The 72,089-nt window shown below is 38.6% G+C and overlaps 1 long non-coding RNA gene across 2 annotated transcripts; it reads right to left on the bottom strand.

The window, feature by feature from the left end:
• Nucleotides 1–24,839: 24,839 nt before the first annotated feature.
• On the bottom strand, nt 24,840–65,049 carry LOC144333579 (uncharacterized). 2 transcript variants are annotated; one of them, XR_013402337.1, is made up of 5 exons: nt 64,940–65,049; nt 54,821–54,912; nt 48,540–48,621; nt 37,205–37,285; nt 24,840–25,859 (listed from the first exon to the last, which is right to left on the bottom strand). It is a non-coding gene; the product is annotated as an uncharacterized LOC144333579 (long non-coding RNA). The 2 variants fall into 2 exon arrangements; XR_013402336.1 differs by lacking the exons at nt 24,840–25,859; nt 37,205–37,285 and adding exons at nt 46,719–47,707; nt 47,885–47,971.
• Nucleotides 65,050–72,089: the final 7,040 nt, after the last annotated feature.

Raw genomic sequence — 72,089 nt, 5'->3', positions numbered from 1 at the left:
GCACAGTGGGTTGGCTGGGCTTATACCCTGGGTGAACGTGGTGCAGATGGTCCTACTGAGGATGAAAAGCCCGGTGGAGAGATGTTCAATAGGTTAATTGTGCACGTTCTTGGATGAGTCAGCCTGTAATCGCTGATACCAATATGTTCGCTGTTGCTGCCTCAGGGGCTTGGTGTGTGAGTCAGATGATGGAAATGAGGATAAAGTTGGCCTTGTTTTCTGAAATCTTAGAAACCGAATCATAAGTTTTTGAACTTGGTATGTGATCAAAATCACTTTGGGAGAAAGATGAAAAGACAGAATGAAAACTTGTGACTAATATTTCTGTATGCATTGTGAAGGTAATGGAATTGAGCAGCTCATTATAATGTAACTGGCTATTAGTCTTTATGAAGGTGAATGCAATCAGCCTAACCTAATTTTAAATCTTAATTCTCCTTCCCCAAGCCATAGTTTCCGTTCACAGCCTCAGAATGCACCTTAGAAAGCCAAGGAAGTCCTTAAGACTGTACATAATTGCACAGGTCAATGGCTACAGAAAAAGTGGGTAAATTCAACCTGCTGATATTTTGTGTTTGTCTGACATGAATTTTTTTGTTCTTTTAATTCTAATTTTTGAATATGTGATTCAAAAGGCATATAAAAGTGTACTCGTAGAATTCTCATTTCTATCTCTATTCCCCTGACCCTGTTGCTACTCAGCCCTGTAAGTAACAATTTTCATTTGTTTTATTAGTTTTAAAAATATATATATACAAAAGTATCACATTATGCCATGTGCACTGTTTTGCATCTTGTGCTTATAACTTTGCAATATATATGGAATTTTGAAATTCATTCCATACCCATTCATGAAGCTCTTTCTCATTCTTTTTTATAGCTGCAAAATACCCCATTGTGAGGATGAACCAAGTTTATTCAATAGGTCTCTAGTTGTTGAATACTTGGATGGTTTTCAATCTTTTACAGCTGTCAATGATGCCTATATGAATAACCTTGTGCCTATGTTGTTTCCTTTTGTGGGGAATAGTTTCAGGTAGGTTCCTAGAAATGGGATTGCTAGGTCATAGGATAAAAATGCATACAATTTTGTAAGATATTTCCAATTGTCCAGCTTAGGTTTGTACTATTTTGTACATTCACCAGGAATGACCATAGTGTCTGCTATCTCACGACCTTGCCAGCAGCATGTTTTCTCAAGCACTTGGTTTTCGTCATCCGTAGGTGAGACATGGTATTTCGGTGTTGTACTTTGCATTATTTTATTGTAAGAAAAATTGAGCCTCTTTTCTTGCTTATATGTCAGTTTATGTGTGTCTTTTTTTCTGAACTATGTATTCAAGTCTTTTTTCATTTTTAGGTGCAATGTAATTAATTTTTACTTGTTTATTTTTAATTTTTAAAACAGCTTTATTGAGGTATAGTTGGTGCATAAAAATGCACATACTTAATGTGTACATAAAAATTGATGGGTTTAGGCTGGGCATGGTAGCCCATGTCTGTAATGCCAGCAGTTTGGGAGGCTGAAACAGGTGGATCACTTGAAGTCAGGAGTTTGAGACCAGCCCGGACAACTTGGTGAAACTCCATCTCTACTGAAAAAGAGATGGGGCTAAAAATTAGCTGGGTGTGGTGGCACATGCCTGTAGTCCCAGCTACTCAGTAGACTGAGGCATGAGAATCACTTGAACCCTGGAAGCGGAGGTTGCAATGAGCCAAGATCGCCCCACTGCACTCCAGCCTGGGCGACAGAGCAAGACTGTGTCTCAAAAACAAAAACAAAAACAAAAAGATGAGTTTAGATATATGTAAACATCGTGATACCATCAACTACAATCAAAGTAATAGACACATCCAACATCCATCTCCGAAAATTTCCTTATGTCTTTCTGTTTTGTTTTGTTTTGTGGTAAGAACACATTCCATGAGATCCATTTTCCAACAAATTTTGATGTGTGCAATACTGTATTGTTAACTACGGCACTGTACCATATAGAGGAGATCCCTAGAACTTATTCATTTTGCATAACAGAGACTAGATCCATTGAACAGCATCTCCTCATCTCCCCTTCTACCCAGCCCCTGGCAAGCACCCTTGTGCTCTCTGCTTCTATGAGTTTGACTATTTTAGATGCTTCATACAATAGGAAATATGCAGTATTTGTCCTTTGACTGGCCTTGTTGTAGTTAGCATAATATCATCTAGATTCATTCATGTTGTCTCAAATGGAAGAATTTCCTTATTGTTTAAGTCTGATTAATTTCATTGTATATCTATACCACCTTTTCTTCATTCATTCATTCATTCATTCATTCATTCATTCATAGACATTTTGGTTGTTTCTATGTACTGGCTATTGTGAATAATGCTGCCATGAACTTGGGAATGCAGTTATCTCTCTGAGATAAAAATTTTATTTCCTTCAGACATATACCTAGCAGTGGAATTACTGGATGGTAATTCTTTTTTTAATTTTTTGAGAAATTGGAACGCTTGTGCACTGTTGATGGAAATGTAAATGCTGCAGCAGCTATGGACAACAATACAGAGCTTCCTCTTTTGTCCATTTTTGTATCAGGTTTTTAGTGCTTCTTTTTTCTTATTTTTAGGGACTTATTTATAGATTAACAAGGTTAGTACTTTGTCTACACAGCAAATATTTTCTGCCAGTTTATAATTTGCCTTTCTACTTTTCTGATAGCATTTTCTTTCCATGCAAAAAGTTTTGTTTTATACTGTTGTAGTTGAATTTATCAATATTTTTCTTTCTATTTGTGTGCCTTCTATTTCATTTAATTGGGCCCCAGGACCACTCTGTTTTAATTATGCAGGCTGCATACTGAGTTTTAATCTGGCAGAATTCGTCTCCCCTCATTTCTCCTTTTTAGGGTTTTCCTAGATTTTCTCGAATGGTTAAAATGCATGTGATCTTTACAGTCAACTTATTTAGTTCCAGAAAAGTAAACTCCTTCGTTTTTAAAATTGAGGTCTCATTAAATTTCTATAATGGGGAGACCTGACAGGCTTATGATGTTGAATTGTTTTGTTCAAGAATAAGGATGTCTTTGCATTTGTCCCAATCTAATTTTGTCTTTTGGGGGGAATATTTGAAAGCCTTCTTCATTTGACTTTTTCAAATTTTTCATCTTTTCTTTTTTTGCATATGTGGTTATAAATAGGGTCTGCTCTTCCATTATATGTTCTAGCTGGTTAAAGTTTGTGTATATAAGATCACTAATTTTTGTATGCTGGTGTTCTATCTTTCCAGCTTACTAATTTTTTTTCTGTTTTTATTAATTTTAGCATTGATCCTCTCGGGCTTTTTTCCAGGGCACTATTTCATCATCTGCAAACATAGATAGTGTAATGTCTTCTTTTCTAATTTCTGTGCCTCCAATTGCCACAGAGTGTTTATTTATTGATATTTGAATTGCTTTCTGTGGCAGGGCATATGCTCTCCATCTGCCTTATCTCTTCCACTGCCTCCTGTTCCTCTCAGCCTGCTTCATTCATTTACGTGGCTTGCATGGCTCCTGAAGGCATTGAAATTCATGACCCCTGTAAAAGGTTCACACTATTGACCTAACCTGAACAGATGCTGCTGCCCTTATGGTGCAACTCTTTCATTCCATTGGAGGTTAGTTTGGTCAGCGTGATAAGGATGGGTCAGCACCATAGACTTGAATTGATTCGGAGAAACTAACTATTCACGGTACTCTTTTGGGCTGCATACTCCAGAAAAGTAGAGAAGGAATCCAGAATTGAAATCAGAGAGGTTAGGTGCAAAGGTTATGCTAAAAGGAGCAAGAAGAAGATACTAAATGGAAGCAGTTGTGAGTAAGGACCCAGAAAAGGGTGGATCAATACAAGGTCATGCCAGAAATGTGTAGAATGACTTCATTACTCATGGGTAGATGTTTGCACCTTACTTTTATGAGAGAGTGGATGCCTGGGTGCTTGGGCTTATAGAGCTAAGAGTCTCAAGATCAAAACAGATAATAGTGATCACAACAAATGTTTAATACTGAGTTGTAAATGGGCTCTAGGATTTTTTTCCAGATTGTTTGTTGAGAAGAGCAAGGGCATAGTATCTGCCCTTTTGATCAGCATCATCTACAACTTTCTGCAATGAAAGAAATGTTTTATAGTCTGCATTGTCCAGTGAGGTAGTCACTAGCCCCATGAGGCTACAGAGCACCTGAAATGCAGCTAGTGCAACTGAGGACCTGAATCTCTAACACTATTTAATTTTAATTAATTTAAATTTAAATGATGTGGCTAGTGGCTACTGTATTACACAGTGCAACTCTAGAATCTTTAAAAGGACAAAGGGTACAAATGTGTAGCAAAGGGTGCCTCTGACTTCAGTTTTGTGTCAACCACGTTCAACACGCATCATAACACAACTATGACCTCTCATTTGTAATAGATTTATAACAAAATGTAATAATAATGCAATAGAATAGTAATTTACAATACAGTGTAATAATTTACATGTTATAAGACTCTCCCATGGTTAGCTTATGTTACACTGATATGGCTCTGAATGATGATAATCATTTCATTTTCATAGACAAGAAAACGAGTTAAAAAATCATGACAGAATTTATCCAAAGCTGTGAAAATTATTAGTTTCAAATGCATGGCTTGATTCCAGGTTTAATCTTCATTCCATTAACACAAAAATGTACTTTCTAGCTTCAAAAATAGTCATTGGCCAGACATGGTGGCTCACGCCTGTAATCCCAGCAGTTTCTGGGGGCTGAGGCAGGCAGATCACAACGTCAGGAGATCAAGACCATCCTCGCCAACATGGTGAAACCCCATCTCTACTAAAAATGCAAAAAATTAGCCAGGCATGGTGGCGCGTGCCTATAGACCCAGCTACTTGGGAGGCTGAGGCAGGAGAACTGCTTGAACCCAGGAGGCGGAGGTTTCAGCAAGCCGAGATCTTGCCACTGCACTCCAGCCTGGGGATAGCGATAGAGCAAGACTCTGTCTCAAAAAAAAAAAAAAAAAAAGAAATCATTAAAAATAGATTCGTTTTATAACATTAAACACACATTTGCCATATGGCCTGGAAGTCCCTTGCCTGTATATCTACCCAAGAGAAATAAAGCCATATATTCACACAGAAATCTGTACATGAATATTGACAGAAGCTTTATTCACAATAGCTAAAACCTGGAATGAACTCAAGTGTCCTCTGATTACTAAATGTGAAAATAAATGGTGCTACATATACATAATGAAGTACTGTTTGGCAACAAAAAAGATCTATTGATACATGCAACCACACAGAGAAGTTTCAAATGCGTTATGCTAAGTGATAGAAGTCAGACTCAAAAAGTTACATGCCTTTTGATTCCATTGATCAGATTTGAAACTATAAGGCTATAGTTTTAGTTTTTCCAGAATATCAGATTCCAAGCTGAAACTATAGGGAAATAGAACAGATCAGTGGTTTACAGAGACTGGGAATAGGGCTGACTACAAAAGGAGCATGAGAATATTTTAGTGGTTAATGAAAATGCCCTATATCTTTATTATGGTGATGATTATGTGACATTATGCATTTTGTTAAACTCAGAAGTAGTCACTAAATTGAGTGAATTTTATTGCAAAATATACCTCAATAAACCCTTACATATACAAATATATATATATATATATATATATATATATATATGAACCTCAGTAAACAAAATAGATACATAGTATCTGTATAATATATTAGAACTGTATCCTTGGCTGGTGGGAATTGGGGAAGAAGATTTGACCAGACGTGGTCAGGACTCTAGTAATGGATCAGGGGCAGTTGGCCAGCAATCGAAAAAGTAATAACTAAAGAGATGTAACCAGATTTCTGAGAAATCGATCAGGTGGGTTGTGGGCTCAGCACGGGACCTCCAGGGTAGTGAGAACACGTTGGTGGAAACTTCTGAAGGCGGGGAGTAGGAATAGCTACAGTTGTTGGCTAAAATAGTATACAAGCAGCATTAGGGACCATTGGAACAGTGTCTGACCCTAGGGATGCTACCAGTCTCATTCACTACTGAATCCCCAGCCCCTAGCTGAATGCCGGGCATTAGTTGGTACTCACTATAGGAACCACCTCACTATGAATTAAGGATATCAACACATCATGTTGTACACCTTACAGATATGCAGTGAAAATAATTGTTGAAAGAAGAAATAAATTATCTTAGAAACTCGATGGGACTGAGTTAGTTGGTTGCAGCTTATTATTGTCAGAAGCTGGCAGGGCTGAGTAGGAAGGGTCTGAGGAACTCCTATAATTATAATCCCAGTGAGTACAAAATTACCTCAATTGGTGAGCTCTTTAGACCGGATCTTTTATTCTGGCTCTCCATGCCGAAAACCAAGCATGATGGCAAAAGGCTGGAATAGCATTTGGTTCCATCGTGTTCCTGTTTATGTAACCAGTACTTGTTTCTCAAGTTTTCACATACAGAAGCTGTTCCTCTCAAGACTGGGGTGTTTTGTAGAGGGGTTTCTGTCCTTCCAAATATACGCTCATCCTCCTGCTGGTGTTCGCCGTGGTTGCTAAGACAGTTTCTATGGCAAAGCCCCACTAGCCAAGTGAGAATTACATACAGTAAATATTTCAAACAGATAAACTTGACATAGAAGCAGCTGCTTCTCACCAAACACAAGGCAGGAGTGTTCAGGGATCAGATCAGCGATTTGAGCAGCATTTTGCACCTTTCTTCCTGGAACGCAATGGCTGGCTTTTGCCATTGGCCTTTGTGGCCAAAAAGATCTGAAATCCATCCACAGTGTGTATACATTTAGGAATATTCTGATGTACTGAAAGTAATGTAGAAGCTATTTTATAAAATGGAAGGTTAGCAGACATGTTGCAATAAAAAGATGATTTTGGAATCAGCTGGATTCCTACTACTGTTTGCTTGAAAAGTGATATTCCTGTTAGATTTTATATATATTTTTAAGCTGTTACAGGAAAGAAATGTGGGCAGGCTTAGCTTGGCTTGATGGCTTATCATGAAGACCAAAGGTTAGCTTCTTTCTACATCACACAGGGATCTTAAAATGTTTTGAACCAGTTTTTTTTGTTTGTTTTGTTTTGACAGGACCGGTCTTCATTCACTCTTTAGAGACACATATGTGCCTACCTATTTTTCTTTACGAAATAGAAATTGCAGTCTTCACCTGCCAATTTCATACATTTCTTTCACTGATTCTAGAAGCCACATATACATTGGCCAGGTAACCTTTTTATTTGGCACAGAAATTGAAGCTAATCTCAATTAACATTTAAAGCATGGAACTTAAATGTTTAAGTACTCAGACCTTATGATATCCTCATCTGTGGCTTGTTCATGCTAAGCCAAATCTCACCTTCTCTCCAATATTTTTCTTTACAGTATTGAGAGAGAAGTTGTTTTCCTTGTTTTACAGTTTCTTTAGGAGTTTCCATCTAGTAATATCTGGGACCTCCTGCTTTCCCCTTTGTCTTCCTTCCAGAGAACTATGCTTTACTCCCAGCTGTATGAGGATAAAAAGAACAATTGCTGAAGTGCAGAGCTTTCCAGCTCATGGTAAAGATCACACGTATCCTCTCTTCCTTCATTCCTTTAAAATCAACAAATGCTTTTGAAAATCAACTATGTGCAAAAACAACAGTGATAGGGGTTACAGCAGGCAAAGGCATCTACAATGATTTACAGTGAATCCATGCTCCATCAAATTGGAAAAATACTGCAAATATTTAGCTTACTTTTTTAATTCTTCCAGGATTCTATAACTATCCAGGCTCACTTCAGCCTTCTCTAATACTATATTATGAGATCAAATGCAGGGCTGTGTGGGCATGGATACATGCCAAGTTACATTTTGAGTAAAGTATCCAGGGAAGTTGGGACTTGTAGTTTTATTTCAGACATGTCTCTGATTTTGGCATTAAATAATTAAAGGATATCTATACTAGAAAACACAGTGCAATTATTTAGAATGAAGATGTGAATGTATATTTAGTAACATGAAAAGATGTACATGTGTGTTAGGCCATTTTTGCCTCGCTATAAGGAGATACCCGAGGCTAGGTAATTTATAAAGAAAAGAGGTTTAATTGGCTTACAGTTCTGTAGGCCGTACAAGAAGCATGGCACTGGCATCTGCTTGGCTTCTGGTGAGGCCTCAGGAAACTTAAATCGTGGTGGAGGGTAAAGCGGGAGTAGGCATCTCACACGGCAGAGTGGGAGCAAGAACAGGGGAGACGGGAAGTGACACACACTTTTAAACAACCAGCTCTCATGAGAATTCACTCACTATCTGGAGGACAGCACCAGGTGGTTGGTGCTAAACCATTCATGAGATGTCTACCCACATGATTCAATCACCTCCCATCAGACCCCGCCTCCAATACTGGGGATTACATTTCAACATGAGATTTAGAGGGAACCAGCATTCAAACTATACCAGCATGCTTCATTGTTGAGTGAAGAAAAGTAAATTACAAAATATTTAATACATTTCAAGATGATTCCTTTTGTGAAAAGAATATATAGGTAGGCGTATACACATTTAAAGGTTTATAGGTACAAGTATATATTGACTAAAAAAAGACCAGAAGATTATAGCTAAAGCATGAATGATGTGATTACTGACAGGTAGCATCACAGAAGATTAAGACTCCCATTGAGGTGTTTTTCCCCAAGTAATTTCTGTAACAAACATGTGGTCTCACGTATAGAGGCATAATCAGTAAAGACAGTTAAAGTAAAAGAACATGCAATGGTGTGAGAAGGATTCCATGCCACTGTCAATCTTCGCACACACATGTGAGTCCTCCTCGGGACATTTTCCCTCGAGAAAATAAAGAGATTGGCATTTGGAAACTTGATTTTCTTTCTCCCTTCCCTTCCCTTCCCTTCCCTTCCCTTCCCTTCCCTTCCCTTCCCTTCCTTTCCCTCCCCTCCCCTCCCCTCCCCTCCCCTCCCCTCCCCTCCCCTCCCCTTCCCTTTCCTTCCCTTTCCTTTCTTCTTTCTTTCTCTTCTCTTTTTCTTTCTTTCTTTCTTTCTTTCTTTCTTTCTTTCTTTCTTTCTTTCTCTTTCTTTCTTCTTTCTTTTTTCCTTCCTTCCTTCCTTTCTCTCTCTCTCTCCCTTCCTTTCTTCCCTCCTTCCTTTCTTTCTTTCCTTCTTTCTTTCTTTCTTTCTTTCTTTCTTTCTTTCTTTCTTTCTTTCTTTCTTTCTTTGTTTTTCTTTCTTTCTTTCTTCTTTCTTTTTTCCTTCCTTCCTTCCTTCCTTCCTTCCTTCCTTCCTTCCTTCCTTCCTTCCTTCCTTCCTTCCTTCCTTCCTTTCTCTCCCTCCCTCTTTCTTTCTTTCTTTCTTTCTTTCTTTCTTTCTTTCTTTCTTTCTTTCTTTCTTTCTTTCTCGGGTCTCAGCCTCCTTAATAGCTTGGATTACAGGCATGCACCACCACACTCAGCTAATTTTCATGTTTTTAGTAGAGACAAGGGTTCATCATGTTGGCCAGGCTGGTCTCGAACTCCCGACCTCAGGTGGTCTGCCCACTTCTGCCTCCCATAGTGTTGGGATTACAGGAGTGAGCCGCTGTGCCTGACCTAATTACCTCTATTCTTAAATGGACTTACTTAAATTCAGAGAATATCCACAGTTCTTTCATACTGAAACCTATGTGGAAAAAAAAAATAACAGAATGTGAAATGGGTAAGACAAAGGAATATCTCTCAAGCTCTTCATACAGAGTTTGATTAAGAGAGAGTGTCTGCAACGCTCTGCTTTGCTCCCAGCTGGGCCTGCTGTTCTAGTGAGCACCAGCAGTTATTCTCATTTTCTGCAGTATTCCCAGGCTGCCAAAAGGCTCTGCTCTGTAAGCTGAGAAAGACTCAACAGCTACAACACTGGTGTTCACAGCAGCAAGGTTTATTTCCCCACAAGATGATATTCCTGGGTTTGCATACATTTGCTCTTTTCAGTGAACCATGTCCTCTAAATGTCACCTTGCTTCCATTCAGCATGGTCTGTGTTCCGACTGTCCAGAGGCCTCCAGGAACAACCCACAGATTGATGGCTTGCTGAAAGCTCCCTCGTTATCTCTCACTGTAAATTCCTTTCGTGAGTAATCTCTTGTGCCCTGGATGCAGCGCTTCTTTGTATGCGTGCTGTGAAATAAAATCTCAGATAATGTGTGAGCTAATTTTCTTTCTTCCCTCCCTACCCCCATTATCCCCCACAATGTGACCTCAGAGCTAATTGTTTGATTAGTAAAGCTCAGTTTAAATGGCCCTAATTGGTGAAGAATGGAAAGTAAAAGATATTAACATGTTTAAACAAAGAAAAGTGTGTATGTGTGTGTGTGTGCGCGCACACAGGCACCAATGTGCCACGAAAACACACTTTTGCAAAATTAGTAATGAAATAAACTATATTCTTATCCTGTAAGATATTGCCTTCATTACCCTTTATTTTTAAAATGAAAGAAAATTGCTTCCTTTCTCCTATAATTTTTATCCAAATGAGGATCCCAAAACTCTTACAGAATTTTAAAATATATACATACAGGTTATAATCATTTTCTCTAGAGCAACTACTATTTAAATAGAATTAGATATACTCTTCTCCAGTTACATATTCAAAAGTCTCAAGCTCATACCAAACTCTTCCTATAAACTATGTCATTCTTTGCAGTAGCATTTGAAGGAGTCCACATTCAAAATATTCACCTTAAAGAGGGCTCTGGGTTGGGTGCGGTGGCTCAAGCCTATAATCCCAGTGCTTTGGGAGGCTGAGGTGGGGGGATCACTTGAGTTCAAAAGCTTGAGGTTGCGGTAAGTTATGATGGCACCACTGCACTACAGCCTGGGTGATACAGCAAGCCCCCATCTCTTAAAAGCCAAACCAAACCAAAACAAAACAATGATCAATACAGGTTGGAGTGCAGTGGTGCCATCACAGCTCACTGTAACTTCAAACTCCTAGGCTCAATAAATCCTCCCATTTCTGTCTCTCAAAGCACTGGAATTATAGGCTTGAGCCATTCCTTGCAGCCCAGAGCCCTCCTTAAGGTCAATATTTTGAATACAGAGTCCTTCAAATGCTACTGCAAAGAATGATACCATTTGTAGAAGAAAAATTTGGTACGAGCTTCAATTTTTGAGTATGTAACTGGAGAAGAATATATCTAATTCAATTTAAATAGTTGTTGCTCTAGAGAAAACCACCCCATTCCTCTGCTGGGACATCATGGGCAATGGCCATGGAAATTGGGAATGGAGTGTTCACTGCCACTAGCAAAGAGTTAAAATTCAGTCCAGCAAGGCTATATTGCTTTAGTACTCTCTCCTTTTTCTCTTACAACTACAGTGGATGCTCTCGCTTTCTCTCTCCTACAACTATGGAGTGCTAAGAAAATCTGGAGCTGGAAGAACAAAGTGGGTGTATCCGTGTGATGGAATTCTATTTAGCAATTAAAAGCAATGAAATACTAAAATATGCTACAACACGGATAAAACAACATTTGGCTAAGTGAAAGAAGCCAGGCACAAAGACCACATAGTGCATGATTCCATTGACAAGAAATGCCCAGAAAAGACCAATCTATAGAGACAGAAAGTAGATTAATGCTCTCCTAGGATTGGTAGTGGGAATGGAAAATGGTTGTAAAAGATCTTTTAGGGTGGTAGAAGTGCTTGGAGATGCTCATAGCAGGAGCTAGAAGAACTCAAAGAAGTGTCTTTTGCTCTTGTAATCAATGCTGAGGGAAGGAGGCATTGCATATTTCCAACAAGATCATGTAGAACACAAGAAAGCCAAGAACAAGATGAAGATAATGTAGGTCTTCAGGTCAGCTGAGAATAGAAACATTTAGTCCTCACACAATCAGAGGAGGCATTGTCTTATCTGTTTCTGGATTTGTCCTGAGTGGAATTCTGGGAGGTGCTTTGGATTCTGCGTGGGGATAGACAGTTCTCAATCTACGCTTTCCAATAGGACATTCCCCTTTCTTAGTTAAGATAGTGGTGAGAGCTTTGTGGCTAAGGAAGTGCCATCTAGAAAATGGATTATCTTATCCTGTCAGTGCCAATGCCAAAGACTGCACTGGGTTTACCACTGCTTTTCAGACTCTGGCCTATGGCCACCTTCATAAGAATCACCAGTGTCTTAGTTAAACTAGAGAGTTCTGATCTTTATACCAAAACTAGTGGGGGTGTATCTTGAAAATATGCATTGTAAAAATACTAACATCCATGCAAAAATCCTCAATAAAATACTGACAAACCGGATCCAGCAGCACATCAAAAAGCTTATCCACCATGATCAAGTGGGCTTCATCCCTGGGATGCAAGGCTGGTTCAACATATGCAAATCAATAAATGTAATACAGCATATAAACAGAACCAAAGACAAAAACCACATGATTATCTCAATAGATGCAGAAAAAGCCTTTGACAAAATTCAACAGCCCTTCATGCTAAAAATGCTCAATAAATTTGGTATTGATGGAACATATCTCAAAATAATAAGACCTATTTATGACAAACCCACAACCAATATTGTACTGAATGGGTGAAAACTGGAAAAATTCCCTTTGAAAACTAGCACAAGACAGGGATGCCTTCTCTCACCACTCCTATTCAACATAGTGTTGGAAGTTCTGGCTAGGGCAATCAGGCAAGAGAAAGAAATCAAGGGTATTCAGTTAGGAAAAGAAGAAGTCAAATTGTCCCTGTTTGCAGATGACATGATGGTATATTTAGAAAACCCCATTGTCTCAGCCCAACGTCTCCTTAAGCTGATAAACAACTTCAGCAAAGTCTCATGATACAAAATCAATGTGCAAAAATCACAAGCATTCTTATACACCAGTAACAGACAAACAGAGAGCCAAATCATGAATGAAATCCCATTCACAATAGCTTCAAAGAGAATAAAATACCTAGGAATCCAACTTACAAGGCGTGTAAAGGACCTCTTCAAGGAGAACTACAAACCACTGCTCAGTGAAATAAAAGAGGACACAAACAAATGGAAGAACATACCATGCTCATGGATAGGAAGAATCAATATTGTGAAAATGGCCATACTGCCCAAGGTAATTTACAGATTCAATGCCAGCCCCATCAAGCTACCAATGGCTTTCTTCACAGAATTGGAAAAAACTGCTTTAAAGTTCATATGGAACCAGAAAAGACCCCACATTGCCAAGACAATCCTAAGCCAAAAGAACAAAGCTGGAGGCATCACGCTACCTGACTTCAAACTATACTACAAGGCTACAGTAACCAAAACAGCATGGTACTGGTACCAAAACAGAGATATAGTCCAATGGAACAGAACAGAGTCCTCAGAAATAATACCACGCATCTACAGCCATCTGATCTTTGACAAACCTGACAAAAATAAGAAATGGGGAAAGGATTCCCTATTTAATAAATGGTGCTGGGAAAATCGGCTAGCCATAAGTAGAAAGCTGAAACTGGATCCTTTCCTTACTCCTTATATGAAAATTAATTCAAGATGGATTAGAGACTTAAATGTTAGACCTAAAATCATAAAAACCCTAGAAGAAAACATAGGTAATACCATTCAGGACATAGGCATGGGCAAGGACTTCATGTCTAAAACACCAAAAGCAATGGCAACAAAAGCCAAAATTGACAAATGGGATCTAATTAAACTAAAGAGCTTCTGTGTGGCAAAAGAAACTACCATCAGAGTGAACAGGCAACCTACAGAATGGGAGAAAATTTTTGCAATCTACTCATCAGACAAAGGGCTAATATCCAGAACCTACAAAGAACTCAAACAAATTTACAAGAAAAAAGCAAACAACCCATCAAAAAGTGGGCAAAGGATACGGACAGACACTTCTCAAAAGAAGACCTTCATACAGCCAACAGACACATGAAAAAAATGCTCATCATCACTGGCCATCAGAGAAATGCAAATCAAAACCACAATGAGATACCATCTCACACCAGTTAGAATGGCAATCATTAAAAAATCAGGAAACAATAGGTGCTGGAGAGGATGTGGAGAAATAGGAACACTTTTACACTGTTGGTGGGACTGTAAACTAGTTCAACCATTGTGGAACACAGTGTGGCGATTCCTCAAGGATCTAGAACTAGAAATACCATTTGACCCAGCCATCCCATTACTGGGCATATACCCAGAGGATTGTAAGTCACGCTGCTATAAAGACACATGCACACGTATGTTTATTGCAGCACTATTCACAATAGCAAAGACTTGGAATCAACCCAAATGTCCATCAATGACAGACTGGATTAAGAAAATGTGGCACATATACAACATGGAATACTATGCAGCCATAAAAACGGATGAGTTTGTGTCCTTTGTAGGGACATGGATGCAGCTGGAAACCATCATTCTCAGCAAAGTATCGCAAGGAGAGAAAACCAAACACCGCATGTTCTCACTCACAGGTGGGAATTGAACAATGAGATCACTTGGACACAGGAAGGGGAACATCACACACCAGGGCCTATTGTGGGGAGGGGACAGCGGGGAGGGATAGCATTAGGAGATATACCTAATGTAAATGATGAGTTAATGGGTACAGCATACCAACATGGCACATGTATACATATGTAGCAAACCTGCATGTTGTTCACATGTACTCTAGAACTTAAAGTATAATGACAAAAAAAAAATTTTTTTTAAATACTCTTCAGGTGTTTTTTTGTGCACATTAATTGTGAAGAAGTAGTTTGGACCCTGGCATGGGTCTTATGATTTATGATAGAACTCAAGAAATGTTGCTCTGTGAAGAAAAAAAATGTCCTCTGTTAATTCACAAAGGGGGCCCTCTTGACCCATATACCCCTTTTAGACTAAAGAGCACAGGACGAATAGGAAATAGAGAATTCTCACCACATACTTGCAGAGGGATAGGCAATGTTATATTTTTCCATTAGGAAGAAGAGACTTGGTTATCTAGCAAGCTCACAGGCATTGTTGGGAGCCAGCTAGAGCTGCTTTTAAAATATACTTGGGATGTTGGGAGCTGGAGAACCCTAAAGGTAGCAAGGATGTAACTATTTTAATACTTTGGCTTCAAACCTTGGATTTGTGTGGAAGTTTGTGAAATACAATTAGCTACTCTAAACACAAACATTTCACTTTGTATTTTGCCTTTTTCATATCAGGGTATGCAGGTAAAAGCAAAATTCAGGAACCAGGAAAACAAGAAGTGCTGTAATATAATATAACCCTCTATTCTGTTATGACTCAGCAGAATCACAAGATTTGAGCTCTGGAGGTGTTTTCTGTCCATCAAACAAACAAAGCCCATTCCACCAAGGTAGTATGTGTGCAACAATTATCTTCAGCTTCTCAAACAGACACACACAAGGCAAAGAAACAAACAATTCCCCTCCCCATGAAACAGGGGCCAAGGTCTGACAATGCACATGACAATTGAATGGCTGCCAACACTGCTTCTTTCTCTGAGTTTTCCTGAAAGTCTTTTTCTTTTTTTGTGTGTGAATAACTAAAGGAGAAGCAGCTGCCATAGCAAATAGGATTCAAAACCCCATTAATATTGGTGACTCATCAGCCAGATTCTTTTCTCCATGTCTGAAAATGTCAGGAAATTAAAAAGGCACTGTGGCATCTCCAGGAGACGAATCCCAAATCGGAACTGTAACCACTTCTAAATATTCTTGGCCTCATTTGGAAATTGGCTATCACCTGAGACATGGCCTGGTTTGTAGTCCCATCTGTGGGGGGCAGGACAGACTATCAATCTCACTGAGTGAGCCACTCAGCCCACCTTCCAGCAGTGCTGGGATTATGGGGTTGGAGGTATTGCTTGCTATTTGTGGAGTAGATAAGGGAGCTAGGTGCGGCCTGGGTACTCAATGAGGCTTCCTTTAGAGAAAGAAAGATAGCAGTAGTCAAAAGCTGAAGCCACATGCACTCTTCACTTTACTAAATGACCAGCTGAATAAGACATAGGTAGAGACAGATATTCAGAAACATCTGGATAATGGCTCTTTAATTTGTAGTCTTTCCCTGTAGATTTAATCCTAACATTTGACTTCCCAGTCAGTTAAAACAGACCTTATGATCCCATTTTAATTCAACAAGCTTCCTCAACCTACAATATGGGGGCCAGCCACTTTTTGTGTATACAACGAGAAAAAAAAATGTATCTTCAGAAAAATAAAATTTCAAATCCTTCTTACAACACTGGAATGAGAAAAATATCTAGAAACCATAATGTTACTTATAAGGTTGTCAGATTCTTGGCTAAAGTGAATCTTAGCTAGAAATCATTTATTTAATGAGCTCATTTTTAATTGGAGTTCCAGCTCTGAGCATGGATGAGAGGAGTAGCTAGGAAGAGTCTCTGTTCAAAAAGGAAAAACATGTCATGAACATCTGTTCCAGAGCATGGGCTGTGGGAATCAGGGAAGGTTCGAAGGAGTTTATAACAGGTGAGCCATGCTTTGATGGACTGGTAGCAAAGGGCATGTTAGGATGGTGAGGAACCATCTGGGCAGAGTGCAGGAGAAGAGGCTTAGAGTTCAGAAAACAGCCAGACTGAGGTTTGGTGTCTAGTGGGGAAATGAAATTGGAATTGTAAATTATGAAAAGCCTTGAAAGCTAAAGGGAACAGTTTGGATGTCATTTTATGGTCAATGAAAAGTCACTGAAAGTTTCTCATCAGGAATAAGAGGATTCTTTTATTTGTTTATTTACTTTACCAATATTTATTGAGTACTTACTATGTGCATTGATCACAGGCATGCTTGATTTAGCAGTTTAAAAAGAAGCCCTTGTTGGCTTGTACTCAAAGAGAGAGGAGAGGAGACAGATAAGAAGCAAAGAGAAAATAGACACAAGACAGCAGAGTGAAGAAGTGTGCTATTTTAGATAGGATTGTGGTAAGGGAAGGCCTTTCAGAGTCAATGTCATTTGGTGAACGAGCTGAAACAAGTGACAGAGTGTGTGAATCATATATGTCCGAGGGAAAGTCAGTCCAGCCAATGTCATTCCAGCAAATGCCAAGGCCCTGAGGCAGGAACTCATGCAAGGAAGACCAAGGAAGCCAGTACAGTAGAACAGAATGAGCAGGAATAAATGAGAAGAGATTGAGGTCAGAGATGATTGGGAGCTGGACCCTTTCCAGCCATTTGATGGACTCTGGGTTTTACTCTTCATGAGATAAGAACTGCTGGAGGATTTGAGTATGAAAGTCACTGTGTCTCAGTTATGTTTCTAAGACATCTCTCTAGAGAATAGATTTTAGAAAGACAAGGACAGAATCACGAAGAGCAGTCAGGGGGTTTTTGCAATAATACAAGGGGGAAGTGAAGGTGGGTTAAACCTGGGTGGCAGTGATGAAGGCGGTGAGTAGGGGTCAGATTCTGGACACACTTTGAAGGTAGAGCCAGTGGGATTGCTGATAGGCTGGATAGGGCAAGTGAGGGAAACAAAAAGACCAACAATTACTGCAAAGCTTTTGCCTTGAATAATAACTGAATGTAGGTGACAACTCAGTTGGGAAAAACTGTATAAGGAATGGGTGTGGAGGGATCAGGAGTTTGACCAGAGTTCATTGGGTATAAGCAGATTAGTAGCTATCTACTAATATTGAGTAGATATTAAGCAGAGAGTAGAGGATTTGAATCAGGAGTTTAAGGGGGAAGCCAAGACTGTACATATCATATACATCTGAGAATTGTCAGTATATAGACGACATTTCAAACATGAATGTTGTGAGCTCACTTACGGATTGAAGAAAGATGTAGAAGTTTTCAGAATGGAGCTAACAGTACTCCAAAGTCTAAAGGCTAAAGAAATGAGGAATATCCATTTATTAATTCTAAGAAGGAGAAGTAGCGATGTAGGAGAGGAATCCAGAAAAGAGTGGAGTCCTCACAAATTCCTTGAGGAAGGCATCATTGTTACCATCATCACCTCCTTAAAAAGTAGATCCATGTTTCCATAGCTGGTATGTAGCAGTGCCCATGCTACTAACCATTATACATACTGTATCTCATGAAGAGGTAAGGGTTATCTGCAGGAAGTGGAAACATACAAAAGCATTTTGTTTTGTAACCAGGTTTTTGAGCTCCATAGTCTAAAGCTATGTCTGACTCATGAATCTACTCCAGTATTTCTGGAAAGGAGGAAACTGGTGCTACGTCAAGGAAGAAAGAATTCATTTTGAGACTACAGAGTAAGATTTTTAACAGCAGAAGGCATTGCAGTATTTTTTATAGACATTAGCTAAATAGTTTACTATTAATGGTCGAACAAAAGAATAATTTACTGTTAATTGTTGAACAAATGAAAATGCTATGGTAGGAAACTCTAGTAGTAAACCGAGATTAATTTTATTCTGATTGAGACAATGAAGATATTGGGCTGCTAATTATATTGGGGAGTGAATTGATATATCTCATTTTGCTTTTATCATATAGAATAACTGACTCTATACCTTGTTTTTCTAACAACCTAAGCTACATTGTTTCCAGTTCTGGCCCTGTATTATTGGACTCACTAAGTGACCTTTGGCAAGTCACTAAACATCTCTGGACTCCAGTTTACCCGTCCAAACCTAAGGGGTCTCGTGAGTGAGATCCCTTTCAAGACCCCTTTCTATTAGGTTAGTGCAAAAGTAATTGCGGTGTTTGCTATTAAAAGTAACGTCAAAAACCTCAATTACTTTTGCACCAACCTATATTTCTAGCATCTAGCATCCACACTTCACTATTTATGGCAAATGTATTCCTATATTGAATTCCTGCAATGCGATGCACAACTCCCAAATGCCACGTCTTTCGAGCCCTCTAAATTACTTTAAAATAGAAATGCTGAAGGTGGCAGCCCTGTAGATAAAAATGTTAAATACTCCAAGTCAAGTTGAACAATTCCTGAAAACTCATGTTCTTTGTAATTTTTCCTTTTGGCTTTAATTTTCTAGGTAAAGGAAAAATGCCAACCTCTCCCTCCTCTAAACTCTCACAGCACTTTGTCTTTGTCTGTCTTAGAACATTGATTGCTTAAAAAACTTACTTGCACCTACACACCTTAAGTGTTTCCATTATGAAGCTGTGGTTGAATAAACCATCTCCTCAGTGTATTCTTTCAAACTCAGAACAAAGTACCAATGGGTGGCTTAAACAACAGACATTTATTTTCTTGCAGTTCTGGGTTGCTAGAAATCTGAGATTAAAGTGTTAGCAGGGTTGATTTCTTTTGAGGTCTTTGTCCTTGGCTTATAGATGGCCAACTTCTGCTGTGTCCTCATTTGATTTTCCTTTTGTATGTCTATGTCCTATTCTCCTCTTTTCATGACACCAGTAGCATTGGATAGGCCTATCCTAATGACCTCATTTTAACTAAATCCCTTCGTTAAAGGACCCATCTCCAAATAAAATCACATTTTGAGATACTGCAGTTAGGACTACAACATATGACTTTTCAGGGGACACAGTTCAATCTGTAAGATCCAGGAAGCACATGTTTCCAATTCCCAACTTGATCTTGTTTCTATGCACCACAGTGCTGACTGCTCACCCTCCATTCCTGAGAAGTTGCATCTGTGCTCAACTGATTTATAGGTAAGGTGGGATTCAAAAGTGATATTAGTAATAAAAGAAGTAGAAGCTGGCCGGGGGCGGTGGCTCACACCTGTGATCCCAGCACTTTGGGAGGCCGAGGCAGGCAGATCATGAGGTCAGGAGATCGAGACCATCTAACACGGTGAAACCCTGTCTCCACTAAAAAACACAAAAAATTAGCCGGGCGTGGTGATGGGCGCCTGTAGTCCCAGCTACTCGGGAGGCTGAGGCAGGAGAATGGAGTAAACCTGGAAACTTGTAGTGAGCCGTGATTGTGCCACTGCACTCCAGCCTGGGCGACAGAGCTAGACTCCATCTCAAAAAGAAAGAAAAAAAGAAGTAGAAGCTAATCTTTGCAGTTTAGTCAGTACTTATGCCTATCTACAAAGACGTGCTTCACTCCAACTTTGTAGACTTTCTAAACTTTATGGACTTCACTCTAACTTTATATAGACTTCCACTCAGTCTTTACAGAACTTTGAGGCTCTAACCTAAGAAACAGATAGTGTGTTTTTGATGAGCAAAATCATTCTTGGTCTTAGGGCAACATTTTGCTCTGAAAGGGATTCTGTTGCTTTGAAAAGAAGCATTTCACTTGCTCTTTTGGAAGTATATTTCATATCGTTTACCTGATGCTCAGAGGTAAATGTATAAAAACGCTCGACCCTTCTCATACTTGGAGAAAGCCATGATCCATTCAACATGGCATTTAATTTCTGATAACTATGACAAAAGGCAGAAAATATTGCCTTAACAGGTGTGTTTCCCTGAACAACCCATTATAGCTCTCCCATCTAAGCTTCTTTAAATCATTTTGGAGTCTTTTATAGAATTTTAAGCCCAAGGAAACTGTTAAGAAAAAGGCTTCCATATTTTGAATTAAAGGTATTATTGCAGTGGCATTTGGGAAACAGCAATGAGTTTAGTGTGTCCATGTTTCAACTTAGGTCCTACTCTTGGAGCTAGAAGATCAGAGCTTAAGTCACAGGTAGGCTCAGACCTTAGGAAATTAACTCCACCACTTCTGAGTCTTAATTCTTGAAGTCAGCAATTAGTGTAATGATTTTCTGCCATTCTTAACTCTTGGATAGTGTGAAATACAAAATGACAGAATTTGTTATTTTTAACAAGTTGAAGAGCGGGCTGGTCAGCTGCTCTCATCTAGGCGTGCTCATAGGTCTATGGTCAGCTGTGAAAGGTCTAGGATGATCTCAGGTGGACAACTCAGCTCTGTTCCTTGTGTGATCTTGTGTTCCAACAGGCTCGTTTCCTCAAAGACAGAGGAACAAGAAGGAGAGAAGAGAATCAAGGCCTTTGGAGGCCTTGACTCAGAACTAGTGCCCTGTCACTTCTTCCTCATTGTAAAGGGCAAAATATATGACAAGCCAGCCCAGATTCTCCAGCCAGTGTTATGTTGATAATCTCAACTCCAACCCTTAGCCTACCTCTTCCTGGTCACGGTCACTTCTGCTAGTTGTAGCCTTTATCACTACTGCCTGCCAAAATTCAAATTCAAATATGGGCCCTCCCTTTCTGCTATGCCACTTTCCCTCTCTTCTTCTTCCGTTATCTCTACAGCCACTTGCTTCCCTACCACTTTCCCTGTGTTGGAGGAATAGGAAGAGAAGACTCCATTCTTGACTAGAGAAGTTTCAAAATCATTTGGAAATGAGTGTTGACACAGGGCAGAATCAGACTGGGGTCATTTTGCAAACCATTTACTATCACAGGAATAACTGAACAATTAGGCCTCTGTTCCCATACAATTTGTGACTACTGTCTTTCTTAGGCTTTCCATGTACACAGTAAAACATTTTCTCATGATTTGATTCTAGTTTCTTGCCCTTTTTAGATGTGGAAACCATGGAGATAAGCTTCTTACTCTGTAAGATTACTATTTGGTGTTTTCTATCACTTCTAATTGAAAAGATACTGCATTTTTTAAAATTATAAAGTTTGGGATGACTCAGGGGAAATTTTAAGAGTTCCATTAGGAGCCACATGGGGCATACTTCACAGTTGCAACATAAACACAGTGAAAAGTGTACACTTTATTCTTTCCCTTCCTAAGAAGGCCATTATTATTTCCATTTCATTGTTTTCAAAGTAATTGAAAATGGTCAATTTTATGTTCCTCTATGGTAAACATATTGAGTGGAAAATTTCAAATTTAGCTATTTCTCCTACTTGAGAACATGATTTGTATTGTAAGTCATTTGCAGTAAATGAACTGCTTGGACTATTAAACTGGAGGATCTCAGAATATATATATTTGTCAGCTATGATTTAAATCCCACCTTTTTTCAAAAAGAGATCCTAGTCATTTATAATAAAAAGAATGTATAGTAAGTTGTTTAAAATAGTTATGGAAGCATAAAGAAGAGGGAAAAGTGAAAACAGAAAAAAGCCCAAGCCAACAAAATTACTGTAATTTAGCATTAAATTAGACTTTATGCCTCCTAATTAGAAAGAAACAATTGAACTTCCAAGTCAGGAAAGTTCAATTTATTCTCTAGAGCAGTGCTCTTATCCTAGGGTTAATAACACAATAGTGCCACAAATAATTTGCTGTTAATAACTGTTAAAGTTGTTGAAGTATTTCCTTTTAAAAATATAGATAGAATGGTGTTTGGAAAAAAACTCTCAAATTTTTTTCTTTGCTCTCATACCACACAATAAACACAGACTTCTGTGACCAAATGTGTGTGCGTGGGAGGGTTTCTCTCCACCACCAAGTGAGCAATTAATCTTGCATCAGATACCAACTGGATGTCCTCCAATTCAGTGCCAACACTATCTACCTGGAGATAGCATCAGGTCTCACAAATTGAGGGCTCAGTCCTGCGAGACTGCCCTCTTCACTTCAGACACCAGTCTCAATTCTGGGCCTTTGGAACTTCTGACCCACTGGCTTCAAGTTGGGGTTCCCATGACTCCTCTTTGGATTTGGTTAATTTGCTGGAACAAATCTCAGGCCAATGCTTATGTTTTACTGTTTTATTATAAAGGATATTACAAAGGATATAGATGAAGTGTTGCACATGGAGAGGTAGTAATGCATGGTTTTTCTCAATCCCTTCGTCGGACTTGTGATGGGGGTACCCCATCTACATGGCCTATCACGCTCAACCCCTTGCAGGAGGGAGCTCGTGAGTGAGAGACTGTGGGATCTAGCTGGCTGCTTTGGGCACTAGCAGAAGCAAGCTCTGTGCGGGCCCCGTGGTGGCACCCAGGTGGAGGTGTCTGCAACCCCTGAAACCCCAGAGCACATGTACAGTGCTCTCTTAGCTCCACCATCTGTGGACAGCAGTGTGTTATCAGCTCAGTGGGCCCCTTGTCTCATCACATGGGGCAGCTGGCCTCTGCCAGTGAGGACAAAGGGCCAGTGCGACAGCCTTTTTTTGGTACCTGAACTCGGTGGGTCCTGAGCTCTTGTCCAGCGTCCAAGAAGAATGAGGTTGCTGGAACACTTGAAGGATGATGAAGGTGGAGAATTTTATTAAACAATGGAAATGGCTTTCAGAGGAGAGGGGAGCTGGAGTGAGGATGGGATGGGCAGGTAATCTTCCCCCAAAGTCTAGCTGGCTCTGGCTGGCTCTTCCCTGACATCAAGCCATCTCTCCAAAGTTAAACCATCTCTCCTCCAAAGTCCAGTTGTCCCTCTGAAGTCAAGTTGCCTCTCTCCAGTCAAGCCGCTTCTGTGTCTCTACTGACTGAATTTGGGGTCTTTATGGGCACAGGATGGGGGATGGGGCAGGTCATAGGTAGTTTTGGAAAAGGTAACATTTGATTGGTAGAAAGACATTATTCAGAAAGAACCAGTCAGGAGACAGCAGCCAAACAGGGAGAGAAGTTCTCACTTTAGGCAGCAGGTTTCAGGCTTTTTGGTTTGAAGGGGGGGTTTCGCCAGGGATCTGCCCCTGTCTGCCTAGAACTTCTCTGCCTCCTATGTCTCTCAGTAGAAATGGAAGAGTACATTGGGGAGCTTCTGTGTCCTTCCTGGGAGCACCACCCTCAAATAACCTCCACTTGTTCAGCTATTTGGAAGCTCTCTGAACCCTGTCCTCTTGAGTTTTTAAAGAGGATTCATTAGTTAGGCGTGATTGATTAAATCATTGGCCATAGGTGACCAACTTGACTTTCAGTCCCCTCTCCCCAGAGGAGAAATTAAGGAGGTGTCAGTCCCATCTCCCATTCATATTTTTGTTTTTTTCTGTGACCAGCCCTCATGTAAAGCTATCAGTCAACATTAGCATATAAAAAGATAGCACTTGGGGGATTCCAAGGATTTTAGAACTTGTATGCCAGGAAATAAGAAAGAAGACCAAATATATATATTTCACAATATCACAGATGGATTCATTTTCACCCACTTACTTTTCTAAGTGGGAAAGAAATGTATGTGTGTACAACTAGGTTGCTGTTTTATATCTATAGGAATCTAGCTACGTGTAAAATGTAAGTCATCCGATACATACATCAGAGTGGTGAGCAGATTGAAAGCTGCTGCCCAAAAAGATTCTTTGCCTGTGACCAGTTAATGCATATTGGTTGTTTGCCTGAATTTGCAACCTTGGGAGAATATCATGAACTTTCAAAATCCACAGCTGTCCAGGGATCGCCTATAAGGGGATGGTCATGAGTGGCAAATAGACAAATACTAATGATATCATCATCACCTGGAATAAAACACTTTCAGAGCTGTTTCCTGCTTATTATTTCATCTTAGCCTCCCAAATTCATAAGAAGTTTAGGAAGGTATTGTTTTCATTTCACTGATGAGCAACTGGGACCCAGAGAGATGAAATACCTTGCAGAAGTTCACATCTTTTAGGAGCTAGAGCTAGCCTGATTATTTTTGCTCCTGAAATTGCTGAACTGCTCTGAATGCCCTGAATTTATCTTGGTAGAGACCAGAGATCTCCATTGAATGTTCTTCTTGATTGGATAAAACCAACCTTGGCCAGAGAGAGTCTCACACTCACTTTAAACTGTGAGTTATAACCTTACAGCTGGCCAGGGCGAAGACCCCCTGGCTCAGGCTATCTCTGTGCTCAGTGCATTGAACCATTTATGTGAATATCCCAAGGAGTTGCCAGGACTGAACTGAAAGAGTTAAGGTCTTCCCCAAAATGCTTGGTCTTGCCAGAGCAACTGACTCTAAAGGCTGGTCTGTTACCAACCCTGCGTTCTTGGACCTTCAATGCAATATAAGTTGACATGAGGCCTAAAGAGTTTTCCCAGACAAGGCTGTATTGGAACTTACACCAGATCATAAAGGAGGCAGCACAAGAGAGAGAGAGAATTTTCTGGCTGGCTCCCCAGAGGGAGACGAAAAGGCAGTTTTAAAAGGGCTGAAGAGGGAAAGGAGTGGTGTTTGGGCATGTAAAGGCAGGCAACTGTTAGCACTTGGGCAGTTTGAGAGCATGCTTCTTCGTAGGTCGCATGTCTTATTTGCATGTTAAGTCTCTACCCCTGGGTGTGATTTTTTAGTATTTTAATGAAGCTGAGGTTAAGGGTTGGTCATTCTCCTGGCCTTGTGCATATGTGGGAGTTAGGGTGGACTCTCTTGAGTAAGATTTATGGTGGAAATTGCTTATTTTAGCTTCCTCAAGGTCCTATAGTCAGTGGTTATGGCTCCGTGCACAAGATTATGATGCAGGGTCTGAATGATCTGATTGGGGTCTCTGCTGGCCAGGAGCCCTTCCCCTCACCAGCTTGCGGTCCTTGGTGGGACGTGGTTGGGGGAAAGTCCCATTCTTACTCTGTCTCAGGATGATAATTAAAAGGGATACCTGTTATGTCACCATGTATCTAGACCTCATTACTAAGATACCGTTAGCCTGGAAGAGACTAGAAGACAAAGCATTATGCTTTCTCTATCTTGTTTTTTTCCAGATGATTCATTAGTTAGATAATTATTGAATTTAAAGCAATTTTTAAACCCTGAAATAAAAAATTTTATCTAAAGCAACAGAAAGAAGATGGTGTACGTGAATAAGAGAACCAGCTCAGAGTTATACACAGCTGTATTCTCTTCTCTGCTGCCAGAAGTGGAATTTGATTATGTCCGTGATTCACTTCCAAAATGACACATCCTTAACATCCTAGTGTAACACCAAGCTTTTGGCAGCGATGAAGCTAATCTTTGTCCTGAAAATAATACTGCTTTCTCCTCCTTACTCAGGAAATTAATTCAGTGACAAATTAGAGTGCAGTGTTCTTCATCAGCATCAAGATTTTCTTTAATAACTAGTAAAAAGCAGTGAAAATAATAAAAGTGTTTACAAAGATAATCAATAATGTCAGAATGCAATAACTGAGATTCTATCAATATCAGGTTCATTTTGGGGTAGAGGTCTAGTATATTGCTTTAGAGGGTAGCCTCTGGCATCTGACAAATCTGAGTTCAAATTCCTAATTACTGTGTGAGATCAGAAAGTTGTCTCGCTTTTTCTCCTTTGAAATCATATAATAGGCCGGGCGCAGTGGCTCACGCCTGTAATCCCAGCACTTTGGGAGGCTGAGGTGGGCGGATCGTGAGGTCAAGAGATCGAGACCATCCTGGCTAACACAGTGAAACCCTGTCTCTACTAAAAAAAAAAACCAAAAAAATTAGCCAGGCATGGTGGTGGGCGCCTGTAGTCCCAGCTACTTGGGAGACTGAGACAGGAGAATAGCGTGAACCCGAGAGGCAGAGCTTGCAGTGAGCCGAGTTTGCGCCACTGCACTCCAGCCTGGGTGAAAGAGCGAGACTCCATCTCAAAAATAAATAAATAAATAAATAAATAAATCAGATAATAATATTTATCTTAAAGAATTGTTGTGAGGATTAGGTAAGATTATGGAAGTAAATTTCTCACCACCGTACTAGGCATGTAGTGAGCACTTAATAACTGGTAGTTGAAAACAAAAGTTAATGGACTAAAAGATGGGTACCCTTTTGGGCCTTTCTGATAATCAATAATCACTTGCATAATTCTGAAGACGTCCATTGAAACAAAAGATATCCAGAATATTGTGGTACTTAGACTTGGAAATCTTGTTTCTAACATCAGTACATGGTTGACTTTTTGGTACTTTCTATGGTGCTACCAATTAATGTCTGGAAATATAAATAGTAAACTCAAACAACAATTACTTCTCTTTCCAATCTCTCTCTCCTTTTCTTTTTTTTTGTATCTCTCTTAATCTTTCTCTGATGACAAGTGGCATTCAATCTACTAGGGCTGCTTGAACAAACTACACTATCTCTAAGCTCTCCGTAGCCGACAGCTAAATCTAAAAACAGGTGATTAAGCTACTGGGCTTAGAATTGAAAGTATAAATAAGAGTTTATAAGACTTGGATGTTAATAAGGACTCAATCTCATGATTTTCTTTTTAATAAATAAGAGTTTATAAGACTTGGATGTTAATAATGACTCAATCTCATGATTTTCTTTTTAAGGTCACTGTTCATATGGGGATAGAAGGCTGGGATTTTAACGTAATGCTCCACACCATGATTTTGTGCCCCAATTCTTCCACCATCAGGGACTGTTGTTTCTTGGTACTGGAGGTGGTGTTTCAAATGATTACCAGGCAGTTAACAAGGAAACCCAGGTGCCTGATGTTTTATTCCTGCCTGTCTGACTCATTGCTCTGTGAGTGGTAAATGTCAGGCAACAAGAGAGCTGGTGATATCTTATGGGACAGCACAGGTGTGGAAGTCAGGGACTGATTTATATACTGGGCCTTGCCATTCATGATTTCTTAGACTCCAGTTTTATAATTTCACATTATTGAATAACAGTAAGGAGAGGCTTCTTCCTGAACAACATTTCTTATCATGAATCAGCCATGTGGCCCCTGTCGAATTTCTTTGCTGGTAAATTGAGACTCTTGGTGGGAAAGTTAGAGGAGGGGAATACCTGCACTCTGGGTGTGTGTTGAGGGGATGGCTTCAGTGCCTACCTTATGACAGACACCAAACGTCAGTGGGTAGGAATCCTCACATCTTAAGACTTTGGGATTAAGCAGAATTTTCACTGGGGGACAGGGCCCAGATATATCTCCTGAGAAGGTCAGGTGGAGGAGTCAATGGGTGAATGGGTCTCCACAACCCTTCCCCCCTTGACAAGCACAGTTCAGTCACTCAAAGAGCACACTAGCATTTCAACCCTGGCTGTTGCCACCACTATCTATTAATGCACTTGGACTGTGTTGGTTCTTGAACTTTCCAAACAATCTGAGATCAACTAACGACGGGATTTTCAGGGTAAACAAGAAAAGCTATTTGTACTTCATTAGTTACTTTTACTAGTATGAATAACCATATGGCCTTCTTGAGAGTTTCTGCCTCTGACCTAGAGATTTGTGTCTGTTCTACTATTTTATCTGCCTGTACTAAACCAAAAGTGAGATCAAACCAGATATTGGCAGATAGATTTGAAGAACCACCTCCCATTTCTGATGATAACACCTCCTGTTGGATCTGGAAAGAATGTCTCTTTATTTCCATCATCTGGGCATCTTTTATAGTCTACGTCAGTAAACTAAATATACTTCACCAAAATGGACTGAAAGAAATGACACCAGCACACGAGCTACGAAGGCCCAGCATGTCCTGAGAGGGCATATGTTCAAATTAGCCATCTTTTACAGATGAGGGACCTGAGGCTCAAACATCATGGCTAAGCATATTCCTACAATGCACTTAGTTACAATTTCTTATTTAAAAAAAAAAAAAACCAACAGCTATGTTGGAATAATTGAAACAAATGTCACAACATGTGAAAATACTACAGATAGAATATACGATCATCACGACACCTCAGTGAGATTACCATTTATAGTTAAGGATGCTAAAATGTGGATTCCAATCTTGGCTCTCATACTTATGCACCTTGAGTCCTTGTTCAAATCGCTAACTTCTCTGGGATTCGGTATGAGGAGGTTAGACCATATTATATCTAAGGTTTCTCCCTGGGCTAAAATCATATAATTTGAGAGTATCATATTGCATAATGTCTGTGAAAAGCATTGTGAATTATAAAGCAACATTCAAATATTGATTGGTGGTGTTATCTCTTCACATTCCCATCACAATGTAACCTCAAATGCCTTCAATAGAACATCATTTGTCTGAGTTTAAGTTTGGGGCACAAACAGGGAATTAGATTATTCAACAGAAATAATGATCCTGAAAATACCCTTATTGAATGAGGAAAGACACATTTTAACAGTGTAGTTAGGACAAAGCAATACTATTGCTTATTTTTATAGGTAATTCATTTGCTGAGCAATCCTATAGAAACGTTTTGGTATGTTTTATTCTCCATTGGCCATGATGGCATAAAATCTGACTATGTAATATTATTCTCAGAAATTGAACCAGATATCTGAATACTAAAGTGAAATGGAGAAGAAAGAAATAAAGCTGAAATATAAATTGATTGGTCAAAAATTCTTTATTTTAAAATAATTTCACATATAAATAGAATTAGAGTAATTGTTGATTTACTTACTGTGAAATTAAAAATATACTATGATGTATTCGATCTACATTTGTAAAGTAATAAAATTTAGATGGTATCTATTTAAGCTGTTGGTTGGAGAATCTGTATTGAGAAAGCTGGACATGGTTTGCTTTTGCTGGCTTTTTGCTAGCGCAAACCTTAGCGTGGTTCATGGGAAGTAGCCTGACGATAGCATAGTTGTGGAAACTTGTTCAGCTTTGAAACAAGTCTTTGTGATCTTTGCTTCAATATGGAATGCACTGGTTCTGAGAGATATGTTTAATCCCTTTTACAAAAGACAATGTGGATGGTTGAATTCATGTTCCCTGCATAAGGACCCTGATTTAAATACAGCCACAGAAGCACTATGAATTCTTTCTGTGATGAGAAGGGACATAAACAAACCCAAAGACCAAGGAAATATAGTTTTGTTGATTCTTACGCTTTATATATGGTTTCCATTCCTTGCTTCAAAATACATTCGCTGAAATTATGAATGCACTCTGGTGTGGAAACATTGATTGAATTCCATGTTAGCTCAGGGTCACAAGCCAATCAGGAAGTAGCATTATGGAGAGTATTAATAACCGCAAGTAGTGAGTCAAATTTGGCTCACAATAGTAAGTCCTTAGAAAGTTAAATGCTGATTGAACCAGTGGAAATAAACAGCCATCTTCCTCTGATTAGTAGATGCTAAGAAAACAAAAGGCAGAGCTGACAAAAATAGTGATTATATTGATTATGTTGGGGCTCACATCCTTTACACAGATGAATTCTGTTGGCCAACCTATACCTTCTTAAGGAATCACAACATGAAATAAAGACAAGGTTTGAGTCGTAGTCCTGCGTGGTGTTGAAGAAACTGGCTTTTAAGTCATGATTCATGAGGACTTTACCCTTGGGAATTAAGAAGTCTTTCTTCTTATCTAAAAGTTAAAGAAAAAGAAACTTTGATTCTTAATTGTTGTGATCCCATGGAACAACAAAACAAGTACTTTCAAGTTATTATGATCATTTGTATTTTGAATTATATTAAATACATGATTAAACTTCATAGTCTATTTGTTTTAAATCTAAAGGAGTTAATTGTCTAGTAACTCTGGCCTTGAGCTAGAAATTAGAAGTCCAGAAAGACTTATTTATTTGATTTTTAAATTAACTGCCTTTTCTAAAAAGCCTGGGATAGAAGCACTAAGGCATCATTAAATATAAAAAATATTTAGGCCAAGAGATGACAGTAGTAATACAAACAAGAAACCAGGGCAGTTGAAAAACAGCCCTCAGATAATGGTGCCTCATTAGTATATTGGAACATTCAGGATTTTAAATAATGGTCTAAAACAGAAACTGGGCCACTTGATTGAGACTGGGGTGAGGGTTATAAAGACAAGGTCCTACCACAAGAAAAACATTTTTGGGGCAAAACCCTTGCCTCTATTTCTTTGTGTTATAGACAAAAAATAATAAATGGCAGAGTGCCACAACAAATCTCAACTGTGGAAAAGATAATAGAGAAAAATCTGATCTCTGAGGTTGCCAGGATTGCAATTACAGTAGATCTTAAATAAATCCAAAAGAGCACTGCATGTGTGGAGATAATATTTGGCATTCTTTGGTTGAATACCCAACATCTAATTTCAATAGTACTTCAATTTCTTTTAGGGGTGTTACTTTTCCCTTATTCTGCTTTTTTTGTGTGTGTGTGCAAGGTTAATTCCTTCTGCATGCCTCCATTTATAGAGCTGAGAGGTCCACAGCATTTTTCTCTTCATTCTGACGTTTCAATGGAATAGTCTTATGACCTAACCTTGACTGACTGGGGGCTTTCTTTTAGGACTTCGAAACTTGAAAGTATGAAGCAAGGGTGGAAGAAGAAATAGCTGAATAGAATTCTTTATAGTGGCAAGTATAGAGTAATAACCATATACATTTTGGTACGAGACAATTGTATGCTTCTGGGTCTTAGCCTTCTGATGTTCCTTTACTATGTGGTTCTCCTACTTCCATCAATTTTGTGAGACTCTGAATTCTTTCCAATAACTTCCCTTTTGCTTAAGTGTCCATTTCTGTTACTTCCACCATGGAACCACAACCGTTCCACTATGGACGTTAAATATAGCCAGATTGCAGGAATAAATCTCTGCAATGAGCTCTAAGTTTCCCTGCAGAGTGGGGGTTATTTGAAAGCTCATGGAGATATTTTAAGAGTGAAAGCACTTTGAAAGGAGATGCATAATATTAGTATTCACATACCTTAGGTGCCTGATAATAATTCTTCCCAGGGATGAATTGCTCCTGGAAAATTTAAGACCTACTGAAATGCTACATAACCTAGACCTTGCAGGGTTGATAATAGAAACGACTTTTGTACCCACAGAAGAAAACACATAACTGTATACGGAGACACACTATGGTCTTGCTTTTATTATTAAATAGGAAATCTTACTGATGCTTGTTCATAGCATTTTTCTGGTTAAATATCTACATAAAAGTATTTAGCAAAATATAATGAATTAGTAATGTACATTCAAAATTGGAAGAGACTGGAAATCATGCAGTCCAGTCCATTTCCTGATGCTCAGATGCCTTCTATAACACACCCTGAACAACTGTGTTGTTGAGTGAACACCTTTAGTTATTGAGTGTTCACTACCTTGCTAGGCAGCCTACTCGGTTGTTGAATAACTATGCTAATTTACAACATTTTTCTTGACTTTGCACCCAAATATATTTTTCTTTAAGTTGGACATATTTAGTAATCACAAAATTGGTCCCTGGTGATACGAAGAATAAATTTACTTCAAATATTTGCTTATAATTTCTTAAATTCTTTTTCTTTCTATATCTGTATCACTAGTTAAAGATGAAAAATGAGGCAACACAGATGATACTATCTTTTATACAGAAAATACCAAAGAAGCCACCAAAAATAACTGATGGTAGTGAACAAGTTCAACAAAGTTGCAGGATACAAAGTCAATATACAAAAATTAATTGTGTTTCCATACAATAAAAATGAACAATTTGAAAATGAAGTTAAGAAAACAATTTCGTTTACAGCAGCATTGAAAGGAATAAAATACTAAGGATAAATTTAATTAAAGAAGGGCAAATCTTATACACTGAAAATTAAAAAGATTGTTGCCAGAAAAAAGAATATCTAAATATTTCTATGTAGTCTTCTGACACCTCGTTTTCATGAATCAAAAGATTTAATGTTATTAAGATGATAATATGCCCCAAATTGATACACAGATTTAACAAAATCCCTATTAAAATGATATCTAGCTTTTTGCAGAACTTGTCAATCTAATTCTGAAGTTTATTTGGAAATGCTAGGAACCCGGGATAGTCAAAACAGTCTTGAAAAAGAACAAAGTTGGAAGACGCACAGATCCTGATATAAAAACATACTACAAATCTGCAGTAATCAAGACAGCATGTTACTGGCCTAAGAATAGACTATAGATTAATGTAATAAAATTGGAAGTCCAGAAATAAATCTTTACATTTATGGTCAATCAGTTTTCAACAAGAGTGCCAAGAGAATTCAACAGAGGAAAAGAACAGTCCTTTTAGTGAGCAGTGGTGCTGTAAATGGATATTCACATACGAAAGAATAAAGCTGGACCACTGTCTCACACCACATACAAAAATTAACTCAAAAAAGGGTCCTACACCTAAATGTAACTTTTTTTCTTTTCTTTTCTTTTTTTTTTCAGTCGGAGTCTCGCTCTGTCACTCACGCTGGAGTGCAGTGGCACGATCTTGGCTCACTGCAACCTGCACCCTGGGTTCAAGCGATTCTCTTGCCTCAGCCTCCCAAGTAGCTGGGACTACAGGCGCGTGCCACCATGCCCGGCTAATTTTTTGTAGTTTTAGTATAGACAGGGTTTCACTGTGTTAGCCGGATGGTCTCTATCTCCTGTACTCGTGATCCGCCCACCTCGGCCTCCCAAAGTGCTGGGATTACAGGCGTGAGCCACTGCGCCCAACTCTAAATGTAAAATTTAAAATTATAGCAATGACTCACGCCTGTAATCCTAGCAGTTTGGGAGGCCATGGTGGGTGTACGGCTTGATCCCAGGAGTCTGAGACCAGCCTGGGCAGCATGGTGAAACCCAGTCTCTACAGAAAAACAAACAAAAATTACCTGGGCATGGTGGCGCATGCCGGTAGTCCCAGCTACTCAGGAGGCTGAGGTGGGAGGACTGCTTGAGGCCAGAACGTGGAGGTTGCAGTGAGCCAGGATGGTGCCACTGTATTCCAGGCTGCGTGACAGAGCCAGACACTGTCTCAAAATAAAAATAAAAATAAAAATTTAAAAAACTGTAAAATTATAAAAGTGTAAGGAGAAACATAGGATTAAATCTTTATGATCTTAGGTTGGGTAATGGTTTCTTAGATATGATGCCAAAAGCATGTGTGAAAAAAAGTGAAAGTAGATACACTGTACTTCAAATTTAACACTTTTTTTTTTTTTTTTTGCTGTAAATGACAGTATCAAGAAAATGAAAAGTCAAGTATAGAAGGAAAGGAAATATAAGAGACTTATATTCACAATATATAAAGAACTCTTAGAACTCAGAAATGAAAACACAAATAACCAAATTTCAAAAATGGGAAAAGCATTTGAATAGCCATTCCTCCACAGAAAATATACAAATGGCCAATAAGCACATGAAAAGTGCTCACTAGCCTTTAGGGAAATGTGAATCAAAACCACAAGATACCACTTTACATCCACTAAGATGGTTATAGTCAAACAGTATCAAGCATTAGAGAGAATATGGAGAAACTGCAACCCTCATACATTGCTTGTGGGAGTACAAATTATTGCAGCTTTTTTGGAAAACGATTTAACAGGTCCTCAAAATTTTAAACCTGGGGATGTCATATGACTCAACAATTTCATTCTTAGGTATATATCCAAGATAAATAACAAAACATATGTCCACACAAAAATGGGTACAGGAATATTCATAGCAACATTATTCATAACAGACAAGAAGTGAAAACAACCCAATGCTTATCCACGGATGAACAGATAAATAAAATGCTATATTCACATAATGAAATATTATTTGTCCACAAAAAATGAAAATATTTGTACACTCGTGTCCAGAGCAGCATTATTTATAATGGCCAAAAAACAAGCCAAATGCCCATCAAGAGATGAATGGATAAACACAATGTGGTTTGTACATTTAATGACATATTATTCAGCTTTTAAAAGCAATGAAATTCTGATAAATGCTACAACATAGAAGAACCTTGAAAACCATGTGCTGAATGAAAGAAGTCAGACACAAAAGACTACATATTATATCATTCCATTTATATGAAATGTTCAGAATAGCTAAATCTATGGATACAGAAACAAAGTTAGTAGTTTCTTGGGGCAGTTGGGGGGAAATGTGGAGTGGCTGCTAATGAGTATGGGGTTTCTTTCGGGGGTGATTAAAAATGTTTCAAGATTAGATATGGGGGTTATACTACCCTGAGAATATATCAAAAAGGGTTTACTTGTACACTTTAAATGGGTGAATTTGAAGGTATGTGAATTACATCTCAATAAGGCAATTTAAAACTAGTTAAAACAACAAATGAACAAAAAAATGGGCAAGACCAAGTATAAATATTTTGACAGTTCAGATACTCCTTTTCTGTTATTCTCCATCTCCATCACCCCATGTGATTTTTTTGCAGCAGCAATCCGAAATTTTGTAATTCCATCATTTGCTTCCTTATTACCTGTTTTGTTTACTAGCTTTTGAGTTTCTTGAGGGCAGGGATTATTTCTAGCTTGTTTACCACTGTATCCTCAGCACTTTATATAGTGCCGGACCCATAGATATCCAATAAATATTTGTTATTGTTGGTGGGCAAGCTGAAAGTCATTTCTAAGCTGAAACTAATATGTTAGGTAACTCATGCAGTAATGTCCAAATGGTTAAGTATTCACCGAGTCAATCTAAGCTGCTCTATATTGCTCATGAAAATATTCTGAGACCACATCAACAGTCACGTAGAAATCTAATACTTAATATCCATGGTATTGCACTGGAACATTAACAAAATGGAATTAGTTGAGTTGGCATAATGTTCTTGATGAACCTGAAACAGCACAGGAGTTTCACAAGATGGAGATGAGTTTATCAAGAGTTCGAGAAGCTCAAGGACCGTGTATCAGCCAAAAGCTTTACACATAATCCCCATGCCAATGATTCCCAAAACATTGACATTCCAGTAATGATACTATTACAGTATTCTTCAGTTTACAAAGATCTTTCACATGCATCTTCATTTGGCCAATAGCCAAGCAAATACAAGTCCATCCCAAAATCTAGACAATAACCTGGGGTCCTCCTCCTAGTAAAGATTCTAGTTGCCTAATCACCATGTATAATAAAGGACAATGCTCTCATATGTCAGTAATAGGAACCCTGGAGTCACTGACCATCTTTTAAATTCTTCAGGGACACTTACAAATCCTGCAGGGAAACTCTGTGCTTCATTCATCCAGAATCTTGCTCTCTGTTATCTTACTTTCTGGCTTCCCTGCATGGTATCATTTAATAGATATCACCTATCCATGATCCCCCTCTTTCAAAACATTTTTTTAGGATGCATGGCCTAATCACTATTCCCTGCTAACAAAGCTATCGCCAGGTAGTTCCCTTATCATCTCCACTTTCCTATGGACTCATCATTGTTGTGATGACCATTTCCTAGTGGTGGGAACTTTGATCTTTCTATATGGGTCTTTTTAAAAACCATCTAAAGATATATGTGGTCTTATTTCCTAGTTAAACAGTGACTATCTTTGATCCAAATCAGTCATTACAATTTTTTTCTTTATACTAAATATTAATATTGATAATTATTAAGAAAAGAGAAAAAAGGATTGGAAATAGGAAGCAAATGAGTGCTGGAACAAAGATAAAATTTTTCTTTGCTTAGTTAGGAGAAGGCCAAAATGAAGCCAACATTGCTCTATATTCCTCCCTCTTAATAAAGAGGAATTTTTGCTTTCTGCTTTGGGGACTAATTACTTAATTTTTAAGCATGTCATTGCTTTTATAATAGGTATAATCATTAAAATATTGTCATTTAGAATAAGTAAGTGAAAATGATTAATCGACCCTAACCTTTAAAGGGGACAGAACAAATATTTCTGACTCTCAAGACCATTTGATTGACTTGGTAAATGTTTCCTAAACCTGTGGCTTAATAAGAACATATTTTATTTTTTTAAATAAAGAACTTCACAGAAACCTACAAGATTTATCTAAGTAGTCTGTTCCAGGTAAATAAATGCCCAAGCTCTATAACTGAAACAAATGTATTGCCCCTTCCTCAAAATTATTTTAAAATTAAAGAAGTGCTTTGAATCCCATGGGAAGGGAAGGCAGGGGATCAGATTTGAATTTTTTCACCAGTGTGCCCTTTGGATGGTCATTCATTGGCTTGTGTTGTGGAGGAAAAATGTGAGATGAGTTAGAATGATTTCTCCTTGATCATGAACTTAAGACAGTATAAAAAAATAAAACTTTAATTTAACCTAGATTTTCTTCCCCAAAGACACAAAAACCAAGTTATTTTCCCTTTATAGAATGACTATTATACAAACAGGAATCAATGAAAACTCCTGCTGAACAGAATTATTTGTTGGGTAGAATTTGCTGTTAAAAAATTCAACAAAGCAATGTTCTTTGCATCATTCCTTTAGATGTGAAAATTGCTTTGTTGTATAGAATGCTTCTCTGCAATGGTTTTTGACTCTACTAGCACTTCAAGATTCTATTATTCAGTATGTTGTTTCATGGTATTAATATCTCTTCCTTCCTAGAGAAAATGTTAACAAGGTTGAAATTACTGTAAGCTGATCTGTGACTTCCAATATTTCAAGGGCTCTGATGATTTTAGGGCTTGATTTTGGTGCATTACTATTTCTTCTCCTGGCTTGATTATTGTACAGTACTTGGGATATTGTTCAGTCTTTTCTTTCATAGTAAATAAAATAATGATTTAAACTGTGGAAATGAACACTGGATTTGGCATTAAATGAACAGATGTTGAACACTACCTCTGGCACTAATTGTCTGAGCTTGAAAAATCCACTTAAATTCTCGTATTCTGATTTCCTCAAGCAGAATATGGAGATAGATTGTAGTCCCTGAAATGCAATAATGCAAGTGAAATGTCTAGAAACTAGAAAGCACAAACAAATATTATGTGGCTTTATTACTGTGAACTAGTTAACCTCCAAAGGTTCCTTTTTTCAGTTTGTTATTTATTAACAGCAGAACTCTTACTTATTAATATTTATTATTTTATTGAAAATGTACTATACGGAAGAGATTTTCAAATTTATTCAGATGGTGGCACACATGAATGGCATGGTGCTCTTTGCAGAACACCATGAAATACTGACATATTTAATTTCATCACAGAAAGTAGTAACATTCAACTAATCAAAAATATGTATTAAGTCTATGGATGTCATGTCAAATCATAACCAAGAGCACACATGTCTATGAAAATAGTTTTTTCATTTATATTATAGATTCTTTGTTCATTCATCATTGGTAATTTTTCTGTCATCGGTTAGTCTTACTTGCAGATAAGAAGCAATGGTTGGCAAAGATTTAAGAAATATTAATGAGGGAAATTCTATTTTTTCCCCTTTTTACTTTTTTTGTAGAGACAGGGTCTCACTATGTTGCCCAGACTGGTCTCAAACACCTAGGCTCAAGCGACCGTTCCACCTTGGCTTCTCAAAGTGCTGAGATTTCAGGGATGAACCACCGCACCTGGCACAGAAATTTTTAAATTGATAATATATTCCAAGAGTATAGATTCAACTCCTCTCTCCCTCAACTCTTCACTGTAATTGAGACAGGACTAACTCATGAATCTTCAGAGTTGTATGGGAGCAGAGATTGAGGACTGCCATCATAAAGAATGATTGTGTACCCAGGCCAACCCACAGACATCTAATTAATCCATAATGTGGCTGTTCTAAAGATTATCTATTTATCTATTGAGATAGAGGTAGAGATAGGGACAGAAATAAAATTGGGGCTTGTGGGACAAATGCTCTAGACTCTGCCCAAATCTCTTTTGAGACTATATTTTTGCAACTACAGACTGCATAGACATAATAAGTACCCAATACATATGTGTTGGATAAATTAATGAAAGTATAAAGGAACGAAATGGAATTAGGGCCAGGAACATGACTTTACAGAAGGGAGTGAAAATTAGGGATAGTGGATAAATTAGTAAAAGTGTATTCTGATGTAGGTATAAAGCCCTTCCCCTGTCTTTTGAATTTTATCTACATTTTCATGCTTACTCTTTATGCAGAAGAGGAGGATTTCAATGAATAAATACAGGGTTCATTGGTAGAGACAGTGTACTTTGAAAAAGTACGGGGCCGTGTGAGAAAGGAAAGAATTGAGTGGATGCCCCTGGAGGGAGGCCCTCTTACATGCCCACTGAGAAGAAGATGGGAATGACTGGTAAAGCTGGGATGCATGGGAGATTGTGAGGTTGGACCAGCCCTGGGGTCCTGCTCTTTCGAGGGCAATGAGAAAGCATGAAAGCAAGTGTCCAGGGCCTCTCACAGCATACAAAGCTAAACAAGCCCTGATGTGGTTCGGATCTCTGTCCCCACTCAAATCTTATGTTTAATTTAATCCTCAATGTTGGAAGCGGGGCTTGGTGGGAGGTGATTGGATCCTGGGGTGCGATTTCTCATGGCTTAACACCATCCCCTTTGGTGCTGTCATCAGGATAGTGAGTTCTCCTGGGATCAGGTTGTTTAAAGGTGTGAGGCACCTCCTGCCCTTTCTCTCTGTCCTATTCTGGCGCTGTAAGGCAAACCTGCTTCCTCTTCACCTTCTGCCAGGATTGTAAGTTTCCTGAGGCCTCCTCAGAGGTTGAGCAGATGCCAGCATCATGCTTCCTGTACAACCTGCAGACCAACGAGGCAATTAAATCTCTTTTCTTTATAAATCATGTAGTCTCAGGTATTTCTTTATAGCAGTGTGAGAACAGACTAATACAAGCCCCAGCAGTCTTTTGTACTCTAATGAGGCTCACCAACCACTTTGTTTGTTTGTTTTTCTCTCCATCTGGCAACAGGAACTTGGCAAGCCCATGGGTCCCATGAATCCTTTGGTTCTGAAGTATAGAAATGCTTTGGCTCCTTGAGGCCATATCAATAAGGGCTTGGCTAATAAAGGTGGCAGTAACAGCACAGGTCATTTATAAACTCAATGTTTTTAGATTAGAAAAATGCCGTTTTTGAAATGTCAATGAAGGTAAGTTCTAATCATCTCTATGGGTGCTCTTACGATTAAAGAAAAGCAGCTTATAGATTCTTCCTTTACACAATGATGAAAAACACTGAGGCTGAAAGCCCTAAGAAAGCTTTTATTGTTGCTTATGTTAGAAAGAAATAGTCTTACTACTCCAGTGAAGACTTGTTTAATGTGAAAATTGCACTGTTTCTCTTCTCTCTTTCCCTATTATCTTACCTAACCTTCTCTATACAATCTCAGAAATGTATACTATTGCCAAAAATCTGTTGGCTATTTGGCCAAATAATTCCCTGAACTAGAAGCGTCAGGCTTAAAAACATGCCCTTGATTTAGGAAAATTTGATAATCTATCTTGCATCTTCTACTGACACATGCTAATTAATTACTATCAGAAGTGAGAAGTTAAACTGTTTTCCTTGGAAACATCTCTGTTTTCATGGCTTGTGCATTAATTTTCATCAGACTTTTACCTTCTTCTCCTCCTGACCATAAAGCATCATGGCATAAAGCACCTTATGCTCACTCAAAGGTCACCAAACTCGGGGTCAGGGGACTGAATTCTGATCCAGACATGACCCCATTGGATAAGTAACTCTACTTCTGTGGACTTTTATTTCCTTATCTTTAAAACAAGAGAATGAGACACAGGGAATACTGTCATACACTGAACCAGAACTATGCTCCATCTTCCATAGGCACCGGGGCCCCGGACCTGGCAGAGCTCAGCTACCCTCCTCTCTATTGTACTTAGAGGCTGATGTGCATGTATAGATGCCCTAATTTCCCTAAAGAATTGGCAATGCATGTGTTATTCATGAATGTCTCTAATTAATAAAGGCAGTAGGGATTTTCATGCTCACTGCGAGATGGCTCGTTATGCTGGCAATGTCAAATTTGCCAAAAAAACAAAAACATAAACAGCTTCCCTCAGGTAGTGCTGAAAGAAGGACAAAACAATAAAGATAGTAACTTAGTTATGGGCAAACATACCTCATGGAAATTGTGCAGGACAGAGTGGAATCATAGCCATGACATGGTGTCCTCATGAAAGATAAATGGTCTGATGTGTTGCCCCCAGTCCTTCTCAACCTATTTAGGGGCACTCAGGAGGGTGGCTGGCTCCCATGGTTATCTGCATATCCAAGATTATCTGGAAACCAAAGGAAATTAAGAAAAGCAGACAGTTATTTTATTTTATTCTATTTTATTTTGAGACAGAATCTTGCTCTGTCATCCAGGCTGGAGTGCAATGGCACAATCTCAGCTCACTGCAACCTCTGTCTCCCAGGTTCAAGTGATACTCCTGCCTCAGCCTCCCGAGTAGCTGGGGTTACAGGTGCCAGCCACCATGTCCAGCTAGATTTTGTATTTTTTTAGTAGAGATGGGGTTTCACCATGTTGGTCAGGCTGGTCTCGAACTCCTGACCTCAGGTGATCTACCCGCCTCGGCCTCCCAAAATGCTGGGATTACAGGCATGAGCCACGGTGCCCGGCCCAAAACACAGATTTTAAAATGTGAACTTGACATAACAAGAAGCTAAATATTCAAGATTGAATTATTGTTTGAAATTCTTTATGCCCTCCCTGCATCCAAATTCTGTATCTATGTGCATTGCAGTGTGACTCTGCAGAACCACCCACCAATATGGTTGAAATCTGTTTTCCTACCCAGTGATGCTGGACCGGATTTTGTGACTTACTTTAGCTAACACAATGTTAGTGGAAGTGGCAGTGCCAGGTTGAGACCTGTGTTCTATGATTTGTCACCAGGACATACCCTGCATTGCTGCTGTTTCGATGAGAATGAAGAGTCATGTTGAGCAGATGTGAACCCAGCCCAGGGCTTTCAATCAAGCCCAGGTGACCTGAAGCCCAATGCAGCACCCTTTTATCCATCCTTTAGACTCATGTATTCAAAAAATAGTTATTGATCACTTACTATGTGCCAGATACTGCTCTAGTCACTTGGGATACAAAAGACATAACATTTCTTTTTTGTAATAAAGTTTGTCTTTATGTAACATATGTAAGCCCTACATTTTGCTATACATTGTTTAATCTAGCCTCATCGTGGCCATAGCTGACCAAAATCCTTAGAAAGGTGTACTTAATGTGTAATGAGATGAGAATAGTCACTAAATTGGATAGTAAGTCTCCCCACTTTCTCCTTCCTTTTCTCTTTCTGTCTCCTTGAGCCCTTTCCTTCCTCCTTCATTTATCTTTTCTCTCCCTCCTTCCCTTTCTTCCACAAATATTTATTTAAAGTCTACTATGTGTCTGAAAGTGTTTTGGTGCTGAGAAAGGAAACCAACACAGTCCCATCCTTATGAAACCTGATGTCTAGGATGAGTGTTTTAAAGAAGTGAAGTGTGACAGGTGTATCCCAAGGAGGTTAACCTAGGTTGGAGTGTCAAGGAAGATTTCCCAGAGGACAGGAGAGTTCAAGACGGAACTGTTGAGTAACCTGTGTGGACTGAGGAGTGGAGGGTTGAGAGAGGGTGGGAGAGGAACTTTCCATGAGACATAAGAGTGTGCACAAGGAATCGAAGACAGGGAAATGTAAGCTTTAAAAACAAACAAAACAAAACAAACTTCATTATCATCAACCACAATCAAAACAGTAGTGTAAGGCAGAGATTGAGGGAAAGTGATGGGAGAGGAAAGTGGACTTCATGACTTACCTGGGAATAAAACTTGAGTCGTTATAATTAGTAATCACTGAGAATCAATTTAACCCAAAAGAGTCATATAACTATTTTAGGAGAATGGGAGATAATAAGAGAACTAGGAAGAGGGACATTTCCCATTTTCTTCTAAGAGAGAATTTAATAGATAACTTATAAAACTGGAAAAATAGCTATGTGATTGTGTTATTTGAAAGTTTTGAGATGCAGATTTAAAGAAATAGCTAAAGAAGATGACAGTGAATGTCAACGAAGAGGGGTGGGGCAAAAAGAGATGATTTTTTTTTCCCCAACCATAAACCTGGTAGAACTTAACTTTAGAAACCATGTGCATGTTTTATTTTTGCTTTAAAAATGGATGCTTAAAAAAGCAAAGACAAATGCAGTTGTTTGGCTTCTGATATGCACAATTTTCTTTTACTGTAATATTCTGGAGAAACACAAATCAGTAACTTAATCTGACAATCTAGGTTTTAATCATTAAATTCTTCAGGGCAGGAAATAGCTTCTATTGCAGAAGGGCATGCATGGTAACCAGTGAGCTGGAGTCCTCCTGCAAAATAGTCGCAAAACTTGCCAGAGGGCTCATGAACACCTGCCAGTCAAACCCTGGAGTGCGGTCCTCTTCCCTGGCCAGCCCGCATCTCATCTTCCTTGCCTTTTGACCCGGACACATGGGAATTTAGTCCAATTCTTCCTTCACTGCTGCCACCTACTTCTCCAGATCGGCAGCCCCCACTGCCCTGTGGCTGCTAGAACACATGGAAAACCTTTCCAGCTTCTTGCCTCCCTGCTGTTTCTGAAGTAAGCAAGCAACCTCTTTTGGCGTCTTGGACTTTTTATATCTCCCTTCTTCAGAGAGCAGATGGGGAATGACAAAAATAACCAACGTTAGGGAAATGACTGGGCTCTAAGCATCTCTCAGAGTAAGTTCTAGCCCAAGTGGCCATGGTGTTCACTAAACAGCAACAGAGCCTGGCTTGCTCTTCTCCTACTGCTTCTTAGGTTCTTGTTCTGAGGAGGTCTTAGGGCTGCCTGCTTTGTAAAAAGGTGGATCCATGTAATGATGAGTTTTATCACGAAACAGTTGGACTCCTCATTCAACACATACTGTTATTTGTGGTTCTATGGGCACTAGCCTCCTGGCCGTTACTAGAACACATCAAACACCCTCCTGCCTCAGGGTCCTCTCACCCTGGGCGACGCCTCTCACAGATACCCACGTGGTGCAAACTTTGATTTCTTTCAGATCTTTTCTCCAACATCACTTTGTCCATATGGCCTTTCCTGACCACGTTATTTAAAAGTACAACCTTCTCCAAGCAGTCCTTTTCCCCAGTCCTGCTTTGCATTTTCTGTAGCACTTATTGTCATTTAAAATGAGGTATTTTACTTATTTGTTCATTGCCTATTGTTCCCTTCTAGAAGGGAAGCTCATGACAACAGATAATTTCATCTCTTTTGTATCCCAGGTGTCTAGAACAGTATCTGGCATATAGTAAGTGCTCAATAAGTATTTTTTGAACACATGAAATAATATCAATCAATAATAGATCTTAAGCTCAAGTCCAGTGAATAGTCCAATTTATTGAGCATTTTACATCAAATAAAGACCAAAAATGTGATAAATACTTTTGATCGATTCAACACTTTACCTCAGGTCCAAATAATGGATAATGTAAGAGGGAGCAGAGTTATGATCATTTTCTAATAGAGTAGTGGATATTCAATAAATATTTGCTGGATGACAGCTATGGATAGCAGAGGACATGCTCCCAGTGAAATATATATTCTCAAGTTGCTCCTAAAATTCAAATAAATTCATTGTAAGGGAAGAGTCTTAGAAGCTGAGCATAAAGGATGTGTGAGGTGTAAGGAGAGGAAACAGAGGCTGAGCAGCTGGCACCAGATTATGTTTAGTCCTTTTGGTCATGTGAAATATCTTTGATCTTTAACATGAAGTGATTTGGCCAGGTTTGTGTGTTACAAAGAAATCTCCCTGGTGGAAGTGGGGAAGATGCATTGGGAAGCCTGGCAGAAATGGCTAGGTCAATCAGTTGATGGTCATATTTCAGGTTAGAGATGGTGAGGACCCGAATAAGATATTGATAGTATGATGGAAAGGAAGGTGCAGAAATTTCAATATTCAGCAAGTCAAACCTTCATACACTTCCAGTGGGGTCGTAAAATGGCACAGCAACTTTGGAAAACTGTTTGCCAGTTGCTCAAATATTAAATATTGGAGTACCATGTGATCCAGAAATCTGACTCCTTAAGTATCTACCCAATAGAATTGAAAACACATCCATACAAAAACATGCATATAAATGTTCCCAGCAGCAGTATTCATAATGGCCCAAAGTGGAAACAACCTAAATGTCCATCAACAGATGGAAGGATAAACACAATATGGTATATCCTCCCTACAGTGGAATATTATTCAGCCATAAAAAGGGATAAAGAACTGATACATGTTATTAGGTGGATGAACCTTGAAAACATTACGCTAAGTGAAAGAAGCCAGTCACAACAGACCACATATTGTATGATTTCATTTATACGAAGTATTCCGAATAGTCAAATCCTGGAGACAAAAAGTCAATTGATAGGCACTTGGGAGGGGGAATACAGGGACTGACTGTTAATGGGTACAGGATTTCTTTTTGGGGTAATGAAGAAAATGTTCTGGAAATAGAGAGTGGTGATGGTTTCACAACTCTTTGAATATACTGAGAGCCACTTGACTACATTTTAAAAGGGTGATTTTTGTGGTATATGAATTATGTATCTATAATGCCATTATTTTAAAAAAGGACATTCAGCAAGTAAAATGGACAGATCTTAGTGTCCTCTGGTTGTGGAGGAGGAAGGCGAAGGTAGAGTAGAAGAAACTTGAGCCTTTCAGTTTGTATAGCTGATGAGCAGATGATGCTCCTTTCCCAAAGAAAGCATTTTTAGGAAAAATAGGGGGGATAGGTAGGGAGATGCTAAGAAATAAATAGGAGGCTGGACAAGTGGTGCCCAGGGAGTGAACCAATGGATGGAGTAAAAAGTAAAAATTTTTTTGTTTTGCTTTTTAGAAAAACATTAAAAAAATATTTCTGGGGAAGGAGAAGTGATGGAAAGAGTACACTGCTTTTAAAAAATATAACCAAATAAATCAAATTTGATTAAGATGACAAGTTTAAATTGGCCAACCAAGAAATACTAAGAAGTAATAAAAAAAAGTCATTTGGAAAGAATAGGTTAGAAATGGCACAACTTTAACAAAGAGATTTATTTTGGCCCATGAAATTTAGTTCACATTTTACCACATTCCACTGGATAAACTGCATGGCCAAAATGGAAAAAAAAAGTTAAAGTCAAATCTGATCTTTAAAGACTTTATGAGTTTAGAGGCCCAGAAGAGACATTCTCAGACATAAACATGCAGATCTTATTTCGTGCCAATTCTGTCAACTTTAGAATCTGATAAGAGCATGAATACTTTGAATAAAACTGACTTTCTTCATAGGCCGCACAATTTCCAGCACTGGCTTCTCCTGACCCAGCTTGCTGCTGTTTTCATCAGTGCAGTGACAAAGTAAAGGGGTTGGATCTCAGGCATGTCTCCATGTCTAAGCTCCGAGGCCAAGCCTTCCTCCCTAGGACACCTCCATGTTGCCGTGGTATCTTTGAGTCACCAATACCACATCTCTATCCCTTTATGGTGCAGGATAGTTTGAGTTAGAAGGAGCTGGAGATGAAATTCCTATTTTTATGCAGGAAACTGTGTCCCCTTCCAATCAGGTGAGCTCATTCATGCATTAAAGGCCAACCCCAAAGAAGTGTGGGAGAACCATGTGACTTCAAACCATTGCTCTATTTTTAAAGTCATATTAATAGTTACCAGTATTTGGATATCCACTAGGTGCCAAATGGAATATAAAAAACCGAAGCTTAGTTATTCAGATGGAATAAGCCACATGACTGGTAAAAGGTAGAATCAGGATTGGGTATAGGGCCATCCATACCTAAATCACACTTTTTTTCTCCACTGCATTAGGTACTTTTCCCAATCCCCTTCATTAATAGCAAACATTATCAGTTTCACCAGGGCATTCTTTCCTGAACATTATCCCAAGGCTGGGATATCATAATACTCAGAGTCCCATAGCTCTCTGCAGCTCTCAGGAACACTGTATTGGTCCCAGAGCCCATCGGCAATGCTGCCTTTAAGCACTGTGCCATCTAACTCATTTTAAACAGACAGGATTATATCCTGAGGTCGATTCCATCCATTTTTTGAGAAGCTGCTTCCTTTTCTTTCCAAACTGCCCTTTGGCAGCCCAGCCTTGCATAGCTAACACGCCTCCTATTTGGTAGAGCCAAGCTCACATTTCATTTAAGAATTACTTTATTCAGAAGTATTTAAGCTCAACTTTGTGACTTTGGAGACATGAAGCACAAAGAAGAAAACTTGAAGCAATACCTGATTAACGCTGAATAATTCAGAATTAATCAACGTGTATTTTAAGCTGAATGCCTAAGCTAACACATTCAGAATATGAGCCATCTGATCGCTCAGAAAAATAATGAGAAGAAAAACTGAAGTTCAAACAGATTTAGAATCAACATTTTAATTGTAGCAACACTTCATAGTCTTCTCATTTTCTTTGTTTCCCACAAATGTACTTTCTCCCCAGATCCTTATATTTTACATTTTTTCCCTCTCTGGTAGTATTTATTTTAAGCTGTACTATCATGTTGTTGTTTCTCAGTTCTCCATATCAACAGAGAGGTATCTGGCAGCATGAGCCAACAGAGTTATAGGCAGAGCCAGAGGTAGAGTGAGTAGCCATTACTAAGAACAAGAGGCTTTGTGGAGGAAAACACAGCTCTAGAAATTGATGAAAACTCAGAAAGAAACAGGTGATATCATTCCATAAAAGTCAAGGCCTTGTGGGATACAAAGAAGTACTATCAGGCAAGCAATAATAATAGAAATAATTGCATTATTTACTTATTTTTTTAAAATAATGACAAAGAGGACTAATTTATAACCCATCAACACATTATGTAATGCCCCCTTTATCACATTAATCTTCACTCTAGAATCCTCTCACCTCCTTCATCTGTAGCCATATTTTTTTTCTCTCTATTAACTCTCAGCTCCTCTTCTCTGCCCACCCAAGAACACCCAAAGTTCCTGTTAAATGATGCTTGCTTTTTATTTTTCTCCCCTTCCCTCTTCCTTTTCGATTCCTTTCTTTCTTCCATCCTTTCCTATTTCCACAAATTTACATGACATATTTACTACAGAGAACAACTGTACTTCTGTGGGTTATGAGAGTGAAGTACTTATGCCATGGGGGCTACCAAGGTTTGAGATGTCTGATATAATTAGGTATGGTTTTCCCATGGTCCTTCCTTCTAGTGGGCAACACTTTGTCCTTAGAGTGTCAACAACTCAAGTGATTCTAAAAAAAAAAAAAAACCTCTTTTGATGCCTATTTATGCTGTAAAGAAATGAAAAGTTTAAGGTTCCTCTGCTCACTTGATTGCCTGAGTCATAGCTTATTTATCCAGTTTGAAGCAGTGTTGGACCTTCAGTGAGAAGAGAGATGTAGCTGAACATGTTTATAGAAGTGGAAGCCCTTCCTACATTTTTCCAGATACCCAACTTACCCATATCTCATCTGCAAAAACCCAGTGATGGGGTGAGTTTAGATTTAAGTTAGAAGTTCAATGTGTTAATCCATTTTGTGTTGCTATAAAAAATACCTGAGACTGGGTAGTTGGCTCATGGTTCTGCAGACTGTATAAGCATGGCACCAGCATCTGCTCAGCTTCTAGTGAGTCCTCAGGAAGCTTCCAGTCATGGTGGAAGGTAAAGGGGGAAGATGGTGAGAGAAGGAGTGAGAGGAGAAGGTGCCACACTCTTTAAACAACCAGCTCTCACATGAACTAATAGAGTGAGAACTCACTCATTGCTGTGAGGATAGCATGAGGGATCTGCCTCCATCACCCCCACCTTCTACTATTGCCCCACTCCAACATGGGGGTAAAAATTTCAATATAAGATTTGGAGGGAACCCACATCCAAACAATACCTCTCAATGAAGTCTTTTATTCTAGCTACGAGCCCATCATTCTCCAGCATGCTAAAATTTTCAGAAGTTAATTTAAAAATCTTTCACATATGTTAAAATAAGGTCATAAAAACTGGATGAGCGTGACTGGGAACTTACTAAGCAATTATGATCAGGCTCTAAGGCAAGTATAGTAAAATCAGTTATTGGGGAGTAGATGAGTTACCTGTTAGCTGTGCGAACTTGGGCAAACAACTTAGTTTCTTCAGCTTTAAAATGAGGGATTATGTAATCTTATCTCTATTAATCTTTTCAGCTATAACACTTCAAGATGTTAAGTTACCTACTTGGATTGTTTTCATGTCTCATTTTCATGTCATCACATAAACTTCTAAAGTTGTCCTGCTTTCTCCTCTATATAGTTTTGGTCTGAAGAGACAAAGAGAATGTAATCCACATTTATTGTGCCAGAGGAAACTGTAAGATTAATACTATGATCTTTAATTACTTTAATTAATACTATCATCTCTAATTACTTTAACAAATGTTGTTTATTTCTCCTATTTTTCTGGACTACCTCTAGCTTTTTCTATTTCTCATACCATTTAATTTTAAAGCATCTGACATTTTCCAAACCTTGAAGGTTATATTTTTCTCTCTATGTTCATCTTGAAGAATTATCTTTGTTTGCATTATGTATTTATGCTGTTTAGTTAAAAGCATTAGCAACTTCTTAACGTGTATTCATGAGACCTTTTTCAAAAAGAGTCTTGGCTTTGTAGTTGGTGGACTGATAGATGTGGTTGCTAAAATGCTGACATTCTAAAAATAAATCTTAGTTAAATTTACAATACAATTACATAATACCAAAAGGAAGAGTTCCAGAGGTATCCGTTGCAAAGGTGTTTTTGCCTTAGTTAATGATACTAGGTCATTGGATTAATGCACTGAATTACTGAAGCTGCCCTTCTCTCCACCCTCTCCAATGTGGGGAAGTACTTTATGAAAAGTTGTCTGTCACACTTAACAAAACTAAAGCAAAAGCAATGATATGCAAATAATTTATTATCTATATTCTTAAAGAATTGTTAATTTTCACCTAATAGTAGGAAAATTAAGGATCTCTCAGCTTTTCCAGTCATATGGGTTGGATTAGCCTGAACCACACACACATGAATGTTTTGGTCTGGTCAGTAATTCCACTTACATGAAATTTTGCTTCACATTAGACAATAGAATGAAATAAGATGTCAGAAAAATAGAAATTATATATATATTTTAATATTTATTTATTATTATACTTTAAGTTCTAAGGTACATGTGCACAACGTGCAGGTTTGTTACATAGGTATACATGTGCCATGTTGGTTTGCTGTACCCATCAACTCGTCATTTACATTATGTAGTTCTCCTAATGCTATCCCTCCCCCAGTCCCCCAGTGTGTGATGTTCCCCACTCTGTGTCCATGTGTTGTCAGTGTTCAACTCCCATCTATGAGTGAGAACATGCGGTGTTTGGTTTTCTGTCCTTGTGATAGTTTGCTTAGAATGATGGTTTCCAGCTTCATCCATTTTAAGGCTATGAGGGTCCCAGCCAACTTGCAAAATGCACTTTGATTCTCTCTGATTTTGATGGGGTCCTCTTCAGCCTTCTTCTTGCTAACATAGGAATGACATTGGCTACCTGTGATAGATTGCACATTTAGACCACTAATCCTTCCTTTGGCTCTCTCCTCATCATTTGTGACATGATTTCGCAGCTCCTCCAATCAAGTGGCGGAGTCTACTTCTTCAGTCCCAGAGATTGCACTGGTCTTGTGACTTGCTTTGATCCAAGAAATGCTGTGGAATCATTCCAGTGCCCATCCTAGAACCAAAATATTTTGCAGGCCTCCACTTGCTCTTGGCTCCCCATATGCATCATTTGAACAAACTCAGGCCAGCCTGCTGTATGATGAGAGCTCATATGGAGAAGTCAGTTGAATTGTTCCAGCCAAGCCTCCAGAAATGTGACCTAAGACAGCCAAGAATGCCCCCAAACTAGCCCAGATCAGAAGAATCACCCAGCTGAGCCCAATCTACTTTGTCACCCAAAAGATATATAAGCTGGGCTAATGGTCGTTGCTTCATGCTTGTAAGTTTTGGGGAGGTTTTTTTGTTTTTGTTTTTGTTTTTTTTAAGCAGCAGGAGATAAGTGACATACTATCCAAATTGCTTCACTGAGATGTTCTCTCATAATTTTCACCTAAAATTTCCCATGTTATAAACTTGTAGTTTATATTCCTTAACAACCCAAACTCTCCAAATGGCTTCATTAAAACAAACTGAACAGGTAAAGTATGTTCTGAATAAATGTGAATGATTCTCCTAGAGATAAGTTGCATTAAAAATGGAAACCACCCAAATTAATCTTAATTTCTAGAATTTGGGAATGATACCTAGATTGTTCCTCCTCACCCCAAAACACTTCCAGGTTGGACAATGACAAGTAATGAATGGAAATATTGGCCTCTTTGTCATCCCAGTTTTAATTTCTCTTAATACAGAGTTTCAGTAGGTAAGGTAGGAAATGTTTATTTTTAACATTCAATTATCTCTTTCATACCTTTTGGAATTGAAGCATCTTCTTTTGGCATTAATTTTTAATAAAATTATTCTTAATCTTTATTGAAAAAAAGCAATGCATGCTCCCCCAGGAAAAGCTAGCTAATATACTTTTCCAGCTTATTTGATAAATAAAAGTTATATATATTTAAGGTATACAATTTGATGATTTGATTGATGTATACATTGTAAAATGATTTTACCATAAACAAATTAATGAACACAAACAAATACCCTCACATAGTTACCATGCGTGTGTATGTGTTGATAAGATCTACTTTTCTTTAGCAAATTTTGAATACACAATAAAGTATAATTAACAATGGCCATCATACTGTACATTAGATATCCAGAATTTATTTATCTTATGATTGAAACTGTAAAAGCTAAATAACATTTATTCTTTCTGCATTCATCAAGCAGTTATTTTAGGCTATGCATTGCCCTAAACTTTTGTATACATTGACTTAGTTCATCTTGTAGCAACATTATGCAGGAGATAGTATTTCCACATTTTGCACATGAGGAGACTGAGACACAGAGAAGCCAGCTGGCTTGCCCAAGGTTGCACAGGCTGCATAGACCAAGCTTCACCCTCGTGTTCTACTATGTTCTCCAAGGAGACACTTGGTATCATTATTAACAGCATATATTTCACTAATTTAAAACGCTTTGGATTTTTATATGGTAAACACAGTCTTAGATAAACATAATAAACATATTGCAGTATTTAGTACATAATCCTATTTTATAAAACGAAGGCATTTATAAAATATATTGGCCCCAAGTATCTCTCCCTTAGTTTTTATATATCCTTTAATTAATCAGTTTGTATGACCTAGATAGTTTCTAGAGCCATCCTCTATCTAACTTAGAGCTTGACTATACCTTTAATTGATAATAGAGTAATAGCTCTTTGCTGTATAAGTCTTGGAGGACTGATGAGATAATTTTGCAGAGTGCTTTTCAAGAGCAGAAAAATATAGTGTTATATTTCAACACATCTTTTTCTTTGCACTATTTTTATCACTGAGTTTGAGCAGCAGGCGGATAATGAACTTACCCTTAAAGTGATAAAACTCAATCATGTATTTAGACAATGAATCAGTTGTTCTGCAATGTTCAATGGATAATTTAAATGCAGAGTTTGCTGCAGAAGGAAACCTTCTTTGCCTATATAAAAGCAAAAACATTTACCAGTAAAACAGACCTTTTATCCAAGAGCTGTAAGGCAAGCAGATTCACCACTGTTGCAGCATCACAATATTCCTCATGAGAAAAATTAAATTCAGCTAATTGGTTGCATTTACAGTCCATGCAACATTTGCACTTAAATTATTAAGCATCATTAATGTTCTAGAATCTCCCTAAGAAAGCCAGAAACCAGGCTGCTTTGTAGGCTTTCTGTGATGACTCATCTTAGACTCAATGACAGAGACACAGAAGGCAAAAATCTGGTCTCACTGTACCTGCTTCCAGTCCTGCTGCTGGACCAACCTACCAGCAGCACTTGGGTTAAAAATCCTACCAACCACAAAAATCCACAGAAACTGAAGTACCCGGCAATGCCGTTCATGTATCCTGGTCAGCAAGAGTTTGTGAATTTGGAATATGTTCTAAGATTAAAACAAAGCTCTAAGTGATACCAGTGTTTAGAGAGCTAGCAGCATTATATAGCTCCGCGTAAACACCACCAGCTTCCTAACTATTGTACTAGGCCAACATGCAGGACCAGCACTGCTTTAGTAGATTTATACTCTAGTAAATTCCTCAGTTAGGATGGGCTGATTCAATTGCATTCACTTCCGATTTGAGCCCTCAGGTTCTAAGACCATGGGTACTCATATCTAGATCTCAGGCATTTCACTTGATCTTGATGAACTTCAGGCACCTCACTGACCAGTGCTGGTTAAGAGACCAGCATTGCAGTTATGGCCGGCTCTAGAATGTGGTTAAATCTGACTCTACAGCTGGATTTCCCAAGCGGAATCCTGGTTCTGTCACTTACTAGCTATACGGGCGTGGGGACAAAGAATAAGCTCAGTGTCTCTGTTTCCTCATCTGTAAAATGAAGATAATAATACATACATACTGCATAGAGTTGCTTGTGGTATCAGTGCATGCAGAGTGCTTGGAACAGTACTGACCACGCAGAAAATGCCCATTTTTTTTAAATCACACTTATTATTATGGACAGAGTAGGAATGAAAGTCCCTGCATTGCAGTGTCATTTTTGAGGGTTAAATAAGAACATATGTGTGTGTCAATGTGTATATATAGCACGATGCTGAACAAAAATTAAGCACCAGCAAAAGTGATTAATAACAGTTGCCATTTGTTGTGAGCTTACCTCATGGCAAGCACTGTGAAAGTGCTTTACCCACATCCTCCCAGCAACTCTTTGAGGTAGGACTAGTAATAGCACTATTTTACTGAGGAAATAATTGAGGCATAGAGAAGTAACTTGACCAAAATTCAGGAAAGAAAGTGGTCATATTCATTATAATATCGTGTGCTGCTATGAAGGATAAACCCATAGCTCTTAGTGGCTTAATGTAATAGAATATTATTTTTCACATAAAATCCAAAATGGGTGATTCTAATTGGTGAGAAGTCCTCCTCTAAGCAGTGATGCAAAGATTTAGGATCTTTCTCTATTGCAGTTTTACAGTTTTTCACATTTGGTCTCCAAGGCCACCATTGTTTCTCTGCCTCAAGGAGGCAGGAGAAAGAATGTGAAGAATTACATATGTTATACAGGCAAGGCTAAGCTGCACCGCACTTGTGTTGATGTTTCATTGACTAGAATGTAGTTATGGTCACACTTACCTGCAAAGGAGGCCAGGAAATGTAGCATTGTTGTGTGCTGAGGAAGCAGAGGGTTTGATGATATCGGCCAATTGTCTCTGTCATGGTGGCAGGGATGGGAATCAAACCCAGGCATGTCTGATCTCAGTCAATTGGCTAATATACTCTCTTTCTGCCTTTATGTCTCCTCTTTTTCCAAAAAGCAGTTTGGAAGCTATAAAACATCACAAAAATGCAAATTGTTATCCCTATCATCTCCCTGGTATGCACTCAGCCTTGATAGAGCTGAATCCTCTGACCCTACTGTAATATAATTTGTATTAAAAATACTTTTATAGAGCTTGTATCATAAAAGAACAGCTTTAATGATCTGATTCATAAATATTCCATTTGTTTGGCTGTTAATACTCCTTAGTATTGGATCAACATGTGCCATTCACCGAAATTCACTCTTTGGATCTGTCGTCTACTGGGTGTTTCTGTATTTTTCAGGTTCTGTCTGTTGAATATTAAGTTAATTGAATCAACTATATCAAAAATTTCACCTTTTAAAGCCTCTAACTGAAAAATAGCAAACAGCCAATAGTGACTGAATTTTTGATTGTGTAGTTTAGAGGCTTGTAATTCTAGTCTATGACATTTAGATTTGCCCAAAATTAGATTGTCCTTCCACTGAAATTGCTTTTTGAAAAAAAAATTTTTTAGCCTCGGGCTGCATTAACTTGTTTGAACACGCAAAAATGTATAAAATACCATGGACAATTTCAGATATTAAATAAGAACGTAGCACCCAGCAATGTCTAGTATTAAATCTCCCTAAACGAGTTATATACAACAAGGCTCTGTAAGAGTGGGTGAATTTTCAGTCACCTGATTCCACTAGCTCTAAATCACCTATGATAAGAATCAGGACTATCAGGTAGATATTTTGTACTTGACAGAATGTCTCTTGATTACTATTCAACATAAAAGCAGAGCTTGAGAATATTGAAATTCTCTCCTCTTCTAGTGTGTGACATTTTGGAAAAGGTCACTTTATATGTCACAATATCGCATAACATTCTTCTGAGGAAGAACAGGCTCAAACTTCCATCTAAATAAAGACTGAAAATGAAAACAAAGATGGGTGATTCTTCAGAGTTAACGCTAGTCTCTGACTGGTAGAGTTTTAGAAGGAGAAATACAGAGAAGGAAGCATTCAGTCTCAGGAACTCACATGAGGTCAGGAATTATATAGCTATTCCATTCTATGGTAGACCGCTTTCACCCTCATTTTGGTCACTGCTGCTACAAGATGTCCTCCTTTCCCTGGAACAAGAAGAAGACAATTCAGTATCAGTTATGCTTGGCCTAAGGAATTTCCTACCCTCAGTAGGAGATGAAGCCAACAGAAACCTGCCCACACATAAATGCTAGAAATAGAAATATTTCTAACATTTGCCCTTAGAAATACTGAGGAAAAACAGAGTGTCAAAAAGACTCCACGATTACGCTAGATGTGCAGTCTCTTTTGATATCAACCGTCTTCAATTGTTGCTGTTTTTTTAGCGATGTTAGAAAATGGCATAAGTGGAGATCTCCTGGAAGGAGGAATATATCACACCGGCTACCTATCCTGGAGATGCTGCATACCCTCCTGTACCGGGCTCACCTTCACTGTCCACATGCACTGTCATTTCCACACCTTCTAACTGGGCCACTCTTGCTGCCCCTCAGGAAAATAGAGAGGAGGTAGGAGGCACTACAGATGGTTCTCATATCATTGCTAATTCAGAACTTTTCATTGTTTCCCTCTTGAATCATAAAATTCTTGAGTAGCTCTTGTTGAGAGGCAACATAATGCCTCTTTTCTACTAGGGTTCATCCTTAGCAAAATCAGGTAGAATGAAAAAATGTGTTCATTGTCCTTCATTCATCATTCCCAATTTTTTGCCTGGTTTGTAAGAGAGACAACCTGTCTACTTTCAGTACTGGCTATAGAATTATGTGAACTAAATGCCATAAGAGTCCACTGAAAGGTGTTATTAAATGGGGCACAAGTACTTGTGGAAAACCTCAGAGAGGAGGGTTTGAGGCTGAGCTATTTGAGTAGATACAGGGGAGAGGTAAGGGCACCCCAAATCCATTCATTCTATTGGCCATAATCTTGAATGGATGACCAACTGATTGACTCTCAGATGAAAATGGTGAAAAGCTTTATAATGATATCTGCAACGAGTATTTAGTCATTAGAAGCAAAACACATTATAACAATCTCATTTTCATGTTTCAGAAAGTGTCATTCTTGCCATTATGAAAAAGAAAGCTATTTGTGCCACTGTGAAAATAATGTCTGGTAAAGACAACTGAGCCAAATTCTGATCTCTTTTGTCCCAGTGTTTTATAAAACTAAGGAGATTCAAGTAAGAGCTCCAAATGCAAAGGCTTGACTAAGTTAATATTTTTTATATTAACGTTTAGCAATCATATTCTGATTGTACAACAAAATCATACTAGAAAAAGGAGTGTACTGTAATGTATTTTTAAAAGAGAGAGAGAGTCTGGGGTGAGAGGAATAGAAATCACTGGTAATTTCTAGAAATGAGTGCTTGTAGAAGACACTATAGTAATCTGCTCAGAACCCTCTGCCATGGCTATGCACCCATGCCGCAGCTGTGGAGAATTTGGCTGCTGACAGCTCATAGCTTTGCTCCAAACTGGAAATTGCCCTTAGCTGCAGGGTATTGCTTCACCAAGTTCACACTCTGTCTTAGTCCATCAGGGTGCCAGTATGGTTGGATTCTAGTGAGGGCACTCTTTTAGGTTTCAGGCTGCCAACTTCTTGCTGTGTCTTCACATGGTAGAAGGTGCAAACCAGCTCTCCGGGGGGTCCTTTATAAGGGCATTAATCCTATTAATGATGCCTCCACCCTCATCATGTAATTGCCTCCCAAAGTCTCCTCTCCTAATACCATCATCTTTGGAGTTAAAATTTCAACATACAAATTTTGAGGGGGATATAAACATTCAGTCTATTGCTCCAGTTAATGGCTGGTTGGTGTAGTTATAAAAGTTCTGGCTTCAGCCGGGTGTGGTGGCTCATGCCTGTAATCCCAGCACTTTGGGAGGCCGAGGTGGGTAGATCACAAGGTCAGGAGATTGAAACTATCCTGGCTAACACGGTGAAACTCCGTCTCTACTAAAAATAATACAAAAAATTAGCCAGGCATGGTGGTGCACGCCTGCTATCCCAGCTACACTGGAGGTTGAGGCAGGAGAACTGCTTGAACCGGGGAGGTGGAAGTTGCAGTGAGCCGAGATGGCGCCACTGCACTCCAGCCTGGGTGACAGAGTGAGATTCTGTCTTTAAAAAAAAAAAAAAAAAAAAGTTCTGGCTTCATTGTCTAAATTTGGAGAAACTCTGAAGGGCCTTTCCCATTCTGGAACACCCTGTGGGACTGTCTGAAGCATCCATTGCAATCACATTGCAGCACAGCTTCTCCCTCTGCCCAGTCCTGCTTCCCTCTCTTCCATGATGACTAATCCCATAGATCAATTCCAAAGAAAATCTCTGCGCAGGCAAAGTCTATCTCTAGGAACAGCATCCTTTATCATTTTGGTATATCTTTCTATATTAGTCCACTTTCATACTGCTGTAAAGAACTGCCTGAGACTGGGTAATTTATAAAGGAAAGAGGTTTAATTGACTCACCGTGCAGCACGGCTGGGGGGGGGGGGCCTCTGGAAACGTACAATCATGGTAGAAGGCTAAGGGGAAAGCAAGGCACCTCCTTCACAAGGTGGCAGGAAGGAGAAGTGCTGAATGAAGGGGGAAGAGCCCCATATAAAGCCATCAGATCTCGTGAGAACTCACTCACTATCACGAGAACAAAATGGGGGAAACCGTACCCATGATCCCATTACCTCCACCTGGGGTCTCTCCCTTGACACGTGGGGATTATAGGGATTATAATTCAAGATGAGATCTGGGTAGGGACACAAAGCCTAAACATATATTTTGTGTGTATATTTTGCCAAATTGGGATCACACTCAATATATATGCATTTTGTAATCTTATTTATATTTTGAGCATTTTAATTTTGTTGATTCATTTTTAAAGTACACATTATTTAGTAATTTCATAACATTTCTGTTTTGTTTCGTTTTGTTTTGTTTTTTGAGATGGAGTCTCGTTCTGTCGCCCAGGCTGGAGTGCAGTGGCGTGGTCTCAGCTCACTGCAAGCTCCACCTCCCGGATTCAGGCCATTCTCCTGCCTCAGCCTCCTGAGTAGTTGGGACTACAGGCGCCCGCCACCACGCCCAGCTAATTTTTTGTATTTTTAGTGGAGATGGGGTTTCGCCGTGTTAGCCAGGATGGTCTCAATCTCCTGACCTTGTGATCCGCCCTCCTTGGCCACCCAAAGTGCTGGGATTATAGGCGTGAGCCACTCCACCCAGCCGATTTCATCATATTTCAATAAATGGATGTGTCATAATTTATTTAACCACTCTCTAACTATTCAATATTTATGTTGTTTCTAGTTTTTCCATACCCAAATAATACCATGATGGTCTCAAACAGCTTTATAAATCTTTGACCACTTAAGCTTATTTCATGAGGTTATATCCTCAGAAGAGGAATTACTGTGTCCAAGAATATAAACTCCGTCAAGAATTTCAACATATGTTGCTAAACTGCTTTTCAGAAATGGTTTCAATATTATGTTTCAATGGATTTATATTTCTACTACTATTTAGGGTAGTACTGATCTTATCATTTTCTTGACAGAATCGAGTGTTTGTTATCTATCCTTAATTCACTTTGGGCATTGCTCTTTAACACCAACTTGCTCCTTGTGGGTTGAAGTCTAAAATTAGCCATTTCATTAGACTGTACCTTCTCTTCCAAGATTCATGCAAACTTGCTACCTCACTATTTCAGTACTTTGATGTAGGCCCATGCTATAAAATCTGTACATCAATGTCATGCTAAGCACTTCCCCTTACTTTGAATTAGAGTTATTTTTGGAGACTCTGATTATTAATTTCTTTTTTTATACTTACTGAATTAGAAAAAAACATGGTGACTAATTTCTCTTTTTTCATATGCTCAAATTCAGGCCCAGGTTACTAATTTCTTGATCTTCTTAATCTTTATATTTTCCCTAGCACCAAATATGAGTCCTTATATATAACAAGTATGCAATAAAAGTATTTTGTAACATAATTCATCGTCTGTGGTCATTCATCAGCATGTAAACTATGCAGTTTTTCACTTGGTGGGGAAAAGAATCAGTGCAAATCACTGAAGTATCCAGTTAACTACTCATCTTCCTCCATTATAGATGCAATAGCCTTCTACAGAGCAGCTGTGAACCAATTTGATGAACAAATCCTTTGATGCTAATGTATTTTGTTTTGTTATTTTGGTTCTGAGATCAGTTGACTCTTAGTGCTTAAAGAGTTCAAAGCAGAAGTCACAAAGTATATGATTTTCTCATTTACTTTTTAATATTAATATATGTATTTCTATAAATATATGTTCCTAAAGCTATAGTCTTAGACTTATAAATTAACAGTAATTAATATATTAACATAGCAAAGTAAATATCTAATGACATTTGTTTGACAATGAAGTAAAATCTATTTTGGGTAACACAAGTCGGTGGTTATTATTAATAATTAATCTGAATAAGACTAATGATTTAACCACATTGTGATGACTGTTTTGTTCAGTCCACATGGAACTGTATTTTAAGTAGCTTAGACCAGATTCTCCCCCTGTGCATTTCTATTCAAGGGGAAAATCCAAAAATCTGTTCTGTTTTAGAGAACATAAAATTGCAATTTCCCACTCTGACTCAGATCTCCTGTTTCTATTCACTTACTGAGTTCTTTATAGAAAATACATGTTGGCTAAAATCAATGAAGCAACTCTAAAACTCCTAAACAATGCTCTGGTACAAATTAATTAGCTTGGGAGCTCTAGTGTTTCAGTGGGTAAGCAGGCCAATTTTCTCATCCAATACTCAAAAACTCTAAAATGTTGGGTAGTAGACATTCATTTTTGAAAGGCAGTGTTGAATCTAGGGTATTTTTATTTACAAGTTTACCAGAGGTTATATGGCAGTAAAATGCATTTATAGAGTAAGGATTTTCTATTCCCTCCAGTTCATAATGTAAAACTGCAGTGGGCCATTTCGTGATAAATTTAAGATGGGTAGGAAGTATAAGAGCAAGGCAAAAGTGAGGAAACGCAAGGATAGGAATCATAACCATTTTCCCAAAGTTACTGCCATGAGTCTGCAAGCCCCAAGATTAAATGCCTCTGCTATAAACGCCTCAAGGCTCTCTTTCTTTATTTCCATGCAAATAGAAACAAGCAAGAGAGAAATGAGTTGCCTTCAATAATCAAAACAAATCAATGTGCTAATGAGAGAAAGAGTAGAAAACATAGACAGCATTCTCCATCCCAGGAATGTAAATGGATGTCATCATAAAATCAAAATACAATTGCACTTTATTAATCTAGAGCCATCAATAAAAATCTTCCAATAGTAGCTACCTGCAATTTAGTAAGATAAGTCTTAATGCTTCCACCTCTTTCAAAGAGAGGTAGAGAGCAAATCCAAGACTGTATGATGAATGTTCATATATTTCTTCACATTGGCGAGATCTAAAAAGGATACTTAAAATGAGAATGGGACATGATTATAAAGTGTAAATTGACTTGCTGTTAGGATTTGGCAAGTAGGTAAAAGCTTGTACAGGCACCAGTACAAACCAATGTAGTGTCTTATGAGGGATACGCCTAACCATAAAACAGTGGATTAAAAGGTTGAACTATTTCTTAAAGCTTTGGCAATTACGGAATAGCTGCTGGCTCACATGATGTGTTCATGATATTACTCAAAGACATGGTAAATACACACACTTTTAAATTTGATTGTTATCTTAAAACATGACTAAGTCTATTCGAAATATACTGTGTCAGAGCATATAAACAAACTTGGGTTAGTTGAAATTAGTGGGTAATCATGGCTAAATTATCAACAGTATGCCAAATTTGGTTCCAGTTGACTATTACACATTCTGAACCTAACATATTCTGAATTTATGGACTTTTGCACTACAGGTGATTTTCTTTTTCATTTTCGTTTTCTCTTGCTTTTTCTTTCTTCTTTCTTTTTCTTCTTTCTTTCTTTTTTTCTTTCTTTTCTTTCTCTTTCTTTCTTTCTTTTTCTTTTTTCTTTTGGCGTAGTTTTGCTCTTGTCATCCAGGCTGGAGTGCAATGGCGCAATTTCAGCTCACTGCCACCTCCGCAGAGGTGAAGCAAGCTTTTCTCCTGCCTCATCCTCCAGAGTAGCTGGGATTACAGGTGCCCACCACTATGTTTGACAAATTTTTGTATTTTTAGTAGAGATGGGGTTTCACCATGCTATTCAGGCTGGTCTCAAACTCCTGGCCTCAGGTGATCCACCCACCTAAGCCTCCCAAAGTGCTGGGATTACAGGTGTGAGCCCCTGTGCCTGGCCCAGGTGATTTTTAAATACTATTACTGCTTTTTTGTTTGTTTGTGTCAGTTAATGTGTTTTTAAATGTAGGGTAGAACCAAATAGAAATAGGAATATTTTTGAAAAAAAAAAATCTCTCTTTACTGTTAACCTACCAAATTTGCAATAAGTATCCACCATTTGCCTGGGAAGAGAGGGAAAAATTATAAAGGCAGAGAAACATCTAATTTACCATCAATCTTTAGAGAGAACGCATTTAGATTGCTACAAAAACAATTTAGATTAAATTATATTAGATACAGCAATCACTGAGGATTGACCTTTTAAGAAATCTGGTAAGTGTGCTTCTCTAAAACACCAGAATTTTCACTCTGACTGCTAGCCAAAATTTAGCTTTGTAATTCCTTTGTGTAAATGTTTCTAACCTCTGCGTCACACACACACTTACGCATACGCGTTCCAGGAAACCAGAACAGAGATTGGAGAGGAGAGACTTAAATGTGGGAAGACGTCTTTTGGAGCCCTCAATTGTCAGTTGAAAACATTCTACTGTACCCCCAGGGAGGCCTGGAAAGTTGGAGCATTCATGACTTGGAATTTGACAGAACAGATGTTGTGGTAGGCAGGATAATTACCCCCACCCCTAAAGTTTTCCACGTCCTAATCCTTGGAACCTGTAAATATGTTCGGTTACATGGCAAAGGAAAATTAAAGTTGCAAATGAAATTAGAGTTGCTAATCAGCTGACCTTAGAGAGGGAGATCATCCTAGATTATCCAGGTAGGTCCAATGGAATCACAAGTGTTCTTAAATGTAGAAGAGGGAGGCAGAGGGGCCAGAGTCAGACAAGGAGGTATAGTAAAAAAGTGAGGTCAGAGTAATGCAATGTGCAAGGTACTAAACCCTCATTGCTCATCTTGAAGATAGAGGGAAGGGACCATGAGCCAAAGAGTAAAGGCAGCCTCTAGAAGCTAGAAAATGTAGAAAACAGATGCTCCACCAAAGGCTCTGGAAAGGAACGCAGTCCTGCTGATGCACTGATTTTAGCCCAGTGAGAGCTATGTCAGACTTGTGACAAACAAAATGGCAAGATAACAAATTTACACTAAATCATTAAGTTTGTGCTAACTTGTTATGGCAGCAATGGGAAACTAAAATGAATAGACTGGGGTGCTGTTGGAACACGTGTCTACAAATGTCGAAGTGACTTTGGAACTGGGCAGCAGGAAGATTCTGGAAGAATTTTGAGGAGGATGATAGAAAATGCATGGATTGCCTTAAACACACTAAATATGAGTCTGTATGTTCATGACTCTGCTAGTGAGGGTGTGGAAGGAAGAGAGGCACATGTTACTGAAAACTGGAAGAAATGGGATTCTTGTATAGTGGTAAAAAACTTATCAGAATTATGTCCTACAGGTGTGTGGAAAGCAGAATTTATAAAAGATAAAATTGGACATTTGGCTGAGGAAATTCTAAATAGTGCATTAAAGGTGTGGCCTGGTGACTTCTGCAGCCTCCAGTAAAATGCAAGAGGACCCCAGTGTATGTTGTTCTCCTCCCTGTATCCGTATGTTCTCATTGTTCAGCTCCCACTTATAAGTGAGAACATATGGTCCTGCATTAGTTTACTGAGGATAATAGCTTCCAGCTCCATCCATGTCCCTGCAAAGGACATGATTTCATTCCTTTTTATGCATAGTATTCCATGGTATATATGTACCACATTTTCTTTATCCAGTCTATCATTGGTGGGCATTTGGGTTGTTGAGGGGTTAGGTGGGGGGAAGGAGAGCATTAGGAAAAATAGCTAATGCATGCTGGGCTTAATACCTAGGTGATGGGTTGATAGGCGCAGCAAACCATCATGGCACACATTTACCTATGTAACAAACCTGCACATCCTGCACATGTACCCCAGAACTTAAAATAAAATTTTTTTAAAAAGTAAGAAGAAAAAAGTACACTGTTAAACTGAGAAACCAGGATTGATGTTCATGAAATTCTCAGCCTATTCATATTGCAAAATGTCAGAATGTTCAGTTACAAAAAAGCTATTTGAAGAGATTAAATGTATGACTTACTTATCTCCTCAGGCATCTCAGAAGAAGTTAAAAACAGAGATGGGATTATCTAGGAAAGATCTGTAGAGAAGCCTCTCATCTAATGAAGTGAATCTCTGTGATATACACAGGAAGCCCACAAGTTTCTTAAAGATTTTCTACCAGTAGCAACACAGCTTAGTCTTAAAAATACAGACAGTATATAAAATAAAAGTGGATGGTCGAGAGAGAAGGAAGAAGCAATTCAATAGCCTGACAACAAAGAAGCCAGAAACACTGGAGCAGATGTTAGTTTAAAGTAGAATTCACCCAGAAAAGTCCTTTTATTTCTTCCTGCAAGAATTGAAAGAATTAAAGACTCTTGCAAGTAGAAAATACTAGTAGGTTATATGAGTTCAGACCTATTCACAAAAATTTAAGACACTGGTGGGGACAAAATAAAAAAGTGAGTTTATAAATGTTTGGATGATTATATATTGATGCTATTTAATATAATAGCAGTTATGTGACAATTCCTTTGGTAAGGTGTATATAAAAGCTTTTAGTTTGACTAGTATTACAACACTTTTTGTTAAAACAGACCATCCGAAGATGGGACTCCTCTGTAATAAGTTCAATACATGACAAACTAAAGTGACAAAAATATATACAGGTTGACCAAAGTTGTGATGACTTTATATTGCTAAATCCTTCAATTAAGAGAGAGACAGTCTTGATTTAAAAGAACAGTGGAGGGCAATTCTTTCAAATAGCTCTGCTTATTTAACCTCTGCTGCTTTACTTCTTAAATTCCTAATATAAAAACAGCTAACATTTGTGAAGGATTTATTATATTCCAGGTTCCATGCCTTATGCCACTTAAATACATAATTTCAGACATTTCCACAGACACCATAAGGGAGGTATCTTTACCATCCCTACTTCTCAGATGAGGAGATTGAAGCACAAAGAATTGAACTAATTTGCCCAAGTAGTAGGTTGAAAATTAGGGATTTAGATTCAGCTCTACAGGACTCTGGAAACACAGCTGTTAGTCACAACATTATCCTTTTTAAGTATCTGAAAATTAACAACTCATATTCAAAGCTCTCTGATAAAATTGAAGAGGAGCGTGCCATTCTAAAGCATGGGTTCTTCAATATAGTAAATAGGTATAGTATCTTCATTATAATCCTCCTGCCTGAGTTTAGGGAGATAAAACGGAATGCAATAGAAAATACCCTCTCTATGTTGAGATAATTGCCCATACACCTCCAGAAAGAAATAGCTGTCATCACTAATATTGATTACACACATTTTATGACCCCAATACTGGGCCAAGTGCCTTCCATACTTTTTCTTGTTTAATCCTCACACTTGAGAGAGCCTGTTTTGCAAGACGAAGAAACTGAGGCACAGAACGCTAACCAGTTGGCTTGAGGCCCCACAGCTAGTGACTGGTTCTGAGCCAAAGCTCTAGAGTCATCCTGAGACCACTGTGATTTCCAGCTTAGGTGTAACTATTTCTTTCTTTTCTTTTTTCTTTTTTCTTTTTTTGCATAGGAAAAAATATGCCAAGTTAAATAACCTATTTATTTTGGGTTCTATTTAAACAAATGTTGGGTGGGATTTGGGAGGGAAAAAAATGTTGTTGCACAGCATGGAGAAGGCATGAATGCTTTATGCCTGAAATATCCTCTGGCAGCTCAAGACAAGTTCTAGATTGTTCCTGATGGGCTATTGCCTCATACTATCCCAGTGTTGAATACACCATTCACATTGTTGAATGTTTTCCTCACCTCATTTGTCTGAACCACCTGAAAATCCGGGACAGTTTTCCCCTCATCCATTTCCAACACATTAGTATTGCTGTCTCCCCAATCTGCTATCTCAAACTGCAGCTGGCGCCTCGGGTCTGTGTGGGCCCCTGAGTCATAAAGAGTGGGTACTTAGCAACTAGATCTGATAAGCACAGGATGTTCTATCTTTAATGGATGATTTACAGTTTGAGTTTGGCCTTCTGTTTCATTCGTTAACATTTTAGACTGTAAACTGATCTAAAAACAGTTTAGATTGAGGAATAGACAGGAAATCATCTCTAATCAAGGTCTAACTGACAAATATTGTGGTCTGAAATTTACCCTAACATTTTAGTATGTTTTATTTCCCCTTTTTAGCACTGATAGTAACTTTAGCTGTATAATAACAAATTTTAGAGGTTGACTCAACATTTCCCTGGTCTAATTTTCTTCTTCATGTTAGGGAAAAAAGAAATGAGTAGTTGCTAAGAAATACTAATAGCTACCAACTGGTTTCCTGACATTTGAGCAAGCTTAGAAACCTATCAATAGTACATTATGAATTAAAGCCAGTTCAGATAATTTCACAGCCACATCAATCATTGAATATTATCGATAAACTACAAAGGGAAAAAGACTGATAATATTGTATGGTATCCCTCCCAGTCTCCCACCTGAGGAATCAGAATTTTCATTAGCTTAAATGCTGCTGATATGCACCCATGAGACCAGATACCCTGAGAAAATGTCAATATTCATCAAAAGTAGCCTGTTAAAAAAGATGATATCTCATAACCCATAGACCAATTGGACAACTTCCTATATAGCATAATATAAATGATTCCATAAGGAAGATTCTTGTCCTAAATTTCTTTTCTGCTACTTTGACCACAAAGTATGTGGTTCTCACATTCCATATTCCTTTGATATAGAAGGTATTTGTTGAAATGGAAATATCTGACAGGGGTAATACCTGAGGTCATGTAAGCATGAATGCCTTGGAAGAGCAGTTTTTCAAGGGAAAGAGATCCAAGACTGCTAAGAGAATCAGGAGAGGCAACACAAAGGAAAGCGGGTATGGAGGGGGAGACAGAGATTAACCTAAGATCAATCGGCAAGTTGGGGCATGGTGAAGAACTGAGTCAGGGTAGGAAATAGGACACAGGGGCAACGGAGAAAGAGAGAGGCAGAAGCCAAGGTTTTGGAAGAGACATAAGAGAAGCTGGCAACTTCGACAGAATCTATACAAATACTGTGGACAAGTTGGCAATATGTATCAAGAAGTTAAACTTTTTAATGCCTTTGGTGTAGTAATTCTATTTTAAAAATGGATTCTAACAAAATAACTCTACAGAACATTCACACCACTACATGGATAATATCAAAAACTTGGCAGCCACCAAGCTATCCAATCACAGGTTAATCATTGAGTAAACTGTGTCTATCTTCTTAATTAAATCCTATAAATACTTTGAAAATGATGTTTCAAAGAATATATAACAAAAATGTTTATGATACAAGGTTGAGTTAAAGAAGCAAAACATAAAACTGAATACATAAAGTAATTGTTATTACAAAAATGCATGAACATGTTGACTGGGGGCAAGTCAGACTGTTTTAAGTAAGTGTGTTTTGGTGATGGAGGTTATAGGAAATTAACCCCTTCTCCACTCCGTCTATTATTTCTTTGGACAGTATATTTCCAAATGCTCTTTAATAAGCCAATACTGTTTTTGTAATGAGAATTATTTCTTGAGTAGCAACATCACTGTGATCCCAAGGCTAAATCCCAATGCTAGCTAGGTATGCATTATTTTCTCTGAAAGTTTTGGGTTTAATCAAAGGCCCGCAGTCCTAGAGAGAAGAGGGATCTCTTGGATTAAGGATATAGGATTAACTCTTCTCCCCTAGTAGAGTCTCTAAATAAGAATAAAAAATTTATTACCAACATAGGAAAAAAGAACACATTGGGCACGTTATTATCAGATCAATTTAGTTGTGTTCTGTCAGATGAAAACTAAAAATGTAGATAAGTTTTGGTGGGAATTGCAATGTCTTTAAAATAATTATTCAAAGTTTGCCAAAAATTTCTCCAGAAAGGTAGGCCCTGTTCTAAGGGTGATGTGGGGACACTTGAGTCATCTGTCATCTTAAAAGCCCAATCCTGGCTGATCTTGGTAGTAAGCAGATGAGCGGTTATTGTTACCATAATTGGATTTTGTTAGGACGGGAGACAGAAATAGAGATGAATCTATTTTCTTCTCTTAGAGATTTGACATTTTAAAATATATCCCTGCCAGTGGAGAATTTGGTGAAGGCTGCTCTTTTATAGTGGAAATCTTAAAGAAAAACATGTTGCGTGATGATTCATGTGAGGGTGCCAGCCTATTTAAATGAGGACAAGGTATTATTTTAATGCTGAAAGGAGCCTAGGAGTATCTGACACTTCAGAGGAAAAGCATTTGCATTTGTAAATTAAGTTGATTGAACCATCATTGAAATGGAAGGCAGCATAGAGAGAGTGTGGCCAACTTTGGAATTAAACAAAGCTGGGTTTGAATCCTTTATCCAATGCATATTATCTGTATGGAAACAAATCCAAATATATTGCACCTCTTTGAGCCTAAATTTGTTTATGGAAAGTAAATGACAATAACGAAAATAAAAATGACCAGGCACTATGTCAAACACTTTATATTACCTCATTTAATTCTTACATTGAATCCAAGAGGAAAGTACCATTAGGAAGAAATAAAACCACGTATGTATATAAAACATCTGGCACATTCGATAGCACATACAGATGGGCACATTAAGTTTAACCCGTTTCCCTTAACAATAAGATTCACAATGCTGGACCACAACCTGCTAAATCATCAATAGTGAGTGGTTAGTCAGAGTGCATAGCTTTGGACATACATGGATAATTTTGGCTTACTAAAAGCAGATCCTGAATCAAGGATTTCAGTGCAAGCTTATTTGAGGAGTGGAGAAGTGAGAGAGGGAAAGGAGGAAAATCAATAGAGGGTGACTTGATAAGTGGGTCACTGCTTTGGACATTTGGGGTTCAGTACTACTGGGGATCTTCTACGAGACTGTGTAGAAAATAACTCAAAATTTACTTCCAGGAGGCAACAGAGCTAGAAAACTTGTCACTGCTTGAGGGGCACCCCTGGGGCATTAATTTCTCTTGCTTCTGCCTACCCTGTGTTCATTTTGGCCGAGCAAGATCCTATACCCAGAAAGGAACCTATCTGGTAACCTATGAGGTGAGCAGAGGGGACGCTGACAGCTTCTGCTGTCACTAGGCAACACCTTTAGTAACAACAGAATGTCAAATTTACTCTGGAAAGAAAGGGTCACCAAATTGCGCTAATTGCACACTTCCTTCATTTGAGAAGCTCCTGTTCCTGAACATTTGTGCCTTGCCTAGACTCAGCAGAAATCACACCACGTCTTTGCATATACATGAGCCACAGACACACAAAGAGACCATTTAACAGATATTTGAGCTGTTCAAACAAACAAATAAAACCTGTTGCTACTTGTCCCCAGCCATGCACTCCAGCCAAGGACACAGCTGTGACGTATTAGGCAAGGTTGTTACCAAGAAGGGAACATCAGCAGAGAGATGGTGGAAGGGCAGGAGAAAGGAATTTACAGTGTAGGACCCCAAAAGCAAATGGAACTTGGGGACCCGGAAGAACTCAGAGCAGACCATCCTGCAATAGCATAACCAGCGAGTGACAAATTCACTTTCCAAGTCATGCAATGGCCTAGAGGCAGTAAGTGTTTGGAACTAGGCAGGTGAACATGCTGAAAACGATGGCTCTTGAAATCTGACAAACCCTGTGCTATGTCTCAAGGTGATTTGCCAGGACTTACCCCAGCAAGCTGTTCACACATGATACCCACTGTGCTGGTCTTCCAGCAAACTGGGCAAAGTTCAGGCCAGTGTGGGGGATTGAGAAGGAGTTATTAGGGCAACTGAGGGAGAGACATAGGTCCTGGAGAGCAAGGATGGAGATGGGAGGGATTCGGCAGTCCAATTCATTCAACAAGTCTCCAAAAAATGAAGAAATCATTGGCTCTGCTTTTCTAGGAGCTCATGTTCTAGGAGGGGAGAGGGATGTACAAGTCAACAATTCAAATATCTTCTGGTAAATGCAGAATACAGCCGTGATACAGGTTAAAAGGGAGGATGCTTTGGGATGACAGAGGAAGCACAGTTACTTAGAGTCAAGGGAGGTCAGAGAAGACACCCTGTATTTGCTAATGCCTTTTGGAGTTTGGAAGGCGATTCAGCATGAATATTTAGTTTGGGTATGTGGGATGGATGGGTCAACCTGGAAACAGAAAGGGTATCAAATGTAAGCTGTTATATCAAATATTGTTTCCCTATAGAGAAAGAGAAAACAAGGGCAGGGAAAACGGGGCACCAGCTCACTGGCAAGCAGAGTTAAATAAGCCAACATGTAGTACCACATCCTATGGATGCATATTTACTCTTTAATAATAAAATTTCTTTATCCTATGCCTGGTAGTATGTTTCAAAAAATTTTTGGACATTTTCTAAGAAAAGAAGGAGTTGGTTTCATTCATTATTGATTTTTTTCATCTTTAATGTATTTGCATGAGCTTCAAAGCTTTGGAGCTACTGGCATAGCACCCCTTTGTGACCTGACCTAGGGATATTGTCTCAAGAAGGGAAGGAAGGTTTGAGAGGGACATTTGAGAGAAACATTCCTCCTTATCTTGAGAAAGCCTGATGTGTGTGTGTGTGTGTGTGTGCGCACGTGTGTGTGTGTGTGTGTGTGTGTTTGCATGTGGCAGCTGGGGAGATGTCCTATTCATCTCTCTTTCATTGAAAACCTTGTCTTCTCTCTAAAGGGCACTCAGAACACTTGCCTTTGTTCAGCCAAGCCCATTTTCCCTTATCAGAGAGATATAAGGGAAGGTCTTAGCTGTACGCAGGAGGGACACTTTGGCACTCATTTCTATAAACTGCATCGTGTAATTGGTATTGGAAGTGCATTCCACTCAGCTGGCTGCGGTATCGGGACTTGGTTTCTTGGACAATGATCACACACATCCAACGTCAGGAGACCGGAGAACCGCCTGGCTACAACTTGAGTGCAATCTGGTGCTATCACCCATGGCCCGGAACAAACACAACTATGCCTAATGCCCCTTGGATTCTGGGTGGAGGTGTGAAACGTCCTCCTGCCAGTCTCTCCTTGGCCCTGGGAGACAGAACAGCCTGGGGATCTATAATTGGCCATTAGAAAGAGCTGAGAAGAGGCTAGAATAGAGAGATGGCTGACAATATTAACTAAAGGATAAGAATAAAACCAATTTGATAAGCTTCATTCTAAGGTAATTCTTCCCGAGTCAATCTAGACATGTATTTGGTGATACTTTATTATTAGACACGGTGTTTTAGGATGTCCTAAATATGGATTTGGATAAAACAATGCTTGTAAACGTTGAATTGTTTTGCATTTGTTTTAATATATTAAATACACAAAAAATCAATAATGAGTGAAGCCAACTCTTTCCTTCTTTGGAAAATGTTCAAAAAAATTGGAAGCATACTATTAGTGACCAGAATAAAGGAATTCTATTTTTAAAACAGTGGAATATATGTAAACAGGCACTAAGAAAGCCTAGAGAAATATCTGAACCCAGCTGAACTCACTTGGACATCCCAAGTGAGTAACGAAGGAGGCCAAAATTAAGTAGATTAGTGGGTGAACACTTCTAAACTGTGTTTCTCAAATTTAGTGTGCATATGAACAACCGGGCGTCTTGTTAAATGTATTGCTGGTTCAGTAGCTCTTAGGTAGGGTACAAGAATCTGCATGTCTAACATGGTCAGTTTCTTTTTCTTTTTCTTTTTCTGTTTTTTTTTTTTTTTTTTTTTTTTTTTTTTTTTAGATAGAATCTCTCTCTCTCTTGCCAAAACTGGAGTGCAATGGTGTGATCTCGGCTCATTGCAACCTTCACCTCCCGGGTTCAAGCAGTTTTCCCACCACAGCCTCCTGAGTAGCAGGGGTTACAGGCACCCATGATCATGCCCAGCTATTTTTTTTTTTTCTGTAGTTTTGTAGAGACGAGATTTCACCATGTAGGCCAGGCTGGTCTTGAACTCCTGACCTCAGGTGATTCGCCTGCTTTGGCCTTCCAAAATACTGGGATCACAGGCATGAGCCACCACGCCCTGCCAACATAGTCAATTTCCAATAGGCAGATGCTTACTGTTTGGGCAGTTACATTTCAAGTAGCAAGGGTCTAAAGTGATAACTGGTTTATGACTCTACATCATGGGCCTCCAGTTACTGTGCCACTCTAAAAATATGACTTTCTGCATATTTGTCTGTTAGAGATAAAGAACTTTGACACCATTTTACCATGAAGAGTCTCTGCAAACAGAAAATCAATAGTAGAAAGTAAATCTATAAGATCTGTGACTGATCCAAGTTTTACACTTACTAACTGTGTGACCCTGAATGAGTTATTCAGTTATTCAGTCCTTGACAATCAGTTTCCTCAGTTGTAAAATGCATAGAACAATCTCTGTATTGCTATATCCAGGGGTAGTTTCTAAGATCAAATGGCATGGCTAACATTAACTGAGTGCTTAGGATTTGTCAAAAACTGTGATAAACCCTTTAAATGTATTACCTCATTTAATATTTGTAACAATTCAACAAAGTAAGAACTATTATTATCATATCCCCATAACCCCAAGGGTATGTGGGGCTCCTGGAAAATATTTCCAATTTGGTTTAAAGCTGTATTACAAAGTTCATGAAGAATGTGAAGAATATAGTTGAAGATTTAGAATTAGGAGCGGAGAATAGGAACATACGTATCGTCTATTCCCCAGTCGGACAATGTGAAGGTTCTTTGTAGTGTTCAGGCAGGTCCAGGAATCAAAGGAATCTCTTCATGTCCTTTGTTATCAAATGTACTACTCTTGGCAACTTAATATCTCCCACCACAGGAAAAAAAATAGCAATGTCATGTGCATTGGTTTTCCAAGCTACATAAAAATTACTTCAAAGTGGCTTAAAACAACACCCATGTATTAGCTCACAGTTCTCTAGGGCAGAAGTCTAGACAAGGCATAGCTGGGTTCCCTGCCTGG

The sequence above is a fragment of the Macaca mulatta genome, chromosome 12 (assembly GCF_049350105.2).
Source record: "Macaca mulatta isolate MMU2019108-1 chromosome 12, T2T-MMU8v2.0, whole genome shotgun sequence".
In the NCBI taxonomy this organism is placed as follows: domain Eukaryota; kingdom Metazoa; phylum Chordata; class Mammalia; order Primates; family Cercopithecidae; genus Macaca; species Macaca mulatta.
The sequence above is the reverse complement of the archived record's forward strand: the minus strand, read 5'-3'. Positions and strand labels throughout refer to the sequence as shown.